Here is a 69483-nt window from a genome sequence, read left to right on the forward strand (position 1 = left end):
TGTCATTGATCAAGGCTCCTGATAATCTTTACAAGATTATCTAATTCGGTGCTACTCCACTAAAAGCCTGAACGTGAACTCCAAGATTAATGACCTTTATAACATTAATATGCATTGCCCCTTTATAGAATGTCTATAATTCATTGATTAGTTTTCTGTAACCCAATCAATTATTTATTCCCTTGACTTTGATAATTTCTCTAATGGATTACATGCACTGGCCAGTGTCTTTAATATCCAAGTACCGAAATATATCAAGGGGATATTTCCTATAAATTCCTTGTTGTTTATCTCATAAATACTGATAATCAAATAATCTCACTCCCAAAACACCGAGTTATTGGCCGTCAAAAGATCGGACCTCACCCGTTGGTAAATCAAAGAATGAAAACTATTTGATTACCTATTTATAATAAACTCAGGATTAAGAGCAATCACATAACTATAGTTAACTGGAGATTTGATACCTTATGACAGAAAAACAACCTTAATCAAATCTCTCCTTGATCATTTCAATGTGAATGTTAATTCACACCAATATTTTACAATGATTCGGACAAAATCACTTCATAAAATATTGGAGCCTGAATGAAGTGCCCAACTTTATTTAATGGCTGTGACTCCATTCATCAATTGTGAGATCCTATGATCATGTCCTCCATGAACGTATCCATATGATCATATACTCCACAATTTGATCCGGACCTTTATGTTTGTAAATAGTGCGCAAAATAAATAAATAAAACCTTATTTATGAAATTCAGAAAATTATTTTATTGTTTCATCGTCTTACTCCAAGAGCACAATGAAACCAATAACTCCCACTTGCTTAATGCAAGTCTGGGATCCTCCTAAGACCCAAAGAAGTAACATGCCTCTCGAACACAAGTTCAGGCAAACTGTTAGTAACTGGGTCTGCAAGATCCACCTCTAATGCTATCTGAGTTTAGTGAAAAACTCATAGCTCGAGGTTGATTTTCTTGAGTCAATATCCACTTGAAATAACTGAAGTTTTGAAAACTCAGCTTTTCAAGACTCCCAACCAGCATATAATCTCTCGTTCTCCAAAGATACTTGAGTACATGCTTAACAATAATCTAGTATTCCTCTAGGTTCAAAATGGTACTATCTCACTACTCCCACTGCGTGACAGATGTCTGGTTTAACGCCCAACATGATATGCGTGAGTCTACCTTTGCCAAAGCATAAGATATCTTGCTCATGCATTCTTCCTTCTTAGAAGTCTTTGGTCACTCCTTAGGAAGATGAATTTCACATCTGAGAATTATAATTCTTCTCTTAGAATTCTCATGTTGAATTTTGGGTTTTGTCAATGTAAGTAGCCTGAGGTGATGCCAACAACTTATTCTTCCGGTCTCATAAGAGTTTTATACCAAGAATATAATTGGCTTCCCCAGTACTTCCATACCAAAACACTAACTTAGCCAACTCTTTATGCTTGATATTACCTCCACATTGTTTCTAATAAGGAGCATATCATCTACATAAAGTACCAGAAAAGCTACTGTCTTCCGTTGTATCCTTTACATACAAATACACATCATTCATCAAGGTTCTCTCAAAATCAAAATTTTGATAACCTGATCAAAACTGATGTTTCAAGACCTGGATGCTTGCTTAAGTCTATGAAATAGACTTTCACAACTTGCATACCGTGTGTTCCTACTCATTTGCTATAAACCCTTTTGGTTGTTGTATGTAGATATCCTGACATCCAACTCCCAAAATGAAATCTCATAATTGAGACTTATAGCAACTAAGAGAATCTGGATAGACTCAAGCATGGCGTCTGGCAAAAAATGCCTCCAAGCTAGCTTTGAAGGTTTTCACCTTTCTGTCCATCCTCTCTTTGCCTTTTATGTCCACATGCACCTTGTGGGTTTTACCCCTCTTGGTGTATTTACTAGGACCGAACGGAGTTGAAATACAAATACTTCATCTCATTGTTCATAGCGTGAGCAACACTTGATCAACAACATCTTCTAGTGTATTATCGTAACTAGTAGGATCAATATCACTCAACAAGAGACAACTTGAGAGTTAACAAGGTTCTCTCCTACTACGAATGTACTGCACTAGACCTTGTGTATTTATAGGTAAAACAAATAGTGGGTCAAATGATGGATCTTCAATTTCTTGAGGATCTGATTATCCTTGATATTGTTCCTTTACATGTGATACTAATATTTCTACTAGTTTCACTTATATATTATCATGTTGAATTTCCAATCATGGTTCTCTTGTTTGTTCACTTAGAGATATATCTATCCCCTCTTGAACAATCAAGGGAACAATGGATGAAGCTTCTAGAGATTCTGGAAATTCTTGATCTGAGATAAATCTCATCAAGAATAACCTAACTTAAGAGCTTATAATTTCTTATCTAGTCCTCCTTTAAGAAAATCATGTGACTGCTCACTTAGATTATCTTGTCCTTAAGACTATATAAGAAATCATCCCTAGTTCTCTTAGGGTAGCCAAAAGATATGCACACTTCATACAAGATTCCATCTCATTTGACTGCTGTTGTAGGAAGTGTGTCGTAGCACCCTAAATTCGAATATGGTTTGATCTGGGCTTGCACTCTTTCCATAATTCTTTAGGTGTCTTTACAACAAACTTTGACGGAACCAAGTTAAGAAGGTACATTTCCTTCTCTTAGGCATCTCCCTTGAACAACATTGACAAAGATGAATAACTGAACATGATCTTCACCAAGTCTAGAAATGTTTGATTTTTGCATACTGCAACTTCATTCAACTAATGCGTTCTTAGAGTTGACAGTTACGAAAACTATCCCCTCTTAAATCAGGTAAGACCTGAACTTACCAGACAGGTAGCCAACACTTTAGTCAGACCAAAGTGTTTTTGATTTGAACACCTACATGTTTTTCTGCCTCAGACTTAAACCTCTTGGAAATTTCCAGAAGCTTTAGACTTATGACGCACGTGGTTCATCTGTCCCAATCCAGAGTAAACATTCATATAATGAAGTACTCATCACCTCTTATGGTCTGAACGCTAAGTGGTCCACATACATTAGTATATACCAGTTCCAGTTGAATAGTTGCGCAAACCTTTTTGGCCGTTATAGGATTGCTTGGCCACTTTACCTTCCAAATAGGACTAACATGTAGCTGTTAGTTAAAAGATTCTTGAACTTTCAGTATCTCTTTTAACTAAAACATATTTTCTACTTGAGATAATGTGACTCAATCACAAAGGCCAAAGTTATGTTTCATTTGAAACTTTTATTTCTTTGGTGAAAATCCTTGTTCATCATCCTTTCCATTCAACATAACAAATTTAAAAAGGTTATAGGACATAGGTAATAAAGACTATTTAAACAATGTACCAGAACAAACAAGACGAAGATGAACTTCGAAATGTAACTGAGGAATCAATTGCATTGTCAACCCATGTTTTAACCAAAACAACTAACAAAAATTGAATTCCTCTTGAAATCTAGAACAAATAAACAGTCACCCAAAACCATAGTCTTATAAATAACTTGTCTTACTGCAAATGCAGACACAAGTTCCCATTTTCAAGCTTAAAATATCTATGTCCATTGCTGACAGGTATGCCATGTTTGAACTACTACAAAGAGTAACAAACATAATCAGTGATTCCTGAATCAATAATTCATTCACTGATCAGGCCTTGATATGCCCATGTCTGGTTCTTTTCATCACCTCTGGGCAATTTTTCTTTCAGTGTCCCTTTAGTCTGTACTTGAAGAACTTGCCTTGCGGCTTCTTCATAGCAACTGGTTTGACAACTGATAACCAAGTCATTTTGTTCTTGTTACCACCCTTGGGTTTCCCTTTGGATTTAACAAGACTCTTAGCAAAACCTGCACCGACTGCATTCTGTCTAGCAGAGCTGCTAGACGCAGCAAACATGTCATTAAGAGTCTGAAGCATTTTTACTCCACTCTTAATCATGTACACTTGCTTCTGCAAGTATTTGGAAAGACTGACAATAATATAGCAACGAACTACCATATCTGCCCTTTCTCAATTTGAGAAATGCATCATAGTTTCCTTAAACGCTTTCTCTGCAGGTTGCTATGGCCCTCACATTGTCAGGACAAATTTTAGCTTCCATGTTTTAGAACAATATCAAAGATTTGCTTTTCACTTATTCATAGTTGGTACCATCTAAAGGTTTTCGACTCAAAATCATTTCTAAGATATTTTCTGAAAAACATATAAAGCACACAATTACAGACGAATGCAATAAACAAACGAAATGCAAGTAGATTCTCATAACTACTCTTGTTTATTGTTAACAATCCTTTAGTTTATCTTTACAAGGCTTACGATGGGCAAGTCACTTGTAAAAACCAAAATTGTTATTTGGGCTTTCAGTGCCATTGCCAGAGCCTCGATGGGAGGGTTAACAATTTTACCAAAGTTGAATGTAATTAACCATTGTTTAATTTCAAAATTATCCTTAGTGTCTAAGCATTGCCGACGATGGGCCGTACAATACTTTACTAAAATTTTGAAATTATTAAGATTTAATCTAGTGAAATCTGATTATCCTTATCCGATGGGGCTTCGGATAACCATTTCACTAATAAACCCACAAATGGAGCCCGCAGGTTTTAAAATTAATTAATTTTTAAAACCTTCACCCATTCAACATTTTTGTTTGAGAATTTTCATAAGCCCAGTCGAATTCATTGTTTAATTTCAAAATTATCTTTAATAACTTAGTATTATCGACGATGGGACGTACAATACTTTAAAATTTTGAAATTATTAAGGCCCAATAAAATCCAATCATGCTTATCCGTTGGGGCCTCACATGATTATTTTATTGATAGGCCCACAATGCGCCTGGAGGTTAAATTAATTTCTTAATTTAAATCTCCTCCCATAGATATTTAAGTCCAATCTAATAAAATCCAATCATGCTTATTCGATGGGACTTCACATGATTATTTTATTAATAGTCCTATAATGCGCTTGAAGGTTAAATTAATCTCTTAATTTAAATCTCCTTCCATTCAACATAAGCAACATTTTCTAATTTCCAAGAATTATTTAATTGAGAGTATCCTTTGTTTGATTTCAAAAACTATATAAGTAAGAGCGCCGATAAACGTGCACTAAGCTTAACATAATTTTGAAAGTATTAAGGTCCTGAAATCCGGTCACTTTACGTCAGCGTGTGCTCCAAACAATCATGATACATGAATGTTGTATGCAGCGTGTGTTATTCCATGACCATTTCAGAAAAACCCACAAATTACTCGCAAAATAAAAGAATTCTCTCAAGAATTTTTCTCTAATTATTTTTCTAGATTTAAATCATCCAAATAGCTGACTTAATTATTAATCTAGATTGCAACAATCATAATAATTATCATTTATGAGGATAATTTGAAATCAAAATAATTTCCATAACGATTATTTGTCTTGATGTTAATAATCCAAAATTAATTAATTCAATTATTAATCTAGATTTTTAATAAAAATCATAATAATTATTAATTAATTTCTTAGGATGATTTAAAATCAAAATAATCCTATAATAACTATCATACTAGTCGCTGAAGACATAATAGCTATTATGCTCATGCAATCATACAAGTTATGCAACAATATGGCACCACCTATTCTATATGGCATGTTATCGCAATAAAGCATGTTATCTATCATATAATTTATACCAATCAATAAAAGCATTAAATAATAAATCATAATTACTTTAATCCATGGCCTTCCTATTTTAAAGAAAATAAAATAAAATAAAATTAAATAATACAACTTTGGAATTCAACTTTCGCCTAGCCCATAGTATCTGTCTCAAGCCCCTTTAGGGTTTCATGGGCCCAAAAGCCCAAAGACCCAATCCTTTGGCGAGAAACCCTAGGACGCGAAAGAGGAACCCTAGCCGTCAGGTCTGCCGCACCGTCACCCGAAGTCAAATCAGGCTGAAACTCCAGGGGAAGGACCGCCACGTAGAGACGAGTGCACCGCCGCCGGAACCACCCAAAAAGGTGGCCGGACGCTCTCTCACTCTCCCATTCTTTGCCGGAGAGTGGCAGCCACTCTCAGCCTCTTGTGGAGGCGCGTGGTAGAGCGTGGAGTCTCCGATGGAGGTGATCCACCACCTTTGCGTTCGTCTTTCCGTCCTCTTTCCAACCATATATAGATCGAGCCATTCTGAGATCGGGAAGTCCTCGAAAAGTCTCCGACAGTACTGACTGCGCATCTTACTCGCGGTTTCTCGATCTTGAACTTTTACAAAATATTGGAAAAATACACAGAAATTCCAAAAATAAACAAAAACAGCAAGGAGGAAACCTAATCATATGGGATTAGCCTCCTTGTTACAAATCGAGAAATACACGAGAGATCCTAACCATGGATTAAAGCATTTTTACCGATTAAAATTTAAACTTTTATGAAAATGAATTATAAAATACACATGCTAGATTCATACCATAATCCTAGAACCCTAGGTGCCACATTTCAAGAAGCAAAACTAATTACATGAATAGTGAAACTAGATTCACATACCAATGTACAGTCAAGGCTCTGATACCAATTGAAGGAAATCTTAGATTTATGCGGAAGCGATTTAGGACCTAGTACATTGGTATGCTTACCGAATCATCCTTGTTTCACAATTACCTCTCGGTGCGCAGGTGTCGTGTAGAATCTTCCCTTGTAGGATTCCTCTTCACGAACAGCTCACCTTAGCGCCGCAGCACGAACAACCTCCTTGAAGCTAGACTGTGGCAGATCTTCCAGACTATCTCTCGAGGAGGATGAGATGGTTGTGTGGGCAACCGTTCAGATGATGAACGTCTGCCTCTTGGGGTTTGTTTCTGATGATCTATTCACCTTGGAGGCACAAGAGGAGAAAACCATGAATATATACGCTTAGGTCTTAGACATAACTCAACCCTAAGCCTCATGGGCTCAAGTTTCACTGAAGCCCAATAGGACTTTAGTGACCAAAAGAGCATATATCCAACAGATTCATCTTCAGAATGTTTTCACACACACTATATATAGCGACTTAGATAAGTTTATTTATAGCTATTATTTTATAACTATATACTGTCGGTAGTGCATAGTTATAATATTAAAGTTGTTTATTTTTTTCTTTCTCCAGGTCAGCAGACATGTTCTGAAAAATGACTAAGAAAAGAGAAAAAAAAAATAATTTTTAATGTTCTCTCCCTTGTCTCTCTGCTGATATAGAAAGAAAGAAAAAAATAATTTTAATGTTATAACTATAAAAGGATAGTTATAAATAACCTTATTTAAAGTAATTGTTGAGATTTTGTTTCCATATGGCAAAATTATTTCTACACCTGGTGCACATAGAGATGCAGTAGGCCAGGATATATACATGCAAATCCTAGGATACGTATTCTGGCTTTTTTTGAAAAAAATAAAAACAATGGGGCCACTTTATGGTCTCGTTTCTAATAAGCGATTGTGCGTGGAACTCTTTAATTTGTTGAAGAGCTTCATCCACAAGGAACCTATCATTGGTTGGCCAATAGAAGCAGAGCAGGCATACAACTGAAAAGAGGTTAATGGAGGAAATAGGTGCAAACGTGGAGTTCACACGAACTGTGAATACTGCCAATTACGAAGAGGAAGTGAAAAATGTGATAAAAATAGGTGTGGTCCAATAGTTGAAACAGCGGGTGAATTTATTATGTTGAAATTCACATTTGCTTGGAGAAAATTCTATAAATAACGGCAAACATTAAGTTCTTCCCCACTGAAAGCCTTAGAGAGAAAATATTAGTTTGTGAGCCATCTAGTGTACCCATTATAATTGGAAATAAATTAAGGTGATCCATCATAACCTCGGAAAGAAACTTATGTCAGTTTCAGCAACTTCAACACTAGTTGCTCCAACCTCTAATGCTTCCTCCGATTTCTCTCGACCTTCGGCAAATTATCATCCCAATGTTTGGGGAGATCATTTTATTCAATATGGTTTGGAACCTACGGTAATATGATTTTATTCTTACAAAGCTTTACATATGCAATATGCATGTACATAATTCTATCATACTCGTGACTAACGGCCATAATCATATTTTGAGTCTCACATATTTTGTATATGTACATCAAGTGTCTGTTGAAGAACTTTGACTTTGTAGATCAATTTTTATTAATTCTCTCCATTATTTTATGGAAATTTAGTCTCATTAATAACATAACAAAAGTTTAATTAACGTGCAGGAAGTGGATGAAATAATGGAGAAGCAAATTATAATACTAAAAGAAAAAGTAAGACAGAAGCTAATCCCTGGTAATGAGAAGGCCTTAAGGCCCTTGACGGAAGCTACCTTGATTGATTCAATCCAACGTTTGGGATTACACTATCATTTTGAACATGAGATTGGTGAAGTGTTGCAGCGTATTCACAATAGTTATGTTGAAAATGATATAGTAACTCTCAATGAAGACCTCTGTTCTCTTGCCCTTGTCTTTAGGTTACTGAGGCAACAAGGATATAACATTTCACCCGGTAGGCCCCACCTCATCTACTTTTATTACATTTTACTTGTAAAAGATTTTGGAAAAATATATAATACATGATTAAACAAACACCAGAACTCAAAAGAAAATGATGAGAAAATGGATTAACATTGCAAAAAAAAAAAAAAAAAATTATGTATCTTATAAATACAAAAACAACTATGGATCTTACGGTTGGAGATTAAATTCCAGATGTTTTTAAGAAGTTCAAGAATGAGGAAGGAAACTTCAAGGAAACAATTACTGCTGATGTTGAGGGAATGTTAAGTTTGTACGAAGCTGCACATGTCAGGATTCATGGAGAAGACATATTGGATGAAGCGCTTGCTTTCACTACCTCACATCTTCAGTTCATGACCACACAATTGAGTCCTTCTCTTGCTTCGAAAGTCAATCATGCCTTAAAACGACCACTCCGCAAGAACCTGCCAAGGCTAGTGGCAAGGCATTACATTTCTACTTATGAGGAAGACCCTTCACATGATGAAACTTTGTTACTATTTGCCAAATTAGATTTTAATATGCTGCAAAAATCACACCAGAAGGAACTTGGCAGTATTTCAATGTAAGTTTTTCAACGACATCACGATAATAAATAGTTAGAAAACATGTCACCAAAAAAAAAAAAATAGTTAGAAAACATTAATTTTTTCAACATGCAAGTCACTCATTTCTTGGTTATGGTAATTGGTCATCTTCAATGAATTAGGTGGTGGAAAGATTTGGATTTTGCAACAAAACTGCCTTTTGCACGCAATAGGATTGTGGAAGCTTACTTTTGGATATTGGGAGTGTTTTTTGAGCCCCAATACTCTCTCGGTAGAAGGCTAATGACAAAGGTGATATCTATGGCATCAATAATGGATGATATATATGATGTCTATGGTACATTGGAAGAGCTATATATTTTCACTGAAGCAATAGAAAGGTTTGGGGTTTTAAATTAACTACGAAATGATCACTTTTATTTCCTAACTGAATTATTTTCTAGGTTGAAACCTGTTAACATTTTGATGGCCTTTCCATAATTAATGGACATTTTAGGTGGGATATCAGCTGCAGGGATTTTGTGCCAGAGTACATGAAATTTTACTACCAAGCACTCTTGGATGTTTATAAAGAAATTGAACAAGAGATGGCCAAGGAAGGAAGAGCATTCTGTGTAATCTATGCAAAAAATCAAGTATAATTCTGATTCTATTTGCCTTTTTCGAAGTTGTAATAACTTATATTTAATCTTGTAAATTATTGTGGTGTCCATATATACCAGATGAAAAGATTGGCCCAAGCCTACTTTGCTGAGGCTAAATGGTTAAGTAGCAATTATACTCCGTCAATGGAAGAGTATATGGATGTTGCACAAGTAAGTTCTGCTTACCATATGCTCACAGCAACAGCCTTCATAGGGATGGGAGATATTGCTACAGAAAAGGCCTTCCAATGGTTAACCAATGACCCTAAAATTGTTAATTCTTCAAAAATTATTGGCAGACTCATGGATGATATTGTTTCCAACGAGGTAATTAATCCCGAGATTTAATTTCCTTCATATTCTAAAATACATATTTAATAGTTTCTTCCCTTCATTTTGTTTTAGTTTGAGCAGAAGAGAGGGCATGTTGCCTCTGCTCTTGAGTGCTACATGAAGCAACACCGTGTCACAAAACAAGATGCCATTGATGAATTATATAGACGAGTGACGAGTGCTTGGAAGGATATCAACGAGGAATTGCTTGACCCTACCGAAATGCCAAAACCTCTTCTGATTATAGTTCTCAACCTGTCACGTGTAATTGAAGTGCTTTACAAAGACGGAGATGGCTACACTCACTCTGAAAAATCAACAAAGAACGAAATTGCAGCGATCCTTTCGAATCCAGTGTCAGTATAAGAATAAGGGGTTCTATTCTTCAAATGTCTTATAAACAGTTATCGCAATGTATGTTGTACTGAATGTTTTGGAATAAGGAAGAGTGACGAGTTTGTAAAACGATAATAAACTATGTTTTAGATAAGCCAAAAGTGTTTGTAATTTTAAATTATATAATTTGTGTCATTTCACTGAGAGACGTAATAGTACCAAAACTGAAGATTAATATTCCTCTATAGATTCTTTGTACGGACTTAATAGTACCAAAACCGAAGTAAAAGAACTAAAAAAAAATTAAAAAAAGTGAAAAGAAAAGAAAAACCTATCGTCAGACGAGTAACTAGTGAGGAATATATAGAAATCTTACAAGAAATGGGTTAGGCGCGTACTTCTGCTAGGGTCTTGACTTCGTTTTTTCTTCTGGGTTTTCGATGGAGGATTCGAACAACAACAATGGAGAGGCGCTGGCTATGGCGCGGAAGAGCACCAAGAGAACTAAGAATGGGGAGGAAATCCCCACTGAGATACGCATGCAGGAGGCCGTAAAGGAGTATCAATCTGGAGCTTCGATCAAAACAAATCTAAGGTCGTTTGCTGAGGTTACGGGGGCGGAGAATGGTGTAGCTGGAGATTCACTTCCATGGCTTGTTGAGGAAGATGACCCCGATCTGGAACCTCTGGACCCTAAATTGGGTGTTATTTCAGAGTGGGGTTTTCAAACGATCATTAGGGAGGATGGATCCGTAGAGATAAGGAGTAACAGTGAAGCCATAGAAATGATGAGACAACGTTGGAAGAACGCGCTGATTGTCAAACTGCTAGGCAAAAGGATTGGAGTGGGCTTCATGAAGAAGATGCTGGAATTGATGTGGGCCAAGGCAGGGAGCATCACTGTCGCTGATTTGGGGAACGAATTCTTTTCACTGAGATTCAATTGCTTAGAAGACCTCAATCTGGCCATTACGGGAGGACCCTGGGTAATTCTCGGCCACTATTTAGCAATTCTCAAGTGGGAGCCATGTTTTGATCCGGACAAGGCCAACATCCACAAGGTGGCAGCCTGGGTCCGTCTTCCAGGCATACCCCAAGAATATTGTGAGTTTCCCTTCCTTAATCAGTTGGGGAATGTGATTGGAAAAGTACTCAAAATCGATAGAACCACCTCCACTGGGGACAGGGCTCGGTTTGCTAGGGTTTGTATTGAGATTGATCTAGCTAAACCTTTGAGGGGCTCTTATATTCTTGATGGGCGTAGGAAGAGGGTGGAATACGAGGGCTTGTTCTTGATTTGCCTCAAGTGTGGCAAGTATGGACACAATTCAGAGGCTTGTCCTGACTACGTGAAGACCACAAATCCGGTCAAACCCAATGCGGCTCCTGAGCAACCTGTGGAAGTCCCTTGCAATCTTGGGGTTGGGCCATGGATGGTGGTCCAGCATAGGAAAAAGAATCAACAACAAGCTCAGAAGAAGGAATCAATCAATGACAGGAGTTTTGGTGAAGATATCTCGAATAAGAAAAATGTGAAGGGTGCTGGTAGTATTCCCAAAGTAGAGAAGAGTCAACAGGAAGTCATTTCTGGAATTATTCCAGGATCAGCCCCTTCAATGACTAATGAGAGCAAGGAGAATGAGGAGTCTCTTAATTCAGTTCAGTCCCATGCTACAGGGATGAATTTTGCAGTAGTAGTTAGTGAGTAAGGTAGAAGAAACCCAGGGAGTAAAAATCCTATGTCAGTTAATAAGAAAACCTTGAAGGGTTAGAATACTAAGAGTAAAGGTGCAGTTAAAGCAACTCACCCTAAGGTTGTTTATGACAGCAGCTCTAAAGTTCATAAAGAAAGTGGCAATGGGAACCAGATTATACAGTGTTAGTATTTGGGTGTCCTAGAGACAATCTTATGATTAAATAAGGACATAGATGTAGACCCTTTTAATATTGTCACAAATAAATGAAAGCACTATTTATCTTGTTTCATAACTCTGTCTCGATATTAATGTTAATATATTATGAATAATTTGATAAACCCCGTGGAATAAAATAGGTATCTCTTGAGTATCTGTGATGAGATCACAATCATGAGGATTCAAGAATACCAGATGTTTATTCCTAATTTTATGTTCCTAGTCTAGAGATACTGAGAATGGGGTCAGTAATCTCGGGTAAGACTAGCACGACTTATCTACTTGTATATGGATACAAGGTATAGACCTCATGTGCTACATATATGGAGATGTCTTAGCTAAAGTCGTGGGTGGACCTATAAGGGTATAGCTCGCACTGAACAGACCCACAAAGAGACTCTATGAGGAACTCTCACAGAGAGTATCATTAGAGTAGTCTCTTTATATTTGGGTATGTCTTTCCTAAGACCAGAAGTTATTACATAGACTGTGTTCTAGAAGGCATGCTTTGATTGTACACCTCGTCTGCCTAAAACATGGACACTCATAGGTATACTGTTGGGCTTGTCCTGAAAGAACACAGGGCTAGGGTGATAAGCTGAAGGAATTCCTCAAATCTCTGTGAGAGATTAGGTTATCTGTAAACCGGAGAAATCAGGATGACATTTACAGGGGCTCGGGAATCTATGCATAGTAAAAGAGATCATGAGATGATCTGCCTTTAGAGTCTGTAAATTGAAGATTCCCTATTTCGAATAAAGCTTACCCTAAACCGCAGGGGTTGATACGCTTCCTTACCCTAGGTTTTATGGGAAGGTAACCAAGACGAAAGGAAATATATACGACAACCATATATGTGTAATAGGATGATCAAGTCATTAATCTAACTAGTTCCAGGGCAACAAAGCATTGCTAGTGCTCTGTGTTGTCATTAGATGGGTTGTGGGCTTATTGGGCCCAAGCCCATTTATGTCAGTGGCTATGTTGAACCTAATGGATCACACACTAACACCTAATTGTCTAGATGCTCTAGCATTAAAGGTATTGGGCCTAACAATTGTTATTAGCCTAAGAAGTAGTTTGGAACTCCACAAATAAAGTGGAGGGCACATGGAACTAAGTAATGGGCTTGGATAGTCCAAGACATTACTAATTAATTTAATTAGTTAAATTAATTATCAAATGTTTAAATTTTGAATTTTGAATTTGAAATTTGAAATTTTAATTTTGAATCTTGAATTTGAATTTTGAATTTTGAATATGAAATTTGAAATTTGAATTTTGAAATTTGAATTTTGAAATTTGAATTTTGGATTTTGAAATTTGAATTTTGAATTTTGAATTTGAATTTTGAATTTGAATTTAAAATTTAAGTGTTTGAAAGTTTGAATTCAAATGTTTGAAATTCGAATTTGAATTGGCTATGAAAAGTTGTTTCATAACAAAAGGATAAGATGAGATCTTGTTGGAACATATCAAGAGGAAATCTTTTGGACATAATCTAAGAAGATTTGGGGCGCTGATTTGGCTGTTGGTTAGTCATCAGAATCAGCTCCAGAAGATACGATCTGTTGGGAGAATATTTGAGTGATTTGATTCAAGTTTGAATGCAACTACTCAAATGTATCTGGTCATTATTTAGGCTATATGGGGCGCACCATATAGCTGATTATATGATGATTTATGATCAGATATTTGATCAGGCTTTGAACCTAATATCATAAAGATATGATAGGATGTTGTTGGCAAGATTTGATAAGATTTGATTTGCAACAAATCCTCTTATTTCTCCTTGTTGGTGCGCCCTTTTGAAGGGATTTTGAGGATTAAAAATCTGATTGCATTATGACTCTCTTGATCACTTCTTGTGCGCCTAATAGCATATAAGTTCCTCCTAGGGTTTTGTAAAAGCCTAAGCCATTCTCTTCTTATTCCTGCGCCACTTTTGTGAGGTTTTCTCTCTGAAAACTTCACTCTTCTAAACACTTTTACATAGTCTCCTTTCATCACACATTGAGCGCATAGCAAGCCTTATTGTGGTGATCAATCGGCGGCTTTACTGGAAGGAGTTCCTGTATGTAGACGCGGGTGGTGTGGATCAACGTTAGAGGGTCTGAACCCTTCAGACCTACCTTGATCATCTTGAGTTTTCACGAACAAGGTATGACATACGTCTTAAAGTATGTATCTTGACATGCATGTGTATTCCGCTTGCGGAATTTTTTTTGTTTTTCCCTCTCACATGCTACGGCCTTCAAGGCCAATTCGAACTTTCATACAGGAGCAGCAGAAGGGCAGTCGATGGGGGGACTTGATGATGATAGTGGAAAACACCACTGATGTAGTCAATACTGGAGTTTCTAATCAGATTACTTCAGCTATTGATGAAGGCATGAAGGAGTTAGGGGATTTTCTAGAATCTCTGGACCTGGACATGAGGGAGATTCCTATACTTGATGACATCCAGGCAGGTATGGCTCTTGCTGTTTCTGTGGGTAACCCAATTAACAATCCTATGCATGTTGATTGTGAGGTAATTAGTGAGGAAGAGTTATCTATTCTCAGGGATTCGAGTTTTGTAAATAATGAAACAAGTAGCAAGAGCTTAGAAATCTTGCATCCCATACATAGTTCATGATGAATATAATTACATGGAACTGTAGAGGAGCTGCCAAAAAACACTTTAAGAGCACTTTTAGTAGGTTCTGTAGAAAAAATGATGTTGGGTTGGCTGCTATTCTAGAGCCTCGGGTTAGTGGTAGGAAAGCCATTAATATAATTCGTAGATTAGGATTTTCTAATCATTTGATTGCAGATGCTCATGGGTTTACTGGAGGCATCTGGATCTTGTGGAATAATAGTGATGTGAAAGTTAATCTCATTACTAGACATGAGCAATTTATGCATTGCTGGGTTGAGTTTCCAGATGTGAGGGGTTTTTATTGGACAAATGTCTATGCTAGTCCTCAGGAGGACACTCGGATTGTTCTGTGGGAGGAGTTGAAGCACATTGGTAGAGTTATGAATAATCCTTGGCTGATTACTGGTGACTTTAATGAGATTGCTATGGCATCAGAAAAAAGAGGAGGAGGACCAGTGGATATGAACAGATGCAATAGATTTGTGGATGTTCTTAATGCTTGTAGAGTGATGGATTTGGGAGGTGGAGGTAATAGGTTCACTTGGAAAGGGCCAAAGTTTCTCCACCTAGACAGAGTGTATAAAAGGCTAGATAGAGCTGTTGGTAATGAGGAGTGTAGAGCCTCTTTGGAGAATGCTGACATTGTAGTCCTCCCTAGGCTATTTTATGATCACTGTCCAATTTTGGTTAGAATGGCTAATTAGGATCTAATATGGAGGGAAATGAAAGTTGGAAATGGCCTTGAAGGCCGATGCATGCTGGAGGGAAAAACAAAATTTTTTCATTGCGGAACACACATGCATTCAAGATCATGCTTTAGGAAAGCATGATGTTACCTTGTTCGTGAAAACTCGTGATGATCAAGGTAGGTCTGAAGGGTTCAGACCCTCTAACGTTGATCCACACGACCCACTGCGTCTAGGTGCAAGAACTCCTTCTTGTGAAACCGCCAAGTGATCACTACAATGAGGCTTGCTAAGCGCACACTGTGTGAAGAGAAAGGCTAGGTAAAAGTGTTTGAAAGAGTGAAGCTTTCAATGTGAAAACTTCACAAAAGTGGCGCAGGAGAGGAGAGAAGAATGGCTTGGTTGGTTTTCTAAAAACCCTAGAAGGAACATAAATAAAGAGGCGCACAAGAGGGGCCTATTTTTGAAAACAAATCAGATTCTTAATCAATAAAATCCCTTCCAAAAGGGCGCTCCATCAAAGAGAGAGAGAATAGGATTTGTTGCAAATCAAATCTCATCAAATCTTGCCAACCACATCCTATCATATCTTTATGATATATTAGGTTCAAAACCTAATCAAATATCTGATCATAAATCATCATATAATCAGTTATATGGTGCGCCCCATATAGCCTAAATAATGACCAGATACATTTGAGTAGTTGTATTCAAACTTGAATCAAATCACTCAAATATTCTCCCAACAGATCGTATCTTCTGGAGCTGATTCTGATGACTAACCAACAGCCAAATCAGCACCCCAAATCTTCTTAGATTATGTCCAAAAGATTTCCTCTTGATATGTTCCAACAAGATCTCATCCTAGCCTTTTGTTATGAAACAACTTTTCATAGCCAATTCAAATTTCAAACATTTGAATTCAAACCTTTCAAACACTTAAATTTTAAATTCAAATTCAAATTCTAAATTCAAATTTAAAACTCAAAATTCAAATTTCAAAATTCAAAATTCAAATTCAAAATTCAAATTTCAAAATTCAAAATTCAAATTTCAAAATTCAAAATTCAAAATTCGAATTTCAAAATTCAAATTCAAAATTCAAATTTCAAAATTCAAATTTCAAATTTCAAATTCAAAATTCAAAATTTAAACATTTGATAATTAATTTAACTAATTAAATTAATTAGTAATGTCTTGGACTATCCAAGCCCATTAAGGAACTCAACATTTTTAGACACAAACACTTTGTGTTCATCCATGGAGTAAAAGTAGTATCCCTTAGTACCTTTGGGATACCCCACAAATAGACATTTAGTACTCTTAGCACTAAGCTTGTCTGATGCCAACGCTTTGACATAAGCTGGCGATCCCCATACCCTGAGGTAACTCAGATTGGGTCTCTTACCATTTCATATCTCATATGGTGTGGTCTGAACAGATTTAGACGGTACCCTATTTAGAAGGTATGCCGCTGTGTCTAGGGCATATCCCCAAAACGATTTTGGAAGTTGAGTCTCACTCATCATAGACCTGACCATGTCTAACAAGGTCCTGTTTCTCCTTTCGGAGACACCATTTTGGTGTGGTGTGTGAGGTGCAGTAAACTGCGAGAGAATTCCATTTTCTCTCAGATAATCCTGAAACTCATGGCTCAGATATTCACCACCACGATCTGATCGTAATGTCTTAATCATCTTGCCACGCTGTTTCTCTACTTCATTCCTAAACTCCTTGAACTTTTCAAAGGCTTCGGATTTTTATCTCATTAGGTACACGTACCCAAATCTTGATTTGTCATCAGTAAAGGTAATGAAATAGGAGTATCCTCCTCTAGCCTCTGTAGACATTGGCCGACAAACATCAGTGTGAATGAGTTCTAATAACTCACGAGCCCTATGACTCTTAAGCCCCTTGGGCTTGTGACAAGTCATTTTCCCAGCTAGACAAGATTCACATTGTCCATAGGATTCCAAATCCATGGAATCTAGGTATCCATATGCATGCATCCTAGACAATCTTGTTTCGTTTATATGCCCTAGTCTACAATGCCAAAGATAAGATTGATTATCTATCCTAGGTAGTTTCACAGCTACATTGAGCACTTCAGTTCCCATTTCCAGAACATACAATCCATTTATTAATGAAGCAGTACCATAAACAATATCATTCAAAATGATAGAAAATGTACCATTCTTAATACTAAAAGTAAAACCATCTTGTTCTAAACAAGAAATAGAAATAATGTTTCTAGAAATGTTCGGAACATAAAGACAATTATTCAAATCCAATAAAAGGCCCGTAGGAATAATGAGGTCGGCATCTCCTATAGAATGAGCAGTAACTCTTGCTCCATTACCAACGCGGAGGTCCACCTCGTTCCTCTCCAATCTCCTGGGGCTCCTAAGTACCTGCAACATATTGCAGATGTGAGAACCACAACCGGTATCCAATACCCATGAAGTAGGATTAGCATATGAATAATTTATCTCAATCATGAAAATACCTGAGTTAGAAGCATCACCATGCTTCTTGTCCTTCACACTCTTCAGGTAGTCTGGACAGTTCCTCTTCCAATGGCCTTTCTTGCCACAGTGGAAGCACTCAACTTTGCTCTTGTCATTCGAAGCCTTCTTACCCTTTCCTTTGCCCTTCTTCTTCTTGGGTTTTCCTTTGGGTTTAAGGGAGTCACCTTTAGCAGGCTCCTTACCCTTTCCCTTGGCCTTGCTAGGCCCACCAATCAGAAGAGATTGTGTCTTATCCTTCTTGATAGACACTTCAGTAGTTGTTAACATACTTAACAACTCAGGCAAGCTCACTTGCATCCCATGCATGTGATAATTCATGATGAATTGACTAAAAGAAGGTGGAAGTGAGGTGAGGACTAAGTCATTACTTAGTTCGGCATCCATGACGAAGCCTAGATTTCCTAGCTTCTCAATCAGACCGATCATCTTAAGAACATGACTGCCAACAGACATGCTCTCAGACATCCTGCAAGAGAACAATTCTCTTGAGGCCTCATACCTCTAATGCCTGCCTTTAATGTCATACAACTCTTTTAGATGTAAGACAATAAAAGGAGCATCCATATGCTCATGCTGCTTTTGCAGTTCAGGCGACATGGATGCCAACATGATGCAGACAGCCAACACATTGTCATCCATGTGCTGTTTGTGGGCCTCGAAATCATATTCCGCGAACCCATCTTCCCCTTCCTTAGGAGCTACGGGTAATGCAGCATCTAGGACGTAAGCAATCTTTTCAGCCCTTAGAACAATTCTTAGTTTCCGATACCAGTCCATAAAATTTGGACCGGTCAGTTTGTTCGTATCAAGTATGGAGCGCAGTGACAGTGTATTAGTCATACTAATTAACTGAAAATGTAAAGATGAAAATTAATTAATATTTGGACATGTAGTAAAAACAAATTATTAAAGACTTTTATTAATTTGCCCCTCCCACTATTTTATCTAAGTCAATGACCCTTCCTTTTGACTTAGGGTTATTCTACTTTTAGAATTTACCTTAGTGGGATTAAGAATGCGATTATTTATTTTAACCCCCGTCTGAGACCGCAAGATTAATTTAAATAATGGATTGATCTTTATCAATGGTATCTCATACCCTTTCTTAACATTAGGTTGACAACTCCTTGTCACTTAGTGGTGCATCTCATGCAACCAACCTAGCACTATTACCCTAAGCACATAAGCCCGGCTGGGCCTGCAGCTTATGTCTCAGTTAAGCACTAACCAGCATCCCAAGTGTCTTACACTTCTAATACTACTCTTACTCAATGAAACAGTGGGTCCCAACTGGGTTGTAGGGCACCATTATTTAGAGGAGGTTTGAGTAATATTGGTGGTGGGAGGTAATCATGCGCTTAATAATTTTATTCCTTTTAAGGGTTCATTTTATTAAGGGTTTATTAAGTCTCATTAAACGCATTAATATATTATCATGCTAGTCGTAACCTATGTCATACATCTAACGGTTTAAACTAGTCACAATTGGACTTGCATAATAATCATACAAACGCGATTTAGTCCAACTCATGCATACTAGAAGTCATAAGCCATAAAGCATACATATCGCGATAATCTATCTCATGCATACTAGTCGTATAATAACATACATGCAAATAAAACAGTTTTATTTTAAAGATAGTCATGGTGCTCGCTCTTTTGTCCATCTTGCTTCTCAAGCCTCGGCTTCTTGTCGTCTATATGCCACTAGCCTAATTTCTCTAATTACAATTAAAGAAACTCCAAAACATCTTGGAGGGACAAAATTTAAATTACAAAAATTTGAAATTTAAATTACATCTCTTGTAAAAGAGCCCAAAATTACAAATTAATTTAAAATTTAAAAATTTCAAATTCTGGGCACCATGACCATCCCCTTCCTCTTTTGCACCTGAAATGTTAGATAACTCACAAGTACAAAAATATTATCATATAATATATTTTTCACGTATGTCTTGATATTTAACCATTAAATATTAAAACATAATTAAAATTCTTAATTTTCCTTAATTCTTCAATTGACCGAATTAAACAACAATTTATTTAATTCAAATTTTATTGATTCTTTCTCAAAGAACATAAAATTAAACCATGCATGTAGCCATAAATCTCAATATGGCCGAACCATATACAAGAGTATATGATTCAAATTTTCAAAAAATTTCATGCTATGTTTCTGAAACAATTCATGAAGAAAAATAAGAAAACAATCAAGGTGTTCAAAGCACCTTTATTGGTCGAACTACACCTTTCAAAAATGTGTTTCCTTTTTAAAACTTTCACAAAGTAAAAACAACCATGTATACATATGGATTCATGAACATAGCATTCGAAATAACATGTTCATAAAAACGAAAACTTTAACCGTTTAAAGTATTGTAAATTAAAATCCATACGTAAAAATTGAATCTTTAACTTTTAAATAAATTTTAACCGTGAAAAATATGATCACAAACAAGGTACCATCACCCCGTCTATGGTAAAGCAACCGGGCTCTGATACCACTTGAAAGTTGGAAATAGCCTTGAAGGCCGATGCATGCTGGAGGGAAAAACAAAACTTTTTCATTGCGGAACACACATGCATTCAAGATCATGCTTTAGGAAAGCATGATGTTACCTTGTTCGTGAAAACTCGTGATGATCAAGGTAGGTCTGAAGGGTTCAGACCCTCTAACGTTGATCCACACCACCCACTGCGTCTAGGTGCAAGAACTCCTTCTTGTGAAACCGCCAAGTGATCACTACAATGAGGCTTGCTAAGCGCACACTGTGTGAAGAGAAAGGCTAGGTAAAAGTGTTTGAAAGAGTGAAGCTTTCAATGTGAAAACTTCACAAAAGTAGCGCAGGAGAGGAGAAGAGAATGGCTTGGTTGGTTTTCTAAAAACCCTAGAAGGAACATATATAAAGAGGCGCACAAGAGGAGCCTATTTTTGAAAACAAATCAGATTTTTAATCAATAAAAATCCCTTCCAAAAGGGCGCTCCATCAAAGAGAGAGAGAGAATAGGATTTGTTGCAAATCAAATCTCATCAAATCTTGCCAACCACATCCTATCATATCTTTATGATATATTAGGTTCAAAACCTAATCAAATATCTGATCATAAATCATCATATAATCAGTTATATGGTGCGCCCCATATAGCCTAAATAATGACCAGATACATTTGAGTAGTTGCTTTCAAACTTGAATCAAATCACTCAAATATTCTCCCAACAGATCGTATCTTTTGGAGCTGATTCTGATGACTAACCAACAGCCAAATCAGCACCCCAAATCTTCTTAGATTATGTCCAAAAGATTTCCTCTTGATATGTTCCAACAAGATCTTATCTTATCCTTTTGTTATGAAACAACTTTTCATAGCCAATTCAAATTCAAATTTCAAACATTTGAATTCAAACCTTTCAAACACTTAAATTTTAAATTCAAATTCAAATTCAAATTTCAAATTTCAAATTTCAAAATTCAAATTCAAAATTCAAATTTCAAAATTCAAAATTCAAAATTCAAAATTCAAATTTCAAATTTCAAATTCAAAATTCAAAATTCAAATTTCAAATTCAAAATTCAAAATTTAAACATTTGATAATTAATTTAACTAATTAAATTAATTAGTAATGTCTTGGACTATCCAAGCCCATTACTTAGATCCATGTGCCCTCCACCCTATCTGTGGAGTTCCAAACTACTTCCTGGGCTAATAACAATTGTTAGGCCCAATACCATTAATGCTAGAGCATCTAGACAATTAGGTGTTAGTGTGTGACCCATTAGGTCCAACATAGCCACTGACATAAATGGGTTTGGGCCCAATAAGCCCACAACCCATCTAATGACAACACAGAGCACTAGCAATGCTTTGTTGCCCCAGAACTAGTTAGATTAGTGACTTGATAATCCTATTGCACATATTTGGTTGCCGTATGTTTGTCCCTTCGTCACGGTTACCTTCCCATAAAACCTAGGGTAAAGAAACGTATCATACCTTGCAGTTTAGGGTTAGCTTTTTATGAAATAGGGAGTCTTCAATTTACTGACTCTAAAGGCAGATCATCTTATGATCTCTTTTACTATGCATAGATTCCCGAGTCACTGTAAATGTCATCCCAATTTCTCCGGTTTAAGGATAACCTAATCTCTCACAGAGATTTGACGAATTCCTTCAGCTTATTACCCTAGCCCTGTGTCCTATTAGGACAAGCCCAAGAGCATACCTATGAGTCTCCATGTTTCAAGCAGACGAGGTATACAATCAAGGCATGCCTTCTAGAACGCAGTCTAAGTGATAACTTCTGGTCTAAGGAAAGACATACCCAAATACATAGAGACTAGTCTAATGATACTATCTGTGAGATTTCCTCATAGAGTCTCTTTGAGGGTCCGTTCAGTGCGAGCTATACCCTTATAGGTCCACCCACGACTTTAGCTAAGACATCTCCATATCTGTAGCACATGAGGTCTATACCTTGTATCCATATACAAGTAGATAAGTCGTGCTAGTCTTACCCGAGATTACTGACCCCATTCTCAGTATCTCTAGACTAGGAACATAAAATTAGGAATAAACATCCGGTATTCTTGAATCCTCATGATTGTGATCTCATCACAGATACTCAAGAGATACCTATTTTATTCCACGGGGTTTATCAAGTTATTCATAATATATTAACATTAATATCGAGACAGAATTATGAAACAAGATAAAGAGTGCTTTTATTTATTTGTGACAATATTAAAAAGGTCTACATCTATGTCCTTATTTAATCATAAGATTGTCTCTAGGACACCCAAATACTAACAGGAAAGACCCTTCAGATTTCTGGCTACTTGGCAGTACGATGTCAGGTTCAAGGATTTTCTGAAAGAAAATTTGGAATCCCAGGGTTGGGCTGCTGTGTAATCTGGAGATCTTTGTGCCATTGTTGAAGGAGTGGAACAGAAATGTATTCTGGTTCATTCATCACAGAAAGAACAGGGTTTTTGCTAGATTGGAGGGTATCCAAAATCAGATGAGCTCCTCTAATAGCCAGCACTTGGAGAAGCTGGAAGCGGTTTTGAATAGAGAGTTAGCTGACATCCTTGATCAGGAGGAACAGATTTGGTTCCAGAAGTCTAGGGGTGATTGGATCATAGATGGTGACAGGAATACAAGGTATTACCATACTAGTACTGTTGTTAGAAGGAAGAAAAATAAGGTCCTGAAGCTCTAGGATGGTTTGGGGCAGTGGATTTCTGATGAGGAGAAGCTTATTCAGTTAGCTAGAAGCTTTTTCCAGAACCTTTTTTCAAAACAGTCTGAAGAAATAGTTTGGTTCCACACTAGTAATACATGGCCTGTTTTACAAGGGGAACAACATGGAAATCTTTCTATGAAGCTCTCGGTTGAGGAGGTAAAGAGAGCTTTTTTCCAAATGCCTGCTTTAAAAGCACCTGGTGTAAATGGGTATCCAGCCTTGTTCTTTCAAAGGAATTGGGAGATCCTCCAGGAGCAAGTTTTCAGCAGTATGCAGTTCTTCATGCAGAATCCAAGTCAAATTGGTAATATTAATCACACTCTTATTGTGCTGATCCCCAAAGTGAAGAGACCTTGTTTGATGAAGCAATCCAGGACCATAGCTTTATGCAACACTATCTACAAAGGCCTCAGCAAGATTCTGGCTAATAGGATTAAGCCTCTTCTTATGGAGATTATTTCTCCCAACCAAGCCAGTTTTGTACCCAAAAGGAATATCCAGGACAATATTATAATTGTTCAGGAACTCATACATTCTATGCATAGAATGAAGGGCAAGAAGAGCTTCTTATCTATTAAAATTGATCTGGAAAAAGCTTATGACAAGCTCAGTTGGAGTTTCATCAGATCTGTTTTAGAAGACTTGAAGTTCCCTGGTGATTTAGTTGAAGCTATCATGGGATGTGTCTCTAGTCCGGTCCTTGAAGTTCTCTGGAATGGGGCTAGAACTCCTAGTTTTCACTCTCAAAGGGGAATTAGACAAGGGGACCCTCTATCCCCTTATTTATTTGTCCTTTGTATGTAAAAGTTGTCTCACCTAATCTGGGATGAAGTGGAGATTGGTAATTGGAGGCCAATTAAGGTGGGTAAGTCTGGTCCCCTTTTGTCTCATATTATGTTTGCTGATGACATTATCATTTTTGCTGAAGCTTCTTTGAGTCAGCTCAATTGCATCACTCAGTGCTTGGAGAAATTCTCAAGGATGTCTGGTCAGAGTGTAAGCATAGAAAAATCCTGCATTTATTACTCGAAGAATACCCCTCAGGATGTTAGAAGAGCTATTACTGATGCCAGTGGCTTCAAGAAGGTTGAAAATTTGGGGAGATATTTGGGGTCTATGATGAGACATGTAAGAATAAAAAAGGATCATTATGCTGAGGTTATCTCCAGGATTCAGAATAAACTTCAAGGATGGAAATCTAGATGCCTATCTCTGGCAGGCAGAATCACTCTTGCAAAAAGTGTAATCTCTGCTATTCCTAGTTATCATATGCAAAATAATATTATTTCTTTTCATGTATTCCAGGATATTGAGAGGCTACAAAGGAATTTTATTTAGGGAGATACAGAGACCAAAAGAAGGGCCCATTATGTGAGCTGGGAGATCATGTGTCAACCTAAGGAGTGTAGTGGTCTTGGTATTATAGATCTCAGGATTCAGAATGAGGCTTTTATCCAGAAGTTAGCTTGGAATCTTATATCCGGTCAAGATAGCCTTTGGGTGAGGGTGCTAATTGGAAAGTATGGAAGAAATCATGATCCTTACCAAAGCCTAAATGCTAAGCCCTGTGATTCATCTTTGTGGAAAAACATATGTCTAGCTCACTCTAAGATTTCTCATCACTCAGAGTGGGTGGTAATGGATGGCAAGTCAGTGAACTTCTGGTTAGATAGATGGGGTGGTTGGCAGAATCCTCTCTTTGATTTGGCTTCCTTTAAACCTCCTATGTCTGACCTGGAATACAATGTTTGGGATTTGGTGGATCCCAATACTGATGATTGGAACTGGGAGAATTTAAATCAATTCTTGGATGCTGCATCTTGCATCAGATTGAGCAATATTCCTCCCCCTAAGCCTGGAAATCTAGGTGATTGGCTTAACTGGAAAGTGATTAATCCAGAGAAATCAATTGTTAAAAATGCATACAATTATTTACTAAGGTCTCAGCCTGTAAAGGATTCTATATGGGCAGCTATTTGGAAGTGGAGGGCCCATTTAGAATTGCAGTTTTTTTGTGGTTAGCTTGCCTTAACAAACTCCCTGTGAGGAGCATAACATGCCATTGGGGTGGAGGGGAGAGTGGTTGTCCTTCTTGTGGGCTGGAGCAAGAAATATTAATTAACATTCTCAGAGACTGTACAGTGGCCAAGAACATTTGGGGAAGGTGGTTTGGAGGTTCTATTCCTGTTGCATTCTTATCTACGAATGGAAGGGAGTGGATTAGAGTAAATCTCTTTAAGCCTTTTAAGTCACAGCTGTGGAAATCTTGGAAGGAAAATTATTTTGTAACCTGCTGGTATCTGTGGCAATGGAGAAATCCCATTATACATGATTCTGATTTTGCTAGACCTCAAGATCCAATCAAAAAAATCTTACAATTTCTGACAGGTGTGAAGAGAAATGGAAATGCTAACCCATTTGCTCCAGGTGCTGAAATTGCTGTTCTAATTAGGAAGGCGTGCCTGGGTGTAGCTCCCATAGATACTATGCTCTTTGTTGATGGAGCTGTCCAGCAATCTGACAACAGTGGAGCTTGTGGTGGAGTGGTTTGTTCATCGAAAGGTAGCTGGATTAGTGGCTTCTCATATTATATAGGTCCTTGCTCTCCATTGGAAGCTGAACTCAGAGGCATTCTGCATGGTCTTAAGCTGGCTGCAAGTTTAGCTATAACCAGAATTTGGATTGACTGTGATAGTAAGGAAGCCATCCTATGTCTTGAGACTGATACTGGTGCATGTGGGTTGGCTAGTTTAATTGATTTGATTAAAACCACAGCTGCGGGTTTTGACCAGGTACGTGTGGATTTTATCCCTAGAGAAGAGAATGAGGTTGCTGACTCATTAGCTAAGTTAGGCTTGAGCTACAAGGGTGGAGAGTTGAGGATTTTTTCCTCTCCCCCTGTGAGTACAGTTCCTTTTTGGGACCTTTTTTGTTTTAATTTGTTGGTTGATCATATGTCTATTGATCTGAAACAGTTGTCTTTGTAAGTTTTCTGGGCTAGGCCCTCCATTTATATCAAAAAAAAAAAAACTAGTGAAGAATTATTAAAATTTTAAATAATCAAGCTAAAGAGGATCCTAATTGTTCCCAGTATGGTTGTGTTGCCTGTGTTGCCTGTGTGAGCCACTAGCATCATAAATAGCATTTCCACTTTATAAATCTATATGGGGAACTTTTGGGTGAAAGAAATTGAGGGAGAGGAAGCCAATCACTATAAACCATATGAAATCCAATGGTCAGGCGTAAATGTCATATCATTCAGCTGCGCACCACTCATTTCCTTAAATCTCACTACCTACGAATGGATCACGCAATCCTTCAACAACTTTATTTTAAAATCAAAGACCTAAACAGCAGAGCCTCTGATTAAGATAAACATACTTAAAAATTAAGAAGATAAAGAAAAGATGAAGAAGAAGAACAAAAATTGTAGATTAATCTCCAGAGACAATTTGTCTATCATACAAACTTTCTAATGAAGACTGATGACAAGTTTCCTAAACGAATCCCTTTAACCCAATCACAATCGGGTTAGGGTTCAACTAATTTTGGCTCACAATAATAAAATAAACAAAATCAGAACTAAAACAATGGCTTTCGGCCTCAACAGAATTGGGTTCTAATTACAAATTTAAATCAATAAAATTCCAGCAACTTGTTTCTGACTTGGGCTCTAATTTAGACCATATTCTTATCCCAATTGGTCTTTCTTGTCTTCATAGAATTTGTAGCCCTCTGAGTTATCTTTAAAACGCAATAAGAACAGAGTCAATCGGATACATGTGGAGTGAGATACGATCAAAATACTAAAGAAACATAAAGTTAGAAATTGACGAAAATAAATTAAACCCAATAAACAACCAGAAATCTAATTTAACCCAAAAGACCATTATTTTCTTTTCAAATACTCCTAAAATACTAATCAAGAGTAATAAATAAGTGCAATAAGATATTCATTATCAAATTTCCCGACACTTATCTTTTTGCACTCCTGAGCAAAATCAAAACTAAAAATAAACAAAAGTAAAAACTAAAAGATTAACCTATCTTTTTTAAAAATTGTCAAGAATACAGAGTTTGAATATAGATCACAAAACTTCAACAGATCAACCAGGAAAAACAAAAAATCCTTCATCTCAAATTTACAGAACCTGGTAATTTCAAATGATATAGTTGATAATGCATAATGGTCTCTCAGATGCTCTCAATCAATCTCTCAAGGGTATGGGTAAATAAGTGTATCACTCTAATTATACTCGGAAAAATTGTCCTACCATAAGCTTGCTCAAGTTCTATTTCTCCAATACTAAAAACAAATGCATGCATAAATCAAGAGGACTTTATTAAAGGTTAAAATGGGGCTAGGGTGAAGGTAAGGATGAGTATGGAAAAGAGAGGTTAAACACCCAGAAATTTAAAAGAGCAGTAGCTAAATAAAAATTATACTAATGAAACATAACTGAAATAAAAGTAGAAAAACACAACACAAAGAGCTAAAATTTTCTTTTTCTTTTTCACTTTTAAAAAAAAGAGTAAAGACCCTTTTTGATCCCTAACAAAAAACACGGTCCTCACTTTAGTCCCTTACAAAAATAAATTAGTCAGTTAGTCCCTAACAAATTCAAGGTGGACCCATTTTAGTCCTTTTGAGGGACTAATATGGGTCTTTTTTGAATTTGTGAGGGACCACGATTTCAACTAAATGGGTCCACTTTGAATTTGTTAGGGACTAACTGACTAATTTATTTTTGTAAGGGACTAAAGTGGGGATCGTATTTTTTGTTAGGGACTAAAAAGGGTATTTTCTCTAAAAAAAATCATTTTTTGTTTTGTTTTTTTCATTTTCAAATTTTTTTATAGTAAAAGTAACATATTAAATGAATGCTCCTCCCCCACACTTAAAGTATTGCACGTCTCGAGCAAATCCCGACACTTAAACATAAAACTATAGTGAAACAAATACTCAATAAATTTCCAGGGTGTGGAATTAATTGATTTTTCGCTTGAGCTAGTGATGTGGCTAAGAAAAAAAGGATATAAGGCACAAAGGGGCTAACCAAAGGGAATATAATGCAAGAGATGGCTATCTGGCTAAAGTGGAAAAAAGAAAGAAGGCCTAAATCATATCTATGCATGCAAATGAAAAATATAATTTCAAAAAGAACAAGAGCAAGTTCTAGAGAATAACAATCAAAAGCATAAGCACACAAGAAAGAAAGAATAGCAGATGATAAAATCCATTCATGTAGGCCCGAATTCTCACCAAAGGATATACCAATCACATATCAGCATCACAAAATCAATTACCAAGTAAAGTAATCCAAGAATTAAGAACTCAGCCTAACCAGAGTGATCTATCACAAGTATTAAATTCAATTCAAACTAAGTATAACTTAACAAGTATTAGAAAAACAGAATAATCTATTTATTGACTAAGAACTAAAATTAAAAATTCAAATAAACTGAAAAAAAATAGGGAAAGAACTCTCTGTCTTCATTAGGGAGGATAAATAGCATCGATCATTCTGATTTCTGCTTCCATCTGAATATCTATAGGTTGCTGTGGTCCCTCGTAGAGAGGTTTCAGACGATGCTCATTCACAGTAAAAGACTTGTCTGTCTGCTTATCACATATTTCAACTGCACCATAAGGAAACACATTAGTAATAACAAGGGGGCCATCCCATCTGGATCTAAGCTTACCAGGCATGAACTTTAGACGAGAATTAAACAAGAGAACTTTCTGGCCCGCAACAAATTATTTCCTCAGAATCTTCTTACCATGGAATGCTTTTGTCTTTTCTTTGTATAGATGTGAACTCTCATAAGCATCCAATCTAAGCTCCTCAAGCTCTCGCAGTTGAAGCTTGATTTCCATCCCTGACTACATTAAATCCATGTTACACTACTTGACAGCCCAATAGCCCTGATGTTCCAACTCCACCGAAAGATGACATGCCTTACCAAAGACAAGCCGATAAGGAGGCATCCCAATTGGAGTCTTGTATGCAGTCATATATGCCCACAAAGCATCATCCAGTCTCTTGCTTCAATACTTCCGGTTAGAGTTAACAGTCTTCCGAAGAACTTGCTTGATCTCTCTGTTTGAGACTTCAGCTTAGCCATTAGTCTGTGGATGATAGGTTGTTGCAACTTTATGAATAACTCCATACTTCAGCAGTAGAATTGTCATGCTCCGGTTGTAAAAGTGAGAGCCCTGGTCACTAATAATGGCTATAGGAATGCCAAACCTGCATAAAATGTGAGACCGAACAAACTCTACAATCACAACAGAATCATCAGTACGGGTGGCTTTTGCCTCAACCCATTTAGATTCATAATCCACAACTAGCAATATGTATATAAAACTAAAAGAAAAAGGAAAAAGACCCATGAAGTTAATACCCCAAACATCAAAAATCTCACAGAAGAGTATAGGTTGCTGGGGCATCTCATGCCTACGGGAAATACTACCTGCCCTCTGACAATTATCACATGTTTTACAGAACACATAAGCATCATGGAACAAGGAAGGCCAAAATAAACCAGAGTCTAACACCTTCCTAGTAGTTCTTTGGGGTCCAAAATGACCACCACAAGCAGATGCAAGACAAAATTGCAGGACATACTGAAACTCCATATCAGGCATACATCGCCTAACTACTTCGTCACTACAAAATCTCCACAAATAAGGGTCATCCCAAACATAATATTTTGACTCATTTTTCAATTTCAGGGATTAAGCCTTAGTGGAATCAGAAGGTAAAACACCAGCAACCAAGTAATAAACTATATCAGCATACCAAGGAAACTTACCTTACAACTGTAAAAGTTGCTCATCAGCAAAATCATCATGAATGGGAAAGGAATCAGAGGGCTGATGAGTGATGCGGTTCAAGTGATCAGCTACCTGATTTTCTGCACCACTTATATCCTTAATCTCAATGTCAAACTCCTGGAGCAGCAACATCCACCGGATAAGCCGAGGCTTGGCATCTGCTTTCTTTTAAAGGAACTTTAAAGTAGCATTGTCAGAAAAGATGATAACTTTAGTATCCAAAAGATATTATCTAAACTTATCAAGTGCAAAAACTATAGCCAAAAATTCCATTTCAGTAGTGGTGTAGTTGCACTGAGCAGAATCCAAAGTCTATGATGCATAGGAAATGGCATGGGGAGCTTTGTTGACACGTTGAGCAAGAAAAGCACCCACAACATAGTTGGAAGCGTCGCATATCAACTCAAAAAGAAGAGACCAATATGGTGCTTGGATGACTGGAGCGGCAGTTAGGCAACACTTAAGATGATCAAAGGCAGCCTTGCACGCATCATCCAACAAGAACTCTATGTCTTTCTGCAAAAGGTTGGACATAGGTAGGACAATCTTGCTGAAATCCTGAATAAGTCCTGTAAAATCCTGCATATCCAAGAAAAGAACGAACTTCCCACACTGTCACCGGTGTTGGTCGGGCCCTCGGAGTGCGGAAGCTGAGCCCACGATTCATTGGGTCATACCAGATCCTTGGTGGAGTAGGACATGTTGCCTACCGGCTTGCCTTGCCTCCGAACTTGGCCAACATCCACGACGTGTTTCACGTGTGTCATCCTCGGAAATACATAGTAGATCCTTCGCACGTGGTGCAACCTGATGATGTGGAAGTTTAGGAAAACTTGAAAACTCTTGTCGGACCACTCAAGATTCTCGATCGTGGCGAGAAGAAGCTGATGAGTAAGATCATTCCGATGGTCAAAGTGCAATGGACGGAAAGAACTCTTGAGGAGTGTACGCGGGAGCGAGAGGACGAGCTTCTCCGGCAGTACCCCGAGTTTCGGGACAAGTATGTTTCTAATTTTGAGGGCAAAATTCTTAAAAGGTGGGGTGAATGTAAGAACTTGCACCGTTAATTTAGGAATTTAATTAATTAATTATGAGATTAATGAGATAATTCCATAATTGACCCTAATAATTGTGTGAAGGCGTAAATAATTATGGTAAGTGGTTAATAACGTTGAAAGTCGATTTTCTGATGAAAAATGCAGATACCGGTTCTGCCTCACGGCATAAATGCGTACCGAAGAAGTATCCCAGAAAATTATTAAAATTGTGTATATGTCACTAGAATAATACATAGGACTAGCATAACAAGTTTCAAGTTAAAATAATGAGAACTGGTGTCAGAACTGATACTGGCTAAGTAAAAGCGCGTATCAGAAAAGTACTGCGAAAAATAAAATAAAAATATAAAAAATCCTAGAAAAATGGTTAGGTTCAGAATCCAAAATTTGAGATTAAAATGTTAAGCATAGCTATTAATGTTAATACTGTGTGGTTAGAGTTAATGAGATTATATATACTTAAGGGAACACCCTTCTAGGTCAGTTTTCATTCTCCAAAACTGATCCTACGTGCCTCCATTTTCTGAGTTTGTGTTCCCTCATCTTGCCACCTCCATTTCTCCAAAGAAAGCAACCAAAGTGACCACCTTTCTTCATAGATTCTTCACCAAAACACCATAGCTAGGTGTGAGCAAGCCTTGGGTGGGAGAAAGGTTATGCATTGTTGAGTGTCAGCTGCTGAGTTGGTGGGGTTGGGGGCTATATTTCTGAGTTTGGTTGAGTGGAGCCTTGTTCTTTTCATTTAAGGCTTCAAGAAGCCACCTTTTGGTGTAAAGGACTCATCTTGTAGTGCATTTCCGTGCCCTTGCAAGGTCGGCACCTTGGGACTGTGTTGGGAGCTCCGAGGAGGAGTCTTTTTCTGAGTTTGAGACACTTAAGGTATACCATGATCACCTCTTTGTCATTTTCATGATTTAAGCTTGTTCAATCCTTTAAAAAGTAAAACTTGGATCATGTAACACCCCGTCTATACCCGGTTTGTTAACATGTCATCGTATTAAGCCACGCTTAATTAAAAATGCGGAATATCTTTTTCTTTTCAATTATGACGTTATTATCATTACCAAGTTGAATTACTTCGTTCATTTCCAAAACATTGCATGTATGTAAATTGCAAAAGACAACTATATACACTGAATAACCTCATATATATAAATCATTAACTGTGTCTCTAATCACGACACTACAACACGTAGGCCGGACAAACCCTGATAGTTTATACAACTCAAGTCTAAACAACAATACCTAATCAAATGTGGCAAGGACAATCCCCATGCTCACCAAATAAGGAAACAAGGCCCAACAGAGTCTCAACAACAACAACATAATCATAAAGATAGTAAAGCAGATCAGCACCCAAACATAATCCAAGCATAATCATCATAAGAAGCATATATCTAACTCAGCTCCGGCCTCCTGCCGCCCCAGGTCTCAACCCCCGAGTTACCTGAACCTGAAATATGTGCCCCAAACGTAGGGTGAGATCTCTAAACAGAAATCTCAGTAAGGCAAAGGGTCCTCTAGGATTTCTCCATCCCAAGCTCACTTACATGTGCAATATAATTTCAAAAGCAGTAATATAATATAAGTTCCAAAATTAGTGCAATGCATAATATCATCATGTCATGTGTGTTAACTATTCTACTGATCAGAGGAAGCGTAGGTTGTACGTACTTCTACAACCCACAATAGTACACGCCAATGCTGTACCTGCCCACAGGAACTTAATCTCATCTAGGCAAACACCACATACATATCATAGGCAATTGCACTTAACAGCTCAAAAGCATTTAAATAAATCAATACATGAAAACACATCATGCATATAAACCATCCCCCCATGGGGTATGGTGGAACCAACAATGGCTAAACCGAGGACACGAAAGCTTACCTTGCAAGCTAATTATCGAGCCAAGCTCACACTAGCTCAATGCCCACAAGCAGCACAATCACAATCTGTTTATATCAGAAATATCATCAATAACCATACTTTAAAGGTTCATTTCATTATGACAGCATTTCCTTATTCGTTTACATCTTTTTTAGTTCATAATTATCAAGCATTAAGTCCCTCAATTAAAGGTATCACTGTTTCCCAACAGTAACACCAACTTCCTAGGCCATCATGCCCAAAAGGGGATTTTCTCACGCATAAAACTGGTTTCTAGTCATTTTCACAGGTGGTAATCGATTACCAAGCACATGGTAATCGATTACTGAACTAGGTAACCGATTACCAAAAACATGGTAATCGATTACTGCACATGGTAACCGATTCCAACAAAAGGTAATCGATTACCATGCGGGCAGAAAAGTTTTCCGCAGAATTTTTCTGCAAAATCTGAGGTGAAAATGGCTCCCACCGATCCAAGGTTCGGTTTTGACCCACAACAGATGTTCATTAACACTTATTAACCCTAGATTAGCAACCCTAAGCTTGAATGATTAAAGTTATCTCATTTCATAACATAAACAAGCTATTTTCATGAAATTTCGAAGAAAATGTTCAAGGTATACCTATAGAGCTCAAAATCAGCAGAAAAATAGGCTCTTGGAGCTCTCTAACAAGGCTCAAATGTTCTGACTTTGCAAGAGCACGAAAATGTACTACAAGGTTGGACCTTTCTCCATCAAAATGGCACCATGAAGCTCAAAATGGCATAGAGATGGCTCCCACACCTCACAACCTCAAAGTCAGCAGCTCCCCCACTCACCACAACACCCACAACTCAGAAATGGCTGGACATTTTCCCACTCATGGCTAGAGCACACTCTTATAAGCAACTTTGGTGAAGGAACTAAGTGGAAATGTGCTCTCTTGGAGCTTCAATGGAGGAGAGAAGATGGGAGAAGGTGGCTGCCTCCTTAGGTTCACAAAATGTTACGTAGAAGATGAAGAGCTGACCTAGGATCATGTGCCCTTGGGTATTTATAGGCGCGCTTAAGTTTAATCGCGCAGTATTAGAGTTAATAGCTACACTTATCTTTTTAATCTCAAACTTGGGATTCTGAACCTATCCCTTTTTCTAAGATTTGCCATATTTTTATTTTATTTTTCGCAGTACTTTTCTGGTACTCGCATTTACATAGCCAATATCAGTTCTAGCACCAGTTCTCATTAATTTGACCTGAAACTTGACATACTAGTCCTATATATTACTCTAGGAATATTTCCATACTTATTATAATTTTCTGGGATACTTCATCAGTACGCATTTATACCGTGGAGCAGAACCGGTATCTGCGTTTTTCGTCCGAAAAGCGACTTTCAGTATTATTAATCACTTACCATAATTATTTAAGCCTTCTCATAATTATTAGGGTCAATTATGGAATTATTTATTAATTCTCATATTTATTTAATTAATTTCTTAAATTAACGGTGCAGGTTCTTACATTCACCCCACCTTTTTAAGGATTTTGTCCTAAAAATCAGAAACATACCTGTCTCGAAAGTCGGGGTACTGCCGGAGAAGCTCGTCCTCTCGCTCCCAAGTACACTCCGGAGGAGTTCTTCCAGTCCACTGCACTTTGACCATCGGAATGATCTTGCTCCTAAGCTTCTTCTCGCCGCGATCAAGAATCTTGAGTGGTCCGAGAAGAGTTTTCAAGTTCTCCCGAACCTCCACATCATCCAGTTGCACCACGTGCGAAGGATCCGCTACATACTTGCGAAGCTGAGACACATGAAACACGTCATGGATGTTGGCCAAGTTTGGAGGCAAGGCAAGCCGGTAGGCAACAGGTCCTACCCTACCAAGGATCTGGTATGGCCCAATTAATCTCGGGCTCAGCTTCCTCACTCCGAGGGCCCGACCAACTTCGGTGACAGTGATAGTCTCACAAACACGTGCTCACCCTCACTGAACTCCAGTGGACAATGATTAACATCGTAGTAACTCTTCTGGCGATTCTGCGCCTGCTTCAGCTTCTATCTGATCAACTGGATCTGCTGGGTTGAATCTTGGACAAAGTCCAAGCCAAACAACTCTTTATCTCCAACCTCAGACCAGCAGGTAGGAGTCTGACACCTCCTACCATAAAGCGCCTCGTAGGGTGCCATGCCCAGGCTAGCATGGAAACTGTTGTCGTACGAAAACTCCACCAATGGCAGGTACCTATCCCATGCTGAACCCTACTCCAAAGTGCAAGCCCTCAACATGTCCTCCAATGTCTGGATGGTCCGCTCAGTCTGTCCGTCAGTCTGAGGGTGATAGGTTGTACTCAATCTCAACTGAGTACCAAAAGCTCCCTGCAGCGCCTCCCAGAACCGAGATGTGAACTTCGGGTCCCTATCACTGATGATACTCTCGGGCACCCTCTGAAGTCTCACAATCTCGCGAACATACAGTCGGGCCAATTGCTCAGTAGTGAAGCTCACCTTCATCGGAAGAAAGTGGGCAGACTTCGTCAATCTGTCCACAATGACCCAAATATAGTCACAACCAGCCTGAGTCTTCGAAAAACCCACTACGAAGTCCATGGAAATGCTCTCCCATTTCCATTCCAGAATCTCAAGAGGTTGAAGTTTACCAGACGGCTTCTGGTGCTCAATCTTCACCTTCTGGAAAATCAAACACTTGGACACAAAAACGACAACATCCTTCTTCATGCCCGACCACCAGTAATTCCTCTTCAAGTCCTGGTATATTCATGTAGCAGGGTGGACAGTAAATTGACCCTTGTGGGCCTCTGCAATTACCTTTAGACGCAAAGGACCTCGAGGAATCACAATCCTCTTCTGGAACGTCAACAATCCATCCTCATTTCGAGACATCCATCTTTGTTCTTCTCAAAGTCCAGGCGCTCTCTTCGCATTTGCGCCTCTTTGGTCTTTTCCTTCAGCTCAATTTCAACTTGTACGATTTTCATCTCGAGAAGTGCACCATCCATAAAGAGGTCACTAACAGATCTCGAGACTTCTCAATATCAACAGAATCGTCATTCGATTCTCTAGGATCATCAGTCACTCTATCAAAAGAGGTGACCTGACCCCACATACTCAATTCCTCACAATAACTTGGGTGAGTTTAGGTCCTATTCCATGACTCTAACCTCGACTTGACTTACAATTTCTATATGTCATTACTCTCAAAATGAAATCATGTTCCTTTCACAGTACGAAATCATAATTATGTTCATTTCAATCAATACATGTTAGTTAATATGCTAACTCACATCATAACGTACCTTAATTCACGTACACCTGCAAAACCTTCAGTTCCAATAACATAATAAATCAAATACTCTATGCAATAGTATACCACAATCTCCATGGCATATGCAAAATCGAAAGTCAATAAAGGTGAAATAACATTGGTACCTTACCATAATTTATCGTACTTATTTCATGCTTAACACTATCCCTGGTATTAACATGCCAACTACTTATGAAGCAGATCAATAATTAACCTATGAACCTAGAGTCATGGAGACCACTCAACCCCCATTACATAATTGTGATGGTGCTTTGTTGGAGAATGTGAAATTCTCTTCAAGGAAAAGTAAGGGTGTAACACTTGGACTTTGTGGCAAGGCCACGCGCATAAAATGTAACACCTCGTGTATACCCGGTTTGTTAACATCTCATTGTATTAAGCCACGCTTAATTAAAAATGCGGAATATCTTTTTCTTTTCAATTATGACGTCATTATCATTACCAAGTTGAATTACTTAATTTATTTCCAAAACATTATCTGTATGTAAATTGCAAAAGACAGCTATCTACACTGAATAACCTCATATATATAAATCATTAACTGTGTCTCTAGTCACGACACTACAACACGTAGGCCGGACAAACCCTGATAGTTTATACAACTTAAGTTTAAACAACCATACATAATCAAATGTGGCATGGACAATCCCCATGCTCACCAAATAAGGCAACAAGGCCCAACAGAGTCTCAACAACAACGTAATCATAAAGATAGTAAAGGAGATCAACATCCAAACATAATCCAAGCATAATCATCATAAGCAGCATATATCTAACTCAGCTCCGGCCTCCTGCCACCCGAGGTCTCAACCCCCGAGTTACCTGAACCTGAAATATGTGCTCCAAACGTGGGGTGAGATCTCTAAACAGAAATCTCAGTAAGGCAAGTGGTCCAAGCTCACTTACATGTGCAATATAAGTTCAAAAGCAGTAATATCATATAAGTTCCAAAATCAGTGCAATGCAGCATATCATCATGTCATGTGTGTTAACTATTCTACTGATCAGAGGAAGCGTAGGTTGTACGTACGTCTACAACCAACAATAGTACACGCCAATGCCATACCTGCCCACAGGAACTTAATCTCGTCTAGGAAAACACCATATACATATCATAGGCAATTGCACTTAATAGCTCAAAAGCATTTAAATAAATCAATACATGAAAACACATCATGCATATAAACCATCCCCCATGGGGTATGGTGGAACCAACAATGGCTAAACCAAGGACACGAAAGCTTACCTTGCAAGCTAACTATCCAAGCCAAGCTCACACTAGCTCAATGCCCACAAATAGCACAATCACAATCTGTTTATATCAGAAATATCATCAATAACCATACTTTAAAGGTTCATTTCATTATGACAGCATTTCCTTATTCGTTTACATCTTTTTTAGTTCATAATTATCAAGCATTAAGTCCCTCAATTAAAGGTATCACTGTTTCCCAACAGTAACACCAACTTCCTAGGCCATCATGCCCAAAAGGGGATTTTCTCACGCATAAAACTGGTTTCTAGTCATTTTCACAGGTGGTAATCGATTACCAAGCACATGGTAATTGATTACTGAACTAGGTAACCGATTACCAAAAACATGGTAATCGATTACTGCACATGGTAACAGATTACCAAAAAAACGTAATCGATTACCACGCGGGCAGAACAGTTTTTTGCAGAATTTTTCTATATAATTCGAGGTGAAAATGGCTTCCATTGAACCAAGGTTCGGTTTTGACCCAAAACAGATGTTCATTAACACCTATTATCCCTAGATTAGTAACCCTAAGCTTGAATGATTAAAGTTATCTCATTTCATAACATGAACAAGCTATTTTCATGAAATTTCAAAGAGAATGTTCAAGGTATACCTATGGAGCTCAAACTCAATAGAAAAATAGGCTCTTGGAGCTCTCTAACAAGGCTTAAAGGTTCTGACTTTGCAAGAGCACGAAAATGTACTACAAGGTTGGACCATTCTCCATCAAAATGGCACCATAAAGCTCAAAATGGCATGGAGATGGCTCCCACACCTCACAACCTCAAAGTCAGCAGCACCCCCACTCACCACAACACCCACAACTCATAGATGGCTGGACTTTTTCCCACTCATGGCTAGAGCACACTTTTATAAGCAACTTTGGTGAAGGAACTAAGTGGAAAGGTGCTCTCTTGGAGCTTCAATGGAAGAGAGAAGATAGGGAAGGTGGTTCCTCCCTAGGTTCACAAAATGCTACGTAGAAGATGAAGAGCTGACCTAGGATCATGTGCCCTTGAGTATTTATAAGCGCGCTTAAGTTTAATCGCGCAGTATTAGCGTTAATAGCTACACTTATCTTTTTAATCTCAAACTTGGGATTCTGAACCTAGCCATTTTTCTAAGATTTTCCATGTTTTTATTTTATTTTTTGCAGTACTTTTCCGGTACGCGCATTTACATAGTCAATATCAGTTCTGGCGCCAGTTCTCATTATTTTGACCTGAAACTTGACATACTAGTCCTAAAAATTACTCTACGAATATTCCCATACTTATTATAATTTTCCGAGATACTTCATCGGTACGCATTTATACCGTGGAGAAGAACCAGTATCTGCACTTTTCGTCCGAAAAGCGACTTTCAGTATTGTTAATCATTTACCATAATTATTTAAGCCTTCTCATAATTATGAGGGTCAATTATGGAATTATTTCCTAATTCTCATATTTATTTAATTAATTTCCTGAATTAACGGTGCAGGTTCTTACAGATCATTTGAGTTAAGGACTCTGTTTCTTAGTCTTAAACATGTTAATGAACATCTGTTATGGAGACATTGGACTCCAAATCGAGTTTGGATATTTAAAATGGGACTTATGCAGAGAATGCACGAAATTCTGCATTCTGTCTGATAAGTATTCGAATATTTTTCGTGTAGTATTCGAATACTTATCCCTTGGTAGTCGAATACTCCTTGCAGAAGTATTGAGATACTTTTCTGGGAAGAAAAGTATTTGGATACCGTTGAATAATTATTCGCATACTGGGTAGTATTCGAATATTATTGTGTTTGTATTTGGATACCTGGTGGTATTGGGATACTGGAGGAAAAGTATTCGGATACCTTGTGGTATACGAATACTTAAGTGAAAGTATTCGGATACTTTCTGGAGACTTGGAGTATTCGAATACTCATCGAGGAGTATTCGAACACCTCCTGCAGAAATTGCATGAAATCACCTAAAACAAGTTGGAAAGTCCTAATCACTTAATGGAACCTTAGAAAATGAATACTAATGAGTATTTATCGTATAAATAGATGGTGATTGTGCTGTTTGTGGGCCTTGAGCTTGTGTGGACTTGGTTTGGATTAATTGCTTAAGAGGTAAGCTTTCGTGTCCTCGGATTGATCTGTTGCTTGTTCCACCGACCTCCATGGGAGGTGGTATATATGCATGTATGCTTTTATGAAAATGATATATGCATTGATATACTCCTGAGACATGTTGATATAGTTGTTGATGTAATGTATGAATGTCATGTTAGTACTTGTACGATCAGGCAGCCACCTTGGTGTGCAAGGCATATGTAATGTATGAATGTGATGTTAGTACTTGTACGATCAGGTAACCACCCTGGTGTGCAAGGCATGAGGCATCCTCCCTCATGTTGGTAGGTAACAGACGTGTATAAACCCTATCATGTTCCCTGGCCAGTCGAACCGCACTTGCATACATCACATGATTAATGAGTTGTAGTAGTTAGCTCGTCGAGCAAGAGATTATACTGTCATGATATAAATGCCTTAACATGAACATGCATTGTATTTAGTGTTTTGAACTTATATTATATTGTAAGTGAGCTTGGGGCGGAAGAGTCCTTGAGGACCCCTTGCCTTACTGAGATTTCTGTTTAGAGATCTCACCCCACGTTTGGGGAAAATATGTCAGGTTCAGGTAACTCGGGGTTTGAGACCTCGGGCGGCAGGAGGTCGGAGCTTAGTTGACTGATGCATGATGATTATACTATTTTGATTGGATGCTGTTTTATCCTTATTTTCCTATTATTTGATTTGAGACTCTGTTGGGCTTTGTTGCCTTATTTGGTGAGCATGGGGGTTGTCTATGCCACATTGATTGACTATGTCCTATTTTAGATTTGAGTTGTATTAATGTATCAGGATTAATGTTCGGACTACGTGTTGTAGTTCCGTGACTTAGTTACTCACAGTTATTTATATATTGAGGTAGTCATATTAGTTGTTTATTGCAATTTACATACAAGCAATGTTTTATGAAAAAAGGATTAAGTAATCAACTTGGTAATATTAATGACGTCATAATTGAAAAGAAAAAGTTATTCCACATTTTAATTAAGCGTTTCTTAATACGATGACATGTTAACAAACCGGGTATACACGAAGTGTTACACTAGGCAGGCGCCTAGTCAGTTCAAGAGGACTTTGACGCATGGGAGTTCAGTTAGACCTCCTACTCCCAGATGCTCGGGATGTGGGAAATTCCATGTGGGGCTGTGTGCTACCGGCCAGTTGATCTGCTTTCAGTGTGGCCAGGCGGGCCACTATTCCAGGGATTGTCCTTCATCGACCGCAAGAGCTGCAGCGGTTCAGGCTGTTCCACTTCAGATGGTTCCCCTACCACCTACAGTGGCACCTGCAGTGCCACATGCCATGGGTCGTGTTTACACCTTGGATCGACAGCAGTCGGACCGAGCTCCAAACCTTGTCAGAGGTACTGTTTCCATTGGTGATTCGAATGTTGATGTCTTGTTTGGTTTCAGGGCTACGCATTCTTTCATTGCAACCCCGATTGTTGTGGGGCTTGAGGTTTCCAGTGCTGCGCTTTCTCCACCGTTGCGGGTGACCACTGCCACCAGAGAAAAGTGTGATACCTGCACTATACATCGAGATGTCGTGTTTCAGTAGGATGGCCATGATTTTTTGGTGGATCTGATAGGATTGTCGATGGCTAACTTGAAGATCATCTTTGGCATGGATTGGTTGCCCAAGAATTCTGTGATGATTGACTGTTGTACCAAGCGAGTGGTGATGTCTCCGTGTGTTTCTACAGCCAGTTCCTCGCCTTATATTTTAGTGTTGTAGGCTAGGAGAGCCTTGAGAGTATGGGCATTTGGTTATGTCATGTTGGGAGGTTTGGTGAGTGGGACACAGGAGGATATCACTGGCATTCTTGTGGTGAAGGAATTCCTCGAGGTGTTTCCTGAGGAGATTCCTGAGTTTCTGCCACAGTGGGAGATAGAGTTCTCCATAGATTTGTTGCCTGGTGTGGGGCCTATTTCTTTAGCTCCATAACGGATGTCGCCACCACAGTTGGCAGAGCTAAAGAAGCACATTGAGGATCTTTCAGCGAAAGATTTCATCCGACTGAGCGTGTCTCCATGGGGAGCACCAGTCATCTTTGTGAAAAAGAAAGACGGGACTATGCGATTGTGCACCGATTACAGGCAGCTGAACAAGGTGACGATCAAGAACAAGTATCCCCTTCCTCGTATTGATGATTTGTTGGAACAACTTAAGGGTGCTTGTGTGTATTCGAAGATTGATCTCCGGTCCGGATACCATCAGATTCGGGTTAAGCCGGAGGATGTCCCCAAGACCGCGTTTCGTTCGAGATACGGTCATTATGATATTTGGTGATCCCATTTGGACTCACCAATGCACCCGCAGTGTTCATGGACCACATGAACTGAATTTTCCAGCCGTACCTGGATCAGTTTGTGATCGTCTTTATTGACGACATCTTGAATTACTCCAAGACTAAGGAGGAGCATGCAGAGCACTTGAGGGTTGTGTCGCAAGTGCTGAAGGAGAAAAAGATTTATGTTAAGCCTTCGAAATGTGAGTTCTGCTTAAGTCAGTAAAGTTTCTTGGGCATGTGATTTCTGCTGAGGGAGTTGCAGTGGATCCTAACAAGATTAAGGCTGTGCTAGATTGGGAGAGGCCAAAGACGGTTACAAAAGTTAGGAGTTTCTTGGGCTTGGCTGGTTACTACAGGAGGTTCATCAAGGGATTCTCCATGTTGGTTCTACCATTGACTCGCCTTACCCGGAAGGAGACTCCGTTTGTGTGGACTCACGAGTGTGAGGAATGCTTTCAGGAGTTAAAGGAGAGACTAACGATTGCACCTGTGTTGGTCCTTCCTGATCCTGCTGAGGAGGTCTAGCTTTGCACTGACGCCTCCGAAAAGGGGCTGGGCTGTGTGTTGATGCAGTTGGGCAAAGTAATTGCCTATGCTTCGAGGCAGTTGAAGCCTCATGAGGAGAACTACCCGACTCATGACTTGGAGTTGGCTGCTATTGTGTTTGCTTTCAAGATTTGGAGGCATTATCTTTTTGGTATGAAGTTTGCCGTGTTTAGTGACCACAAAAGTTTGAAGTATCTGTTCGATCAGAAGGAGCTGAATATGAGACAAAGGAGATGGATGGAGAATCTGAAGGACTACGACTTTGAGTTGAAGTACCATCCTGGCAAGGCCAATGTGGTAGCTGATGCTTTGAGTCGAAAATCCGTGAGTCTATCTAGTTTGACGATGGGTGACTATGATATTATTGAGCAGTTTCGAGATCTGACGGTGACCTCTTTGTTTAGGGGTGCACTTCTCGAAATGGAAACTGTGCAAGTTGAAAATGAGCTCATGGAAAAGATCAAAGAGGCGCAGGTGCAAAGATAGTGCCTTGACTATGTGAAGAACCAGGACGGTGTGTTTTGGAACGATGATGGTTTCTTGACTTTCCATAATAGAATTGTGGTTCCTCGAGGTCCTTTGACTGAGAAGGTGATGACAGAGGCTCATAAGGGCCAATTTACTGTCCACCTTGGTGCTACAAAGATGTACCAAGACTTGAAGAGAAATTACTAGTGGTCGGGCATTAAGAAGGACATAGTTGTTTTTGTCTCCAAGTGTTTGATTTGCCAGAAGGTGAGGAATGAGCACCAGAAGCCGTCTGGTAAACTCCAACCTCTTGAGATTCCGGAATAGAAATGGGAGAGCATTTCCATGGACTTTGTGGTGGGATTGCCAAAAGACTGAGGCTGGTTGCGACTCTATCTGGGTCATTGTGGACAGATTGACGAAGTCTATCCACTTTCTTCCGGTGAAGGTGAGCTTCACTACTAAGCAGTTGGCCAGACTGTATGTTCGCAAGATTGTGAGGCTTCACGGGGTGCCCGAGAGTATCATCAGTGATAGGGACCCAAAGTTCACATCTCGATTTTGGGAGGCGTTGCAGGAAGCTTTTGGTACTAAGTTGAGATTGAGTACAGCCTATCACCCTCAGACTGATGGACAGACTGAGCGGACCATCTAGACATTGGAGGACATGTTGAGGGATTGCACTTTGGAGCAGGGTTCAGCATGGGATACGTACCTGCCATTGGTTAAGTTTTCGTACATCAACTATTTCTATGCTAGCCTGGGCATGGCACCCTACGAGGCGATGTATGGTAGGAGGTGTCGGACTCCTACCTGTTGGTCTGAGGTTGGAGATAAAGAGTTGTTTGGCTTGGACTTTGTCCAAGATACTACCCAGCAGATTCAGTTGATCATAGAAAAGCTGAAGCAGACGCAGAATCAACAGAAGAGCTATTATGATGTTAAGCATCGTCCACTGGAGTTCAGTAAGGGTTAGCACATGTTTGTGAGACTTTCACCTGTCACTAGTGTTGGTCGGGCTCTTGGAGTGAGTAAGCTTAGCCCGAGATTCATTGGGCCATAACAGATACTTGGTAGGGTAGGACCTGTTGCCTACCGGCTCGCCTTGCCTCTGAACTTAGCCAACATCCACGACGTGTTTCACGTGTCTCAGCTTCGAAAAATATTGTGGATCCTTCGCACGTGGTGCAACCGGATGATGTGGAAGTTTGGGAGAACCTAAAGACTCCCGTCGGACCACTCAAGATTCTCAATCGTGGCGAGAAGAAGCTTCGGAGCAAGATCATTCCGATGGTCAAAGTGTAGTGGACAAGAAGAACTCCTGAAGAGTGTACCTCGGAGCGAGAGGACGAGCTTCTCCGACAATACCCTGAGTTTTGGGACATGTATGTGTAACATCCCGTCTAATTAGAAACCTATTTAAATGGCAATTAGGAATGGGGGAGAGTACTTGTCCTCGGATTATATGAAGGTTTGCTTTAGAATGGGATTAAATTAAATTAGGGAAATTATTTGTATTACCATGGTAGGTGGATACCTATTTAAGGCATGTGAAATTTTAGTTATGAGTATAGGAATAATTTAATTATAATATGTAGAAAGCATAATACCACTTACAAGTATATGAGTACTCATTAAAAGTATGTGATTAATTTTATTACAAAGAATAGTTAATAATGGGAGGGTACATAAAATAATAATGCATGAGCTAATTCACAAAGTAGGAGAGCATGTGAACTTGAATTCTAGAACCCAACTCCTCTATATAGACGACGCCTAGTACCCTTAAGTGGGGAGTATGTGTAGCATAACCTCTTAGAAGCTCTCACACCTTATCTTGTATGAATCCACAAGCTTGCCATGCATTGGGTGAGAAATGACACATGGCAAAACCCCATACACTTTTGTATCCCCTACTTGCACATGATGTAAAGAGCAAATTCTGATTACTTGCACACTTGGACAAAGCAAATCTGTCCCAACTTCCTCATGCAACCAATGAGGGGAAAAGCTATCCCCTTGCATGTCTTTCTATTGGCCCAACAAGCCACACACAAATCTTACCCCTTATCCTTTCTTGGTTCGCACAAAAGAGGGAAAAAACCAAGCTTGATTTTGTCTCATCTTCGTTGAATATAGGTTCAGATTATGAGTCTCTAATTTTTCATTTCCTTCTCCTTCTATGCGCTGTAAAGGGAAGCCACAAGAATAACCATGAACTACTTATTCAGAATTATAAGTTGTTCCCCTCTAATTCAAAATTCATGAGCCTGTAGCAGAACTCCCAAGAATCTTAGCTGCATTTCATTTCTCCTACGCTCCATACATCGCGAGCGTTGAGAAAGGGATGAAACACCTAGAATTGCTTTCTTTCTACTTCACACTTTCGGCTGAGCATCAAGCCACACAACTTGCAAGTGCTCCATTCCTTATTCCCTCCAAGCCGCAAGCTTTCTAAGTGGAAGACTAGCCACCAAGCATTTCTTCCTCTTCTCTTAACCATTCGGCTGGAGTCCAACCTTGTGGAGATGAGGTACTTCTGTTACAAATTTCTTTTCCCTCCTTGCTGCATGCGAGTTGATGAGACTTTCCCCTACATGCAGAACCAGTGACCATCTTCCTTTTTCCAGCCGAAGCAACCAGCCTCAAGGAGTTGTGAATCGGATTCCTTGAAGGCAATTAAACTCGCCTTGCATGTAGCTGAAATCTTGGTCTTTGGAGAGTGGTACGGTGAGAATTGTAGCGCAAATTTTGGTGACTACCTTCCTGAACAAATTGTGGAGCGATGTTCACTAGTAAGGAGGTAAATTAGCATGAACCAAGTTCTACCATTGTTCTCTGTTTTGGTTTTGTTGGTATTCAAGGAAATGATTTTCTGTTTGTGCTATCCCTCACTTAATTCCCTTCAAATTGTGCATTCTGGTTGCAGGTCTGTCTATAGCAAAATTTTGGGTCTTGGGGACATAGCTCTTATCCTTAGTAGGGCTGTTAAGTGAACTAAAATAAAGAATGGACCTTTGTAGGTGTTGGAACTATGAAAATCCTAAACATCTTTTTATAATGAAAACCGAATTCTTGTGAGCATGGAAATAGCTCTGTTGTTGTTGTGTTGAACTTATTACTTGGACTAGGAAAATCATTAATATTTGTATACACTAAGAACTTTATGGGCAGCGTGTTGAAGCCTTTATCACTCCCTATGTCATGAAGAATATGGGATATGAATAAGCAATGTTAGGCACCTAATAATGGGCAGAAAACCGAACTTGTATGCCCAGAGAACCTTGAATTTCATTACTGTAGCAAGTTAGAAGAATTGGTATTAAGCCAGAAAATTAATTCTTTAGGAGAACTATGAAAATTGAATTTATGGGTGTGTGAACCTTGGAAAAATTCTTATGTGTTAGCTATTAGTGGAGGGGATTAGGTAAATAAAATTCTTCGCTGCTACATGCTACTAAATTAATGTGGAGTCAGAAATTAAATAGTACAAGAAGCATGATAAGCCGGTTAAAATACACGAATATGGAAGTCATGAAAATGGCATATTAATAATAGGATTTTATAAATAAAATTCTGACTTATGGTGCACTCAATTAGGTGCGCAAAATTCCTAAAGTGTGGGCTGTTTTGATGCTGCTTGATAATACTTGGACTCACAAGGTATGTGTTAGGCGGTATTACCCGATGTGACTATTGACTAGTGTATGAATTGTGAATTGTTGCTCACATGTCCTTATGATTATTCTGCCATAAATGATGAAATTATTCTGCCTATGGAAATGTTATGATTATGGAAATTCTGTTATGAAAAGAAAGAATGGCTTGGCAGTATGGCATCCAATGTACATGAAGTATATGTTATGAAATGATGATATATGCATGCACCGTACATCATACCGCACTTGTCTTTCTGTTTGTGTGTGACAGCATAGCATGGCATGCATGTACCAAATTCATGTTAGTCTTGAGTCTTAGAATAGTTATCTACAAGATCATGTGATTGAGCACGCATCATATAGGCACCACCGGGACACTTGGCATCCGTTCGATAGGCCACAGTGGAATTCCCCAAATGATGGTGACGTGCATGGAATTTCCACTGTGATGGCACGCGCACGACGGTGCTATGAGCGTGATGAAGGCGTTATATACGCAATATGATATATGATGAAAATGATATATGATGAAAAGGTTATATGATGAAAAGGATTTCATGTTTGAAGCGACTGTTTATAATTTTGTGCCTAGTTTAATATTGTTGCATTATTGGTTTTGTTGCCACACTACTGGGATTTCTCTCACCGCTTTGGGGCTGCTATTTTTACAAAACAGCAGGAGGACGGAAAAGCTTTTGAGGACTTGGATATTTGTTGTTGGCTTCTACTGTTTTGGGCATGCTGTTATTGATGTGATATTTTATGGATGACTGTATAAAATTGAGAAGCTTTTATTGCTGTGAACTATGATTTTATTATTGCATTACGATTTTATGACTAGCAAGTATTTTGGAAACAGATGTTGAAACGTTTGCGAAAAGGATTTTGACATGTTATCTAAATGTTGAGTTTTGAAAAGTATGTGCGAGCACTTTGTAAGTTGTCTTACTGGGGCTACGGACCTCCGATTTTCTTATAATTTATATGCACGCGTAGCCCCAGGTGTCCAGTTTCATTATATATAAACCTTTCAAAGAAATTCTGAAAACTCGATTTATTATGAATTTTACCAGCCAGGACGTTTGTGATATTTTCACTGTTTTATCTCTTATATTGCGAGTTATGTTTCGAGGGGCAAACGAACTCCAAATCACTAATATTTTATATGAACGTGAAGCCCCAGATGTCTAGTTTCCAGATTACAAAGAATATACCTTTGAAACGTTGAACTGGATTTTATACGAATTTTTAAAGACAGCAAGGTCTATCAGTAAATTTATATTTTTAGTAAGTTTAAGAAATCTTGCGTACTCTGATTTTTGTAATTAACCAGATCCCCTCTTTAGTTTTAATTGGCAATGTAAAAGCGATTTTCTTTCAGTCTCTAAAATACTATTAAAGAACTCTAATTCCGCTTAGCAAACAACTCTCTTGGAGGCCTACAAGAGAGGGTGTTACAGTATGTTTCTGATTTTGAGGACAAAATCCTTAAAAAGGTGGGGTGAATGTATGAACTGCACCGCTAAATTAGGAATTTGATTAATTAATTATGAGATTAATGAGATAATTCCATGATTAACCCTAATAATTATGAGAAAGCTAAAATAATTATGGTATGTGATTAATAATGTTGAAAGTCGCTTTTCGGACGAAAAGTGCAGATATCGGTTCTGCCTCACGGTATATATGCGTATCGATGAAGTATCCCAGAAAATTATGAAAAATATGTATATGTCACTAGAATAATATATAGGGCTAGCATAACAAGTTTCAAGTCAAAATAACGAGAATTGGTGTCAGAACTGATATCGGCTTTATAAAAGCACGTACCGGCAAAGTGTTGCGAAAAATAATATAAAAATATGACAAATCTTAGAAAAATGGCTAGGTTCAGAATCCTAAGTTTGGGACTAAAATGCTAAGCGTAGCTATTAGTGCTAATACAGTGTGATTAAGCTTAATCTGCCTATAAATAGAATAGCACAGCTCCCTAGGTCAGAAATACCACTCCTCTACGTGCCTCCATTTCTGAGTTTGACACTCATGCTTGCCACCCTATTTCCTTGAAGAAAACTCAACAAAACTCACTCATTTCCCTTGATTCTTCCCTCTAAATCTTTGTAAACACTTAGTACAGTGCATTGTGAGGCTAAAGGTCAATTTTTACTGGTTGTGGGTACTGTTTGGAGAGGTTAAGGGTGTTGTCTCTGAGTTGTGTGGAGTGGGAACCTTCTTCCATGGTGTTTTGAGTTTCAAGGTGTGATCTTTGAAGAAAAAGGACCCTTCTTGGTGTGCCATTTTCGTGCACATTGAAGTAAGAACCTTGGGAGCTTCTTAGAGAGCTCCAAGAGCACCTCTAGCTTCTATTTTGAAGCCTTGGGTATGTTCATTACCTTGATCATAAGTTTTCCTTGGTTAAAGGTTGAGTCTTGGCATGTTAACGAGTTGAAGAGTAACTAACATGATCATGAATCTAAATGTATATTAAAATGCATGATTGGACGTTGAAATGGATTAAAAATGGAACCTTTGAGTGATATCTTCGCGAAATGCAGAAACTGCATTCAATCGCGAAATATCCAGAAATGATATCCGGATATGGGCTGTGTGATATCCGGATATGGATATTCGGATATGGCCCTGACAAATATCCAGATATTTTGGGAATTTCGAGACAGTGACGGTTCTGTTCTGACAGAACTGTATTATGGGTTTATGGACCCATAACTGGTTAAGTTTAACCTCTATAATAATTACCTAAGTCAGAATCTAAGTGATTAAGGGCTTATGGCTTTGTGAGAAGCCTAAAGACATGAAACGTAAAAGGAAAACATTGTCTTTATGTCTTATGCTTGTAGACTATGATTGTTGATATGATTGTTGGTCTAAACAGATTGTGATTGTGTTGTTTGTGAACCTTGAGCTAGTGTGGACCTTGGATTGGATTGTTAGCTTGCGAGGTAAGTGTAAGGCCTAGCCGCTTCAAGAATCAATGACTATCCCCACATACTAACACGAGACTCTTCAGTGTGCTTTTTCCTCACTCGCACACTTCCTGGGAAAACTTCCCAGGAGGTCACCCGTCCCAGAATTGCTCCAAGTCAAGCATGCTTAACTGTGGAGTTTTTCTGTTTCGGGCTACCGAAAAGCAGATGCATCTTGTTAGTATAGGTATTACCAATTAATTCTTATAAGCTATCCCAAACTGTGCAGTCTTATACCTGCACAACCTTTGGAATCTCTCTCTTTCGGGTGTCGATTCGATTCATTCATGCATGTAATCCCCTCTGGAAGCCTGTCAGGAGCCGCTCCTTGTCCGTGCCTCTCTGCATCGGCGATCACTCCCCGCCCTCGTCAGCGCTCGGGATGTTACAGTAAGCTTTCGAGTCCTCGGTTTAGCCATTGTTGGTTCCACCATACCCCATGTGGGGATGGTTTATATGCATGATGTGTTTTCATGTATTGATTTTGAAATGTTGTTGAGCTGTTATGTGCAAGTGCTTATAATATGCATGTGTTGTTCCACCTAGACGGTAAGCCTGTGTATGTAGGAGACATACCATAGGGTGATTCTGTAGGTGGGTGTAAGTAGTGACTTGCACTGTTTGCAAGTAATAGACATATATAAATCCTGCATTTCTCTAGCCAGTAGAATAGTTGACACACATGACATGATTATTCTGCTGCATTGCACTGATTTTGGAACTTTTATTATATTACTGCTTTTGAACTTATATTGCACATGTAAGTGAGCTTGGGGTGGAGAAATCCTTGAGGACCCCTTGCCTTACTGAGATTTCAATTTAGAGATCTCACTTCACGTTTGGGCACATATTTCAGGTTCAGGTAACTCGGGGGTTGAGACCTCGGGCGGCAGGAGGCCGAAGCTGAGTTGATTTTTATGCGTTATGATGATATGCTTGGATTATGCTTGGATGCTGACCTGCTTTATATTTATTATCATGTTGTTGTTGAGACTCTTGTTGGGCTTTATTGCCTTATTTGGTGAGCATGGGGGTTGTCCATGCCACATTGATTGACTATGTCTTATTTTGGATTCGAGTTGTATTAATGTATCAGGATTATGGTCTGGACTACGTGTTGTAGTTCCGTGACTTAGATATTCACAGTTATTTATACATTGAGGTTATTCAGTGTATTTAGTTTTATTGTAATTACATACAGGCAATGTTTTAAAAAAGTATTAAGTAATCAACTTGGTAATATTAATGACGTCATAATTGAAAAGAAAAAGTTATTCTGCATTTTATTAAGCGTTGCTTAATACGATGACAAGATAACAAACCGGGTATACACGGGGTGTTACAGTCAGCAATTTGTCGTCTTGCTCAAGAAGAAGATTTTTGGCCACAATGACTGGAAGTTGCTCATTCTCCTCTAGGAAGGCATACTTCAAATGATCCGGTAAAGTTTTCAGTTCTAACTTTGGGGGTTGCTCACTGGAGAGAAAAAGTCTGGTTGGATGTTCCAGTTCCATGGTATGAACATCAGCTTTACCTGGAAAGAAATTCTCAACAGCAGAATTAAGAATAAAAGTAGCATCAATAGGATGTAGAGTTCAAAAGCAACTCAGACTCATCAACAATATTATAATCAGAATTTCCAATCTATGCATCACTGAAACTGGAAAAACTATAAAAATGGTGCAAATAGTACACCATTCACTATTAGTACATCCACATACAATGGTATCATGGAAAGATGAAAAATCTGGATAATTAGCAATTAAATCAACAGAAACATCATCAACAATCTCATCAACCACATCAATGTTGAAAATAGCATGATCTGCCCTAGGATATTTCAAGGCATAAAAAATGTTAAAATTAATAATGCGATCACCAAACTCCATGGAAAGAGTGCTAGAATGAATATCTATTTTGGTCTCAGCAGTTTTCATAAAAGGTCTCCCAAATATGATTGTACTACTAGGAGTTTCACTCTTTATCCCTAAGATATAGAAATCAGTCGGGAAAATTAGATTATTCACCCTAAATAACACATCTTCAATCGCATCAGAAGGGTGAACACTACTTGTAACACCCTGTGTATACCCGGTTTGTTAACATGTCATCTTATTAAGCCATGCTTAATTAAAATTGCAGAATATTCTTTTCTTTTCAACTATGACGTCATTATCCTTACCAAGTTGAATTACTTAATTCATTTCAAAACATTTCCTGTATGTAGATTGCAAAAGACAGCTAATTGAAATACCTCAATATATTAATTAACAATGAGTATCTAAAATCACGGAACTACAACACGTAGTCTGGACATAATCCTGATACATTATTACAACTCAACGACTAAAACATTGTCAAATCAATGAGGCATGGACAATCCCCATGCTAACCAAATAAACAGCATACTCATCAAGTCTCAATACAAACAGCATGGTAATGGTAAAAGCATAAAACCAAGCAGGTGCATCAGCATAAACAACAAACATGATAATCAACTAAGCTCCGGCCTCCTGCCGCTAGAGGTTTCAGCCCCTGGGTTACCTGAACCTGAAATAAGCGCCCCGAACGTGAGGTGAGATCTCTAAACAGAAATCTCAGTAAGGCAATGGGTCCTCAAGGATCTTCCACCCCAAGCTCACTTACATGTGCAATATAAGTTCTAAAACAGTATAAGTTCCAAAATAGTGCAATGCAGTAGATAATCATGCCATGTGTGTTCATACTAATCTACTGGCCAGAGAATGCAGGAATACGTCTATTACCCACACTAGTGCAAGACGCCACTTGAACCCACCCACAGTCTCACCATCTTGTATGACGCCACATAGTCAGGCTTACCGTCGAAGTGAAACAACACATACATATTATAAGCCATCACACATATCAGCTCAAAAGCATTTCAAGTATAAAAGCATGTAAACACAGCATGCATATAAATCATTCCCTCAAGGGGTACGGTGGAACCATACAATGGCTAAACCGAGGACACGAAAGCTTACCTTGCAAGCTAACAATCCAAGCCAAGAGTCCAACCAATCTCAAAGCCCAAACACAGCAGAATCACAATCTGTTTTGGACCAACAATCATATCAAAATCATACTCAACAAGTATAAGACACAAGGACAACGTCTTTCCTTTACATTTTGTGTCTTAAGGCTCCTCACAAAGCCACAAGCCCTTAATCACTTAGATTCTGTCAATATTCGGATATCAATATCCAGATATTCAGAACCCCATATCCGGATATCAATATCCGGATATTTCCAATCCAATATCCGGATATTTCGCGGCAGAACTCAGATTCTGCATTTTGCGAAATACTACATCCAAGGTTCCATTTTTAACACTTCAAAACGTTAAAGCATGCATTTTTATACTCTTTTAAGTTCACATACAGATTACATACTTGTTTAACTCATTAAACCTCCCAAGACACCTCTTTTAAGGATTAAAACTCAAGATTAAGTGAAGGGACATACTCAAGGCTTCAAAACAGAAGCAAAGGCTGCTCTTGGAGCTCATCAACAGCTCCTCAAGTCTGACTTCACAAAGTGCACGAAAATGGTGATCAATGGTTGGTTCTTTGTACACAAGATGACTCTCTTGGAGCTCAAAGTGCCAAAACAAGAGCTCAAAACACTCAACCAGAAAGTCCAGCACCCAAAACTCCAACAAAACAGACACCAACCCAGAAACAAAACCTTCCACACACTCCCAAAGGTATCCCTCACTCACACAAGGTGTTTAGGAGAAGATTAAGTGGAAGAAATGACCTCTAGGCTCACACCAAGAAGAAGAGAAAGCAATGAAACAGTGTGAGAGTGCTGGTCAGCCTCCCATACACGTAGAGCAACAAAAGAATGCCCAGGGTTTTGTGTAAAAGTCATATTTATAGCCGATTTAAACTTAATCGCACTGTATTAGCGCTAATTGCTACGCTTAGCAATTTAATCCCAAACTTAGGATTCTGAACCTACTCATTTTTTTAAGATTTATCATATTTTTATTTTATTTTCGCAGCACCTTTCTGGTACGCTCTTTTCCATAGCCAGTATCAGTTCTGGCACCAGTTCTCATTATTTTGACTTGAAACTTGTTTTACAAGTCCTATATATTATTCTAGTAATATTCCCACACTCATTATAATTTTCCGGGATACTTCATTGGTACGCATTTATACCGAGTAGCAGAACCGGTATCTGCACTTTTCGTCAGAAAAGCGACTTTCAGCATTATTACTCACTTACCATTAGGGGTGTTAACGAGCCGAGCCGAGCCGAGCTTTGGTCTCAACGGGCCGAGCCTGTGTTCAAATGTGTCAGACTGGCCTTAGCCTGTTACCTGTTACGAATATAATATCAGCCTATGGCTTGGCTCATTTACAAAAAATAAAAGCCTGGTTTAGCCTGTTAGCCTGTTTTAAAAAAATAAGACAACAAAAATTTACCCAAACAAAATCTACAATCAACAGCACTAGTAATTCTATAAATATTCATAAATTTAATGTATATCCAAATAGCATAATATAAAATAAAATCATTCAAAAAGTCTGTTTAATTAATAAAATGGGATGAAATGAATTGAGAAGAGAGAGAGTGCGATCACAAGTAGTATACAAAAATATATAAAAAAAAAAAATATTAGGCAAGCCTGAGAGGATCTAAGGCCGAGCTTTTGAATTGGAGCCTGAAGCCTTTTTATTAAACGAGCTTTTATACAAGTCCAAGCCTGGGTCCAACAATCAATTTTAGACATGTAAGCTCAGGCCTTCACGAGTCGAGCCAAAGGCCCCTATAAGGCCCCTGGCTCGTTTAGCACCCCTACTTACAATAATTATTTAAGCCTCATAATAATTATTAGGGTCAATTATGAAATTATTTCCTAATTTCACATAATAAATTAACTTCCTTAATTAACGGTGCGGGTTCTTACATTCACCCCACCTTTTTAGGATTTTGTCCTCAAAATCAAAAACATACTTGTCTCGGAAGTCAGGATACTGCCGGAGAAGCTCGTCCTCTCGCTCCCAAGTACAATCCTAAGGAGTTCTTCCCGTCCACTGCACCTTGACCATCAGAATGATCTTGCTCCTAAGCTGCTTCTCGCCACGATCGAGAATCTTGAGTGGACCGACGGGAGTCTTTAAGTTCTCCCGAACCTCCACATCATTCGGTTGCACCACGTGCGAAGGATCCGCTATGTACCTCCGAAGCTGAGACACGTGAAACATGTCGTGGATGTTGGCCAAGTTCAGAGGCAAGGCAAGCCGGTAGGCAACTGGTCCTACTCTACCAAGGATCTGGTATGGCCCAATAAATCGCGGGCTCAGCTTCCTCACTCCGAGGGCACGACCAACACCGGTGACAGGTGAAAGTCTCACAAACACGTGCTCACCCTCACTGAACTCCAGTGGACGATGCTTGACATCGTAGTAACTCTTCTGGCGATTATGCGCTTGCTTCAGTTCTCTCGGATCATCTGGATCTGCTGGATAGTATCTTGGACAAAGTCCAAGCCAAACAACTCCTTGTCTCCAACCTCAGACCAGCAGGTAGGAGTCCGACACCTCGTACCATACAATGCCTCGTAAGGTGCCATGCCCAGGCTAGCATGAAAGTTGTTGTTATACCAAAACTCCACCAATGGCAGGTACCTATCCAATGCTGAACCCTGCTCTAAAGTGCAAGCCCTCAGCATGTCCTCCAAGGTCTGGATGGTCCGCTCAGTCTGTCCGTCAGTCTGAGGGTGATAGGCTATACTCAGTCTCAACTGGGTACCAAAAGCTCCCTGCAGCGCCTCCCAGAACCGAGATGTGAACTTCGAGTCCCTATCACTAATGATATTCTCGGGCACCCCGTGAAGCCTCACAATCTCGCGAACATAAAGCTTGGCCAACTGCTCTGTAGTGAAGCTCACCTTAACTGGAAGAAAATGCGCAGATTTTGTCAATCTATCCACAATGACCCAGATAGAGTCACAACCCGCCAAAGTCTTAGGCAATCATACTACGAAGTCCATGGAAATGCTCTCCCTTTTCCATTCTGGAATCCCTAGAGGTTGAAGCTTACCAGATGGCTTCTGATGTTCAATCTTCACCTTCTGGAAAATTAAACATCTAGACACAAAAATGGCAACATCCTACTTCATGCTCGGCCACCAGAAATTCTTCTTCAGATCTTGATACATCTTAGTAGCACCAGGGTGGATAGAAAACTGACCCTTATGAGCCTCTGCCATAACCTCTTTGGTCAACAAACCTCGAGGAACCACGATCCTCTTCTTAAAAATCAGAAGTCCATCCTCATTCCAAGACACACCGTCTTGGTTTTTTACATAATTCAGGCACTTTCTCTGCACTTGCGCCTCTTTGATCTTTTCCACTAGCTCATTAACAACATCTGCGACTTCAATCTCAAGAAGTGTACCCCCACACGAAGAGGTCACTACCAGGTTTCATAACTTCTCAATCACGCCAAAGTTACACAACAACAAACTAGATAGGCTCCCGGGTTTCTGACTCAAAGCGTCTGCTACCACATTGGCCTTGCTAGGATGGTACTTCAACTCAAAGTCGTAGTCCTTCAGGAACTACATCCATCTCCTCTGCCTCATGTTCAGCTCTTTCTAGTCAAACAGATACTTTAAACTCTTGTGGTCACTGAACACAGCGAACTTCATACCAAAAAGATAATGCCTCCAAATCTTGAAAGAAAAAACAATGGCTGCCAACTCCAGATCATGAGTCGGGTAGTTCTCCTCACGAGGCTTCAACTGCCTCGAAGCATAAGCAACAACTCTGCCCAACTGCATCAACACGCAGCCTAGCCCTTTACCAAAGGCATCACAGTACAACTCAAACTGCTCTGCAGGATCAGGAAGGATCAACACAAGTGTTGTTGTCAATCTCTCCTTCAACTCCTGGAAACACTTCTCACATTCATGAGTCCATACAAATGGAGTCTCCTTCCGGGTAAGGCGAGTCAACGGCAAGACCATATTGGAGAATCCCTCAATGAACCTGCTGTAGTATCTGACCAAACCCAAGAAACTCCTAACTTCACAAACAGTTTTGGGTCTTGCCCAATCCATCACTGCCTCGATCTTGTTGAGGTACACAACAACTCCTTCTACAGAAATCACATGCCCAGGGAACTTCACAGACTTGAGCCAAAACTCACATTTGGAAGGCTTTGCATAAAGCTTCTTCTCTTTCAACACTTGCAGTACGATCCTCAGATGCTTAGTATTCTCCTCCTCAGTCTTGGAGAAAAACAAAATATCGTCAATGAAGACGATCACAAACTGATCCAGGTACGGCTGGAAAATTCGGTTCATGTAATCCATGAACACTGTAGGTGCATTGGTGAGTCCGAAGGGAATCACTAGATACTCAAAGTAACTGTATCTCGAACGAAATGCGGTCTTAGGGACTTCTTTCGGCTTCACCCGAATCTGATGGTATCCGGACCGGAGATCAATCTTAGAATACACACAAGCACCCCTGAGCTGATCCAGCAAATCATCAATACGTGGAAGGGGATACTTGTTCTTGATCGTCACCTTGTTCAGCTGCCTGTAGTCGGTGCACAATCGCATTGTCCCATCTTTCTTCTTCACAAAGATGACCGGCGCTCCCCAAGGAGACACGCTTGGTCGGATGAAATATTTCGCTGAAAGATCCTCAATGTGCTTCTTCAGCTCTGCCAACTCCGGTGGTGACATCCGGTATGGAGTTAATGAAATAGGTTCCACACCAGGCAACAGATCTATGGAGAACTCTATCTCCCGCTGTGGCGGAAACTCAGGAATCTCCTCAGGAAACACCTCGAGGAATTCTCCCACCACAGGAATGTCAGTGATATCCTCCTGTGTCCTACTCACCAAACCTCCCAGCATGACATAACCGAATGCCCCTGCTCTCAAGGCTCTCCAAGCCTGCAGCAATTAAATAAATGGCGAGGAACTGGCTGTGGAATCACACGGAGACATCACCACTCGCTTTACACAACAGTCGATCAACACACAGTTTCTGGACAACCAATACATGCCCAGAATAATCTCCAAATTGGCCATCAGCAATCCTATCAGATCTACCGAGAACTCACGGCCATCCCACTGAAACGCTACATCACGATGAACAGTGGTAGAATCACACTTTTTCTCCAGTGGCGGTGGTCACCCGCAACGGTGGAGAAAGCACATCACTGGGCAATTCAAGCCCCACAGCAATCGGGGTTGCAATAAAAGAATATGTAGCCCCGGAATCAAACAATGCATCAACAACAATCCCACCAATGGAAACAGTACCTCTGGCAAGGTTCGGAGCTCGGTCCGACTGCAAGCGATCTAACGTATACACACGCCCGGTAGCAGGTGGCACTGCAGGTGCCGAAGTCAGTGGAAGAGGAACCATCTACAATGGAACTTCCTGAACTGCAGCAGCTCTCGCCGTCGATGACAGACAATCTCTAGAGTAGTGGCCCTCCTTGCCACAGTGAAAACAAATCAGCCGCCCCGAAGCACAACGTCTTGCATGCTCATTTCCGCACCCCGAACACCTAGGAGTGGAAGGAGGCCTAGCAAAACCACTCTGCTGCGAAGAAGTCCTCTTGAATTGACCAGGCCCCTGCCTAGCCACAAACTGCTTCCCTTTGCCCTTTCCAGCAAACTTCCTGTCCTTCCAAGAAGTGGAACTACTAGTTCCCTTCGTCTCAACAATCTTGGCCCTCTTGGCCTTACTCGAGTTGCAGAAGTCCTCGATGTCCCGAGACTGCTGCACCAGTGTCCAGAAGTCTCTCAAAGCATAACCAGCGAGGTAACCAGCAATATCCTCATGAAGTCTCCTGAGGAACTTAGCAGCCAAGAAGATCGGAGTAGGCCTCTCCATCCGAAAGTGAGCGAACTTAACCAGCTCATTGAACTCGGCCAGGTACTCATCAACAAACAACGAGCCCTGTACCAACCTGTCGAACTCCCCCTGCTTCCTCTCCTGGGCATCATAAGGGAAGTACCGACCCAGAAAGCAATCCTCGAAGAATGGACATGTCATGACATGACCCTGCATCTCAAAAGCGTGAGAGGTGTTCACCCACCACTCATGGGCATCGCCCTCAAGCATATAAGTAGCAAACATCAGCTTCTGTGGATCAGTACACTACATGACCCGAAAGATCTTGTCCAACGCCTGAAGCCATCTCACCGCAGCAATAGGATCATAAGACCCATCAAAGGAAGGTGGCTTATGCTTGCGGAAAGCATTAAGCCGGTGATCAATCACATCTCTATCATCAGCAGCCTCTACAAAGGGTTCCATCACCCTAGTCAAGTGACCAGTGCCCTCAACCTGGCTCTAGCTCTCGTCCTGCAGACTAGGTGGAGGCGGCGGCAGTGGTGGCAGTGGAGGTGGTGGTGGTGGGAACTGACCAACAGCAGGACCAGCTCTCATCTCCTCCAACATGACCCTCATCATGGTCATGTTCGCCATCCGGTTCACCTCAAGAGCATCCTCCGTGGATTTCTGGTTTGCTTCACGAGCGGTGTCCATCATTGCCACGTTGGCCAATCTAGTGGCCTTCTGCGTCTAAGCTAATGCAGTCAGGATCGGGTCGGGTTGACCCTTAGCAGTCTCGCGAGTTCTCCTGGGTATTACCATGACTCTGTACAAGTTACACAAATTACGAGTTGATCAGGCCCACACAATGTGATCACATATGCATTATCATAATAAAACTAAATGGAGCAAACACACAAGACAAGACACCACAAAGCATTCTAAGCTATTGTAATACATACAGGTTTTTCCCTAGAAAGTGCTCTGATACCATAAAATGTAACACCCCGCGTATACCCTGTTTGTTAACATGTCATCGTATTAAGCCATGCTTAATTAAAATTGCGGAATATTCTTTTCTTTTCAATTATGACGTCATTATCCTTACCAAGTTGAATTACTTAATTCATTTCAAAACATTTCCTGTATGTAGATGGCAAAAGACAGCTAACTGAAATACCTCAATATATTAATTAACAATGAGTATCTAAAATCAAGGAACTACAACACGTAGTCCAGACATAATCCTGATACATTATTACAACTCAAAAACTAAAACATCGTCAAATCAATGCGGCATAGACAATCCCCATGCTCACCAAATAAACAGCATACTCATCAAGTCTCAATACAAACAGCATAGTAATGGTAAAAGCATAAAACCAAGCAGGTGCATTAGCATAAACAGCAAACATGATAATCAACTAAGCTCCGGCCTCCTGCCGCTAGAGGTCTCGGCCCCTGGGTTACCTGAACCTGAAATAAGCGCCCCAAACGTGGGGTGAGATCTCTAAACAGAAATCTCAGTAAGACAAGGGGTCCTCAAGGATCTTCCACCCCAAGCTCACTTACATGTGTAATATAAGTTCTAAAACAGTTCAACAGTATAAGTTCCAAAATAGTGCAATGCAGCAGATAATCATGTCATGTGTGTCAAAACTAATCTACTGGCCAGAGAATGCAGGAATACGTCTATTACCCACACTAGCACAAGATGCCACTTGCACCCACCCACAGTCTCACCATCTTGTATGACACCACATACTCAGGCTTACCGTCATAGTGGAATAACACATACATATTATAAGCCATCGCACATATCAGCTCAAAAGCATTACAAGTATAAAAGCATGTAAACACAACATGCATATAAACCATTCCCCCAAGGGGTATGGTGGAACCATACAATGGCTAAACCGAGGACACGAAAGCTTACCTTGCAAGCTAACAATACAAGCCAAGAGTCCAACCAATCTCAAAGCCCAAACACAGCAGAATCACAATCTGTTTTGGACTAACAATCATATCAAAATCATACTCAACAAGTATAAGACACAAGGACAACGTGTTTCATTTACATTTCGTGTCTTAAGGCTCCTCACAAAGCCACAAGCCCTTAATCACTTAGATTCTGACTTAATTAATCAATACAGAAGCTCAACTTAACAAGTCTAGGGTCAACAAACCCCAAACATCATTCTGTGTCAACAGTGCAGCTATTGTTCTTCGAAAACCCATAATATCCAGATATTTTTCGGGGGCATATCCGGATATCAATATCCGGATATCAATATTCAGATATCAATATTCGGATATTCAGAACCCCATATCCGGATATCAATATCCGGATATTTCCAACCCAATATCCGAATATTTCGCGACAGAACTTAGATTTTGCATTTTGCGAAATACTACATCCAAGGTTCCATTTTTAACACTTCAAAACGTTAAAGCATGCATTTTTATACTCTTTTAAGTTCATATACAGATTACATACTTGTTTAACTCATTAAACCTGCCAAGACACCTCTTTTAAGCATTAAAACTCAAGATTAAGTGAAGGGACATACTCAAGGCTTCAAAACAGAAGCAAAGGCTGCTCTTGGAGCTCACCAACAGCTCCTCAAGTCTGACTTCACAAAGTGCACGAAAATGGTGATCAAAGGTTGGTTCTTTGTACACAAGATGACTCTCTTGGAGCTCAAAGTGCCAACACAAGAGCTCACAACACTCAACCAGAAAGTCCAGCACCCAAACCTCCAACAAAACAGACACCAACCCAGAAACAAAACCTTCCATACACTCCCAAAGGTATCCCTCACTCACACAAGGTGTTTAGGAGAAGATTAAGTGGAAGAAATGACCTCTAGGCTCACACCAAGAAGAAGAGAAAGCAATGAAACAGTGTGAGAGTGCTGGTCAGCCTCCCATCCACGTAGAGCAACAAAAGAATGCTTAGGGTTTTGTGCAAAAGTCATATTTATAGCCGGTTTAAACTTAATCGCACTGTATTAGCGCTAATTGCTACGCTTAGGAATTTAATCCCAAACTTAGGATTCTGAACCTACTCATTTTTCTAAGATTTATCATATTTTTATTTTATTTTTCGCAGCACCTTTCCGGTACACGCTTTTCCATAGCCAGTATCAGTTCTGGCACCAGTTCTCATTATTTTGACTTGAAACTTGTTTTACAAGTCCTATATATTATTCTAGTAATATTCCCATACTTATTATAATTTTCCGGGATAATTCACCGGTACGCATTTATATCGAGTAGCAGAACTGGTATCTGCACTTTTCGTTAGAAAAGCGACTTTCAGCATTATTACTCACTTACCATAATTATTTAAGCCTCATAATAATTATTCGGGTCAATTATGGAATTATTTCTAATTTCACATAATTAATTAATTAACTTCCTTAATTAACGGTGCGGGTTCTTACACTACTCCTATTGGCTAACTGAACAACAATACCAGTAGCACGCAAGGGACCAAGACCCAAAGACTTATATACAGACTCAGGCATAACATTAATAGAAGAACCTAAGTCTAACATGCAATCATCAAATCTAGAATTACTAATAATACAAGGGATAGTGAACGTCCCTAGATCTTGGCACTTCTTAGGAATGGGATGGATGAGTGCTGATACATTCTGGCTCTAGTTAACCCGTTCATCTCCCTTCAGTCTCCTCTTGTTGGTTCATCTTTCCTTCATAAACTTTGCATATCTAGGAATCTGTTGAATTGCATCCAAGAGAGGTATGTTGACTTCCACCTTTCTGAATGTGTCAAGTATCTCTTTCTCTTGTATTTTTTCCGCCAACTTCTTAGACTGAACAGCTCTCTGAGGGAAAGGTAAAGGTATATAAGGTTCAGGCTTATCCTCATTTTGCTATAATGCCTCCTTGTTCACAAGGCAAAAATTCCTTTTTGTAACCTTTCATCAACAGGCTTGCTAGAATCTTCCAGTTGCTTACTAAACCACAAAGAAATTGCACTAACATTCCCCTTTGGATTCATAATTGTTTGTGAAGGAAGGGAATTGCTGCTTTGGGGTTGGTTCTAACTCACTGACGTAGCTAGCTGTCCAATCTGTGTTTGCAGATACTAAATTGTTGACTCAGTTATTTGTTGGAATTGCAGATTGCTTGTCGCCATCTGTTTCTCTAAATCCTCCAAGGAAGTACTGTTACTGGCTTGCTGCTGGATTGGTGGCTGCTGCACTTGCTGTGGAGGTGAAACTTGTTGGAAGTTCTGCCTCTACTATGAAGGTACAAACTATTGTCTATGCTAGAAGGGAATATTCTGCTGATTCTGGCTTTGATTCTTATTCCACTATAGATTAGGATGATTTTTCCAACCCGGATTGTAGGTGTTGGAAAAGGGGTTATGTTGTAACTTTCTTGATTCAGTGTAAAAATAAAAAGTTACAAATCAAGCTTCTCCACCCATGGGGGTTTCGGCCATTTCGGCCATCACACTAAAAGAAAGGAAGAAAACAAACTTTTAAGGCTATTTTCAAGACCAATAGGAATTAACCACCCTATTTGTTTTTTAATAAAGTTTCTAAAATATCTTAATTCAATTTATTTAATTAATCTTCTTGAAATCTAAATTGATTTCAACAATTAAGAATTTTCATAAATAATTTTCATAAATTCAAGATGCATATTTATAGTTTAATAATGCCACATTACAGTGTTAAAAAGATCTGGGCAATTTTTGCATAATTTCATTTTTACCCGTATTCACAAACTAATTATATTTTTCCAAAAACATCAAAATTCATCAAATAATTATTTCTCTTGGTTCTAAACATTTATTTCAACATATACCCATTCCCATAATATTTATATGATTTTTGAGTCTCTCTAGAAAATTATATTGCGATATTTTATCTACTAAAAATCACTATTCATCAATTTTCCAAAAAATTGCCTATCCACTTTCAAATTTCGTTCTAAGTCCTAATCCAACATTATTTTCACCAGATAATGTCTAATTATATCATTTCATGATTTTATGGTTCAGAAATTGTCAAATTATCGTTTTGCCCTTCGAGTGCATTTTCATTCGAAATTCAGGATTTTCACCAATTAAGCCCTCTAACCACAATTCAATCATAATAATTCTTTTTTAATTATGTGAGGTGTTATACTTGATGTTTTGTGGCACATGACATAAAATTTTGAAAATTTTACCGTAAAATATTGGAAGGCCATAATTTTTGGCTCAGGTTTCAAATTAAGTGATTTTTTTAATCCATGTAACTTTTCGATATCTATGCGCTAACAAATATCGGAAAGGGAATTGGTCAAAATGTTTTCCAAAAAAACTCTTCCTTATGCCGCGTTTGACATATTTTATCTTGTGAATGATGTTATCCAATTCAAACACTCAAAGCAAAAGTTATGACTTTTTGAAAATGAGTTGATTGTTTTACTATATACTCACTACAGATGGTAATGAGTTCCTTTGATTCTGCTATGTGGCCGTTGAAACTCGCTGTAACTGTAACTGAGTTTGCCACCTTAGTATTTTGGAAAACTTTTTACCTTCCGTGGCATACTGATATATTTTTAAAAAAACGTAGCACGTTTGTGTTTCTGCTTTTGTCACGTCCACTCCTGCAATTATATGATTTGGCTTTCATTCTTGGTCCCTGTTAGCACTAAATTATTTATATACTTATTGTATTATTTTATATTTTTTTAATCTTTTTGGGTTGACAATTATAGGAAAATGGGCTAAAAGAATATGAAATATGGCCTAATTCAAAAAGGAAATAACCAAGCCCAAGTTAATTTATTTTTGCTAATAATTGTAATTATTTATATTTTTTAGGTATCTTTCTTTGAAAAGGCACGTGGATCAGTTTCATGGAAGTAAACACATTTTAACCATTGGATGACAAGGAGATAGACGGCTCTTAGCGTGTAGAATTTTTAGTTTTTAGTTCCTTTTGTGGGTTGTAAAAAAGATACACAGTTTCAGATTTAGATTTTTTTTAAGATTAGAGATTTAGAGTTTTTCATATTTTACGTTTTACTGTTCTTTCTTTCTTTCTTTTCTTTGACTCTGTGTGTAATCTTCACTCCTTGAAATCTTCAAGATCTCATCATTTTCAAGCTCTGACAACGCTGGAAGCAAGGATCGAAGGAGGTGCTTGCAAGTGGAGAAAGATTCTGCTCTAGTTTAGGATCGGTATTATGTTGAACAATTTTTCTGATTTTATCTTTTAATGCATGTTTCTGTTTTTCTTTCATCTTTGATTTTCTTTTTCTGAATATGGGTTTCTAATTTCTTTATTTTCTGGGTATGTTGAAAATGATTGGATGAATTTTTGATGTGCATTGTTACTGTTTTTTTATCTCATTCGTTTGATGCTTTCACTTTTCAACTCAAGAAATCCATGGGAATGGAGCTTGAGTTTTTCAACAAAAAGAAATTGGGAAATTGATTTTTGTTAAGTGTTAAATGAACCCTTTTGGATTAGGGATAATCAAAGGTGATTTCTGATATAATTTTCTATAAAGATTTAAGAAGCTTTGGGAAAAGATCTTATTGAACCTTATTGTTGATTCTGGAAAGTTTCAATTAAACTTGCTGTAGCAATTCAGAAACTGAGATAAAATCGCTGTAGCACTGTACGAATTTGCAGTTTACAAATATTTTTGTCATTCATGATTTTGAGATATACCCAGAAGCCTTTTAATATTGATAAATCAATTCTTTACTTTTTCATATCAGTTTTAATACTTGATAAAGACTATACAAATATTTCTTGTTCTAAAACCAATTGAGTTTCAATTCAGAATTTTTAATTCAGAAAATTAAATAGAAAAATATTTCAATTCGTTCTCTGAGAACGATAACTCTTTCTTTTGAAATTTACTACCCAACAAAATGGTGCCGTTGCCGGGGAACGGTGTTTGATTTTATTTTCTTTTTGTGATTATGTTTTAGAATTCTTAAATTTTTTCTTTTTCATATATTTTTTTTCCTTGTTATCTACTAACTCCAATTTCAAGTTCTTGAAAGATTCTTGCAGAATTCAATTCTGAATACAGTAACCAGCAGTATTACACATTTGTTGCTGCATTCTTGAAGATGGCAGAATCAAACCATGGATCTGTTAATGGAGAAAACATCAATGGCAATGGCAATGGCAACCAGGCTCTAGTTGTGCCTCCTTTTGCTGAACATCTAAAACAACCTGTTGCTGAAGCTTAACCTCCAAATGAGCAGTGGATGAATCAAATGCTACAAAATCATGAAGCTATGCTTCAAAGTCATGGAGCTATCTTGAAGAGCCTTGAGACACAATGGGGGCAGCTTGTTTCTGCCCTTAGTAGCGGACCTTTGGAGGCACTACCAAATGACACTCAGATACTAAGAGTGGAAGGAATGGAAGCTAGTAAGACCCTCCAATTGAGGAATGGCAGAGAAGTTGATCAACTTGAGTCTGTTATAAGGCCATCTACTGTGAGAAAATTAATGGAGAAGGAAGGGCAACAAGAGGAAGATGCACCTTTAACCGAACCATCAACCATTCAAGCTTCACATCAAGACGAAGAAAAATAAGAAGAAATGGTTGCTGAACCAGTAAGGGAAGCATTGAAATCAAAGCAATCAAACAAGCCTATGCAAAATATTGAGGCTCATCAACCTATATCAAAGGCAAGACAGATCCCTTCTCTTCAAAGACTCCAAGAGCAGCAATAAGAGCACTATCTCTCCAACAATTTTTCACCCAAGCTGGAAAATCCAAGTTTTTTTACAATAACTCCTCAAATAGCTGATAGGTCACTTGCACACCATGATGGAAAAATAGAGAACAAATCAGTGAAAGTTTATAGGTTTATTTTTCCAGCAAATTTTATAATAGTTGATTTTGAAGCTGACAAGGATGTGCCTATTATGTTAGATAGGCCATTCTTAGTTAAAGAGGATGCTATAATTGAATTTAAAACAGGAGAATTAACCATGTGAGTTAATAAAGAAAAGATGACTTTTAATGTCTTGAAAGTCATGGATGAGGATTCTAATAATTGTTCTGCTATTTCTGTTTGGGATTATCTGGTGAATGATCATGTGTTTTTAAATAGAGAAAATACCAACTTAGGAGAAATTAGCTTCAATCATACAGAGACTAAACTAGTCAATTCACTCATAAAAGATTTGATTCAAAAGAAAATAATCAATTGGTTGGATACAGGGCAGATTGTTCTAATTTTCAAGATAAGAATCAAATTGTTTCCAATCAAGTTTAGATGGCTGAAGCATTACTGGACAAGGTATGTGAATAAAGAGAAGATTTTCATTTCTTTATTAGATGCTGGATGAAACACCAAAAATAAAAAAATAAAAAGTGTAGTTGATTAGTTAGTTAGTGTAATTGTGGCTGTTGTAGCTTAGGTTAGTTTAGTGTGTGTAACTGTTGATATGTTTAGTTTTAAATTTATGAGTAATTTTCAACTTGTTGTGGTGTACATGCTACGTAGGAGTCTAATATTTTTTCTACTGTCATATGTTAGTGTTGTCTTCTTAAAACCAATGAGAATTGTTCTGTGAAATAAAAAAAGAGGGAGTTGACTGACGAGTTAAAATGGTCCAGAATTGCTATGAGTGACTTTGAGAGTGTGCAAATCACTAAGTTTGGGTAAGTGTGAGCTACCTCTGTTAATTTTTTATTTTATTTTTTTCAGTTCTTGGCCCAGTAAATTGCACGTGCCTTGATAAAAAAATTTGTGCACTAAGTGCTGACTTTTGAAAAAGGGATAGTTTAGCTGAGAGGGTGTCATAAGTTTTGTTAATGTTTGTTCTGTTTACCGTCACACACTGTGTTAGTAATTATATTTTTAATTATATATGTATAATAGAGTGACTGTCGTTACACATTGTGTTAGTAATTATATTTTTAATTTAATTTAATTTATTTTATTTTATATTTTATATTTTGTTTTTATCTGAAGGTTAACATAATTATTTTACAGTGAGGTAGAATTTTTGGGTAGGAAGTAGAAGTGTTGAATAGCGGGATCTTTTAACTTGATGAGCCCAAATTTTTTTTTTTTTTACGGTGAATAAAAGTGCTTGTGCATTGAGTTTCTATCAATTAGGCCCAAATAAAATAAAACACTACAACCATTGAATGAAATAAATTGGGCCATGCTTATTCTACCAGCCCAATTATATTCAATCAATTCTATTTTTACCTAATTTATTAATTTATTTTAAATCTGATAATGTCAGAATTTTTATTATTAATTTTATTTATTTATTTATTTTTCTTCTCTTCCTCAAATCATCTTCTTCTTGACCAATGAGCTGCACACAATTGGATTTTTTTTACTAGTTTCAATCATTAAATTAGCTGAATAGAGATTGCAGAAGCTGATCCCAACCATTAATGCACCTCTGAGAAATTGAACAGCAGGTAGTAAAAAGGGGACTGCTCATAGAGTGGCGATATGACTTATCCTGCTTTAGTCATATCTCATTTACTTTTTATTGACCAAATAAAGGGCTTGCTCTTTTACTATTATTTTTTTCTTTTAGCTTCTCTTTTTAAAAATAATTCATTTCCCCTCGTAGTCTCACACAACGCTCAGCAAAGCAATTTTCAAAGCTAATCTCTTTTTCATCATCGTCTCGCTCAGAACCCTAGTTTATATTTTCCTTTCTCTTCTCTTGCCATCTAATCCCTGTGCACCGAAGCTATTTTCTTGTTTTATAGCTTCGAACTCTACCAGTAAGCTGATCTCCCTCCTCGCCGTTGTTCTGGTCTGAAAACTAGTCAAGCTTGGTTCGCTTATTTCATACTTAATCTCACCGGAGAACCAATCAACTCAACGCGGTCGAAGAACCACCGTCAGGCTTCGTTTTCGTCTTGCCCTCAGTCCACACATTTTGGGGTTCACCACTAGTAGAGTTTGAGCGTGTATCAGGTTTGATTTATGAATTTTATATTTTATTTACTTATTTATTTTTATTTTTTATTTTGCAACCCTCATCTTTCTCTCACCACTACCCTCGCCATACCCATGTATCGTTTGGTGTTCTTGAAATTAGGCTAGGGTTTTGATTTGAGAAGTTGGGGATAGTTAATTTTAATTTATTTTATTTACTTATTTATTTATTCTTTGTTTTTTTTTTTTTTCGCACATTCAAATCCCTTGGCTGTATGTTATTATTGGGTGGCTAAGGCTATTCCATTATGTTGTAGTCCATCTTAAGGAACTCAGGCTTTGAATCAAAGGACGACCATTTACTATTGGCACATGAAAAATTTTGTGTTCTGCCAATCATATAAAGCAAGGAAAATGGAATTTACAAAAAAAAAAAAAAAAAACAAGGAAAATGGACTTTTCTTCAGATGGACTTTCTATAATTTTTCGTCTAGCTTTTATTGGCAATTCTTGGTTTTAATATTATTTGAAATTCTGTACTAGGAGTTTTTTTTTTTTTTTAATGGGTGTGGATAATATGGGTTGAATTGTCTCTGGTCCTCTGTTCAGTTTATTTTACTGAAGTCCAACCTATGGCGTGCTCAATTATTGAAGGTCTATTGGCTATTATATATATGTAACAAATCCTTAATAGATTTCAACTACTGGCTGGAACTAAAATAACATGCTAATTAGAATAATCTTTAATTAGTATTTTGTGGGCAATTACTGATATAATTCCTAGAATTACACTGTCATAACACTGTAATTATTTTCTTTGCTGACATTTATGGGTACTCATTTGTTGACAAATTTACCTTTATGTTTCTTTTATTCACTAA

At 38.5% G+C, this 69483-nt stretch overlaps 3 protein-coding genes and 1 long non-coding RNA gene across 4 annotated transcripts; all 4 read left to right on the plus strand.

The window, feature by feature from the left end:
* The first annotated feature begins 7793 nt into the window (after positions 1-7793).
* Positions 7794-10609, plus strand: LOC133287002 ((-)-germacrene D synthase-like). Its single transcript, XM_061484540.1, has 7 exons — positions 7794-8014; positions 8250-8538; positions 8742-9114; positions 9259-9477; positions 9594-9732; positions 9820-10068; positions 10147-10609. The coding sequence occupies exons 1-7, from the start codon at positions 7883-7885 to the stop codon at positions 10438-10440; spliced, it is 1695 nt and encodes a 564-aa protein (XP_061340524.1). The 5' UTR covers positions 7794-7882; the 3' UTR covers positions 10441-10609.
* A 241-nt stretch (positions 10610-10850) lies between these two features.
* On the plus strand, positions 10851-12119 carry LOC133287000 (uncharacterized). Its single transcript, XM_061484538.1, has one exon. It carries the CDS (start codon positions 10851-10853, stop codon positions 12117-12119), a length of 1269 nt encoding a protein of 422 aa, XP_061340522.1.
* Positions 12120-14565: 2446 nt separating this feature from the next.
* Positions 14566-26404, plus strand: LOC133287003 (uncharacterized). The gene is made up of 8 exons (XM_061484541.1): positions 14566-14856; positions 14955-15650; positions 22966-23028; positions 23112-23378; positions 23478-24213; positions 24346-24659; positions 24756-25434; positions 25560-26404. Exons 1-8 carry the CDS (start codon positions 14566-14568, stop codon positions 26402-26404), a joined length of 3891 nt encoding a protein of 1296 aa, XP_061340525.1.
* An 18943-nt stretch (positions 26405-45347) lies between these two features.
* On the plus strand, positions 45348-47868 carry LOC133287001 (uncharacterized). The gene is made up of 4 exons (XR_009748190.1): positions 45348-45740; positions 45811-46010; positions 46808-46870; positions 47543-47868. It is a non-coding gene; the product is annotated as an uncharacterized LOC133287001 (long non-coding RNA).
* Positions 47869-69483: the final 21615 nt, after the last annotated feature.

Source organism: Gastrolobium bilobum, unplaced genomic scaffold (assembly GCF_033153095.1).
Source record: "Gastrolobium bilobum isolate Gb01-03AN ecotype WA unplaced genomic scaffold, APGP_CSIRO_Gbil_v1 utg30553, whole genome shotgun sequence".
NCBI lineage: Eukaryota > Viridiplantae > Streptophyta > Magnoliopsida > Fabales > Fabaceae > Gastrolobium > Gastrolobium bilobum.

Coding starts and splice junctions, on each gene's coding strand:
- LOC133287003 (XM_061484541.1), top strand. CDS start 14,566: ATGCTACGGCCTTCAAGGCCAATTCGAACTTTCATACAGGAGCAGCAG. Junction 23,029..23,111: donor ACTTGGCAGTACGATGTCAG/GTTCAAGGATTT, acceptor CCATTGTTGAAG/GAGTGGAACAGAAATGTATT. Junction 25,435..25,559: donor AGAATTGCAGTTTTTTTGTG/GTTAGCTTGCCT, acceptor GAGACTGTACAG/TGGCCAAGAACATTTGGGGA.
- LOC133287002 (XM_061484540.1), top strand. CDS start 7,883: ATGTCAGTTTCAGCAACTTCAACACTAGTTGCTCCAACCTCTAATGCT. Junction 9,115..9,258: donor GAACTTGGCAGTATTTCAAT/GTAAGTTTTTCA, acceptor TCAATGAATTAG/GTGGTGGAAAGATTTGGATT. Junction 9,733..9,819: donor TAATCTATGCAAAAAATCAA/GTATAATTCTGA, acceptor CATATATACCAG/ATGAAAAGATTGGCCCAAGC.
- LOC133287000 (XM_061484538.1), top strand. CDS start 10,851: ATGGAGGATTCGAACAACAACAATGGAGAGGCGCTGGCTATGGCGCGG.